We start from the raw sequence: 72089 nt of genomic DNA, 5'->3' as shown, positions 1-72089 counted from the left end.
TGAATTCAGAAGGGTTCACTGCCACTTGGCTGGCAAAAAGATCAATATATCTGTGTCCCAATGTATGTGCTACAGTTGTTTAGAGAGTGTTAGCAAGTGAGGCGTGGGATTGAAAGAAGTATGGGAGGTTAAAAACACTAATTGGGATTTGATTTTCTAATGAGCTGTTGATTTTCACAATAATATAGACTCCATAGTATTGATCTGTTTACCCTTTATAAAAATTGTTCTAACAGTGGACTTTTCCATCTGCAGATTATACTGAATGGCCAGCAGGGGCAGTGTTTCACCACAGAATTTCTCTGCATTGCCGAGACTGAAGAAAAAAAAAAAAGCAAGTCTTCCGGCATACGGCATCATTTGAACAATTTATATGGTAAGTAAAACTCACAATCATTCCTTTAGGCATTAAAAAGACGTTCACCGCATTTGAATGTCCTCATTACCTTCTAGTGGGAGCCTGTGCCTGAATATATTTTCTGTCAATATGGAAGTAATATGGATCACATTGTGTTGGTCATGATATTTAACAAAAACTGACTACCTTCAACACAGTGAAAGCCTGCTTTAGATCCTGGTGCTAGCAATGTTCCATTTGAGGAATTAGCTGCCTTTGAGGTTGAAATGCACTATCTCACTTTAGAACGATAGTGTTTCCTTCTCACGGAAGAAAGCTCATTTAACCACTTCCCCTCACTTTGCATGTTGGGCTCTGACACTCAAGATGGATTGGTATCAGGGATAATCTCTATTTTTGTATCCCCAGCCCACTTTCAAAAAGGCCCCTATGCTTTGAGTGGTTCAGAGTCCTTTACCATTCCCCCTCCTACTTGCCTTACAAACACAGATAGTAACCTACTGCATAACTTCTGAAATCTCATCCTCCTGTGTGGTCAGCTCCCACAAGGACAATTGGTCCACTGGTGCTCTGACATCATAAAGCTAAAGCAAGAATGTTGTCTGACCTGAGGGCCACTCTGTTGCCTAGCAAGCTGACATCATAAAGCAAAAACAAGATGTTGTCTGACATGAGGGCCACTCTGTTGCCTATTAAACAGTAGGATACATTCATCTTGGTAATTAAATGAGTAGTAGGGTAGGCAGGATGCCCTACTGCAAACTAAGATGTTAAGATTAAAGAAATTGGGGCATTTTTTGAGACTTCTGAATCTATATGAACGTACGTTTGAGCAGAAGAGTCTCAACTTTACTATTGCTGAACTGGTAGAAATTGGCTAAAATGAGGATGGTAAATATGCTATTCATTGATTTTATTATTCCCATTAACTGTAGCATAACCCTTCCTCTCTCAACTTATCAGCTGGCTTAATTTCTACCAGTGTACCATATCCTAAAACAAATGAATTCAGAAGGGTTCACTGCCACTTGGCTGGCAAAAAGATCAATATATCTGTGTCCCAATGTATGTGCTACAGTTGTTTAGAGAGTCTTAGCAAGTGAGGCGTGGGATTCAAAGAAGTATGGGAGGTTAAAAACACTAATTGGGATTTGATTTTCTAATGAGCTGTTGATTTTCACAATAATATAGACTCCATAGTATTGATCTGTTTACCCTTTATAAAAATGGTTCTAACAGTGGACTTTTCCATCTGCAGATTATACTGAATGGCCAGCAGGGGCAGTGTTTCACCACAGAATTTCTCTGCATTGCCGAGACTGAAGAAAAAAAAAAAGCAAGTCTTCGGGCATACGGCATCATTTGACCAATTTATATGGTAAGTAAAACTCACAATCATTCCTTTAGGCATTAAAAAGACGTTCACCGCATTTGAATGTCCTCATTACCTTCTAGTGGGAGCCTGTGCCTGAATATATTTTCTGTCAATATGGAAGTAATATGGATCACATTGTGTTGGTCATGATATTTAACAAAAACTGACTACCTTCAACACAGTGAAAGCCTGCTTTAGATCCTGGTGCTAGCAATGTTCCATTTGAGGAATTAGCTGCCTTTGAGGTTGAAATGCACTATCTCACTTTAGAACGATAGTGTTTCCTTCTCACGGAAGAAAGCTCATTTAACCACTTCCCCTGCACTTTGCATGTTGGGCTCTGACACTCAAGATGGATTGGTATCAGGGATAATCTCTATTTTTGTATCCCCAGCCCACTTTCAAAACGGCCCCTATGCTTTGAGTGGTTCAGCGTCCTTTACCATTCCCCCTCCTACTTGCCTTACAAACACAGATAGTAACCTACTGCATAACTTCTGAAATCTCATCCTCCTGTGTGGTCAGCTCCCACAAGGACAATTGGTCCACTGGTGCTCTGACATCATAAAGCTAAAGCAAGAATGTTGTCTGACCTGAGGGCCACTCTGTTGCCTAGCAAGCTAACATCATAAAGCAAAAACAAGATGTTGTCTGACATGAGGGCCACTCTGTTGCCTATTAAACAGTAGGATACATTCATCTTGGTAATTAAATGAGTAGTAGGGTAGGCAGGATGCCCTACTGCAAACTAAGATGTTAAGATTAAAGAAATTGGGGCATTTTTTGAGACTTCTGAATCTATATGAACGTACGTTTGAGCAGAAGAGTCTCAACTTTACTATTGCTGAACTGGTAGAAATTGGCTAAAATGAGGATGGTAAATATGCTATTCATTGATTTTATTATTCCCATTAACTGTAGCATAACCCTTCCTCTCTCAACTTATCAGCTGGCTTAATTTCTACCAGTGTACCATATCCTAAAACAAATGAATTCAGAAGGGTTCACTGCCACTTGGCTGGCAAAAAGATCAATATATCTGTGTCCCAATGTATGTGCTACAGTTGTTTAGAGAGTCTTAGCAAGTGAGGCGTGGGATTCAAAGAAGTATGGGAGGTTAAAAACACTAATTGGGATTTGATTTTCTAATGAGCTGTTGATTTTCACAATAATATAGACTCCATAGTATTGATCTGTTTACCCTTTATAAAAATGGTTCTAACAGTGGACTTTTCCATCTGCAGATTATACTGAATGGCCAGCAGGGGCAGTGTTTCACCACAGAATTTCTCTGCATTGCCGAGACTGAAGAAAAAAAAAAAGCAAGTCTTCGGGCATACGGCATCATTTGACCAATTTATATGGTAAGTAAAACTCACAATCATTCCTTTAGGCATTAAAAAGACGTTCACCGCATTTGAATGTCCTCATTACCTTCTAGTGGGAGCCTGTGCCTGAATATATTTTCTGTCAATATGGAAGTAATATGGATCACATTGTGTTGGTCATGATATTTAACAAAAACTGACTACCTTCAACACAGTGAAAGCCTGCTTTAGATCCTGGTGCTAGCAATGTTCCATTTGAGGAATTAGCTGCCTTTGAGGTTGAAATGCACTATCTCACTTTAGAACGATAGTGTTTCCTTCTCACGGAAGAAAGCTCATTTAACCACTTCCCCTGCACTTTGCATGTTGGGCTCTGACACTCAAGATGGATTGGTATCAGGGATAATCTCTATTTTTGTATCCCCAGCCCACTTTCAAAACGGCCCCTATGCTTTGAGTGGTTCAGCGTCCTTTACCATTCCCCCTCCTACTTGCCTTACAAACACAGATAGTAACCTACTGCATAACTTCTGAAATCTCATCCTCCTGTGTGGTCAGCTCCCACAAGGACAATTGGTCCACTGGTGCTCTGACATCATAAAGCTAAAGCAAGAATGTTGTCTGACCTGAGGGCCACTCTGTTGCCTAGCAAGCTAACATCATAAAGCAAAAACAAGATGTTGTCTGACATGAGGGCCACTCTGTTGCCTATTAAACAGTAGGATACATTCATCTTGGTAATTAAATGAGTAGTGGGGTAGGCAGGATGCCCTACTGCAAACTAAGATGTTAAGATTAAAGAAATTGGGGCATTTTTTGAGACTTCTGAATTTATATGAACGTACGTTTGAGCAGAAGAGTCTCAACTTTACTATTGCTGAACTGGTAGAAATTGGCTAAAATGAGGATGGTAAATATGCTATTCATTGATTTTATTATTCCCATTAACTGTAGCATAACCCTTCCTCTCTCAACTTATCAGCTGGCTTAATTTCTACCAGTGTACCATATCCTAAAACAAATGAATTCAGAAGGGTTCACTGCCACTTCGCTGGCAAAAAGATCAATATATCTGTGTCCCAATGTATGTGCTACAGTTGTTTAGAGAGTGTTAGCAAGTGAGGCGTGGGATTCAAAGAAGTATGGGAGGTTGAAAACACTAATTGGGATTTGATTTTCTAAGGAGCTGTTGATTTTCACAATAATATAGACTCCATAGTATTGATCTGTTTACCCTTTATAAAAATTGTTCTAACAGTGGACTTTTCCATCTGCAGATTATACTGAATGGCCAGCAGGGGCAGTGTTTCACCACAGAATTTCTCTGCATTGCCGAGACTGAAGAAAAAAAAAAAGCAAGTCTTCCGGCATACGGCATCATTTGACCAATTTATATGGTAAGTAAAACTCACAATCATTCCTTTAGGCATTAAAAAGACGTTCACCGCATTTGAATGTCCTCATTACCTTCTAGTGGGAGCCTGTGCCTGAATATATTTTCTGTCAATATGGAAGTAATATGGATCACATTGTGTTGGTCATGATATTTAACAAAAACTGACTACCTTCAACACAGTGAAAGCCTGCTTTAGATCCTGGTGCTAGCAATGTTCCATTTGAGGAATTAGCTGCCTTTGAGGTTGAAATGCACTATCTCACTTTAGAACGATAGTGTTTCCTTCTCACGGAAGAAAGCTCATTTAACCACTTCCCCTGCACTTTGCATGTTGGGCTCTGACACTCAAGATGGATTGGTATCAGGGATAATCTCTATTTTTGTATCCCCAGCCCACTTTCAAAACGGCCCCTATGCTTTGAGTGGTTCAGCGTCCTTTACCATTCCCCCTCCTACTTGCCTTACAAACACAGATAGTAACCTACTGCATAACTTCTGAAATCTCATCCTCCTGTGTGGTCAGCTCCCACAAGGACAATTGGTCCACTGGTGCTCTGACATCATAAAGCTAAAGCAAGAATGTTGTCTGACCTGAGGGCCACTCTGTTGCCTAGCAAGCTAACATCATAAAGCAAAAACAAGATGTTGTCTGACATGAGGGCCACTCTGTTGCCTATTAAACAGTAGGATACATTCATCTTGGTAATTAAATGAGTAGTAGGGTAGGCAGGATGCCCTACTGCAAACTAAGATGTTAAGATTAAAGAAATTGGGGCATTTTTTGAGACTTCTGAATTTATATGAACGTACGTTTGAGCAGAAGAGTCTCAACTTTACTATTGCTGAACTGGTAGAAATTGGCTAAAATGAGGATGGTAAATATGCTATTCATTGATTTTATTATTCCCATTAACTGTAGCATAACCCTTCCTCTCTCAACTTATCAGCTGGCTTAATTTCTACCAGTGTACCATATCCTAAAACAAATGAATTCAGAAGGGTTCACTGCCACTTGGCTGGCAAAAAGATCAATATATCTGTGTCCCAATGTATGTGCTACAGTTGTTTAGAGAGTGTTAGCAAGTGAGGCGTGGGATTCAAAGAAGTATGGGAGGTTAAAAACACTGATTGGGATTTGATTTTCTAATGAGCTGTTGATTTTCACAATAATATAGACTCCATAGTATTGATCTGTTTACCCTTTATAAAAATTGTTCTAACAGTGGACTTTTCCATCTGCAGATTATACTGAGTGGCCAGCAGGGGCAGTGTTTCACCACAGAATTTCTCTGCATTGCCGAGACTGAAGAAAAAAAAAAAAGCAAGTCTTCCGGCATACGGCATCATTCGAACAATTTATATGGTAAGTAAAACTCACAATCATTCCTTTAGGCATTAAAAAGACGTTCACCGCATTTGAATGTCCTCATTACCTTCTAGTGGGAGCCAGTGCCTGAATATATTTTCTGTCAATATGGAAGTAATATGGATCACATTGTGTTGGTCATGATATTTAACAAAAACTGACTACCTTCAACACAGTGAAAGCCTGCTTTAGATCCTGGTGCTAGCAATGTTCCATTTGAGGAATTAGCTGCCTTTGAGGTTGAAATGCACTATCTCACTTTAGAACGATAGTGTTTCCTTCTCACGGAAGAAAGCTCATTTAACCACTTCCCCTGCACTTTGCATGTTGGGCTCTGACACTCAAGATGGATTGGTATCAGGGATAATCTCTATTTTTGTATCCCCAGCCCACTTTCAAAACGGCCCCTATGCTTTGAGTGGTTCAGCGTCCTTTACCATTCCCCCTCCTACTTGCCTTACAAACACAGATAGTAACCTACTGCATAACTTCTGAAATCTCATCCTCCTGTGTGGTCAGCTCCCACAAGGACAATTGGTCCACTGGTGCTCTGACATCATAAAGCTAAAGCAAGAATGTTGTCTGACCTGAGGGCCACTCTGTTGCCTAGCAAGCTAACATCATAAAGCAAAAACAAGATGTTGTCTGACATGAGGGCCACTCTGTTGCCTATTAAACAGTAGGATACATTCATCTTGGTAATTAAATGAGTAGTAGGGTAGGCAGGATGCCCTACTGCAAACTAAGATGTTAAGATTAAAGAAATTGGGGCATTTTTTGAGACTTCTGAATTTATATGAACGTACGTTTGAGCAGAAGAGTCTCAACTTTACTATTGCTGAACTGGTAGAAATTGGCTAAAATGAGGATGGTAAATATGCTATTCATTGATTTTATTATTCCCATTAACTGTAGCATAACCCTTCCTCTCTCAACTTATCAGCTGGCTTAATTTCTACCAGTGTACCATATCCTAAAACAAATGAATTCAGAAGGGTTCACTGCCACTTGGCTGGCAAAAAGATCAATATATCTGTGTCCCAATGTATGTGCTACAGTTGTTTAGAGAGTGTTAGCAAGTGAGGCGTGGGATTGAAAGAAGTATGGGAGGTTAAAAACACTAATTGGGATTTGATTTTCTAATGAGCTGTTGATTTTCACAATAATATAGACTCCATAGTATTGATCTGTTTACCCTTTATAAAAATTGTTCTAACAGTGGACTTTTCCATCTGCAGATTATACTGAATGGCCAGCAGGGGCAGTGTTTCACCACAGAATTTCTCTGCATTGCCGAGACTGAAGAAAAAAAAAAAAGCAAGTCTTCCGGCATACGGCATCATTTGAACAATTTATATGGTAAGTAAAACTCACAATCATTCCTTTAGGCATTAAAAAGACGTTCACCGCATTTGAATGTCCTCATTACCTTCTAGTGGGAGCCTGTGCCTGAATATATTTTCTGTCAATATGGAAGTAATATGGATCACATTGTGTTGGTCATGATATTTAACAAAAACTGACTACCTTCAACACAGTGAAAGCCTGCTTTAGATCCTGGTGCTAGCAATGTTCCATTTGAGGAATTAGCTGCCTTTGAGGTTGAAATGCACTATCTCACTTTAGAACGATAGTGTTTCCTTCTCACGGAAGAAAGCTCATTTAACCACTTCCCCTCACTTTGCATGTTGGGCTCTGACACTCAAGATGGATTGGTATCAGGGATAATCTCTATTTTTGTATCCCCAGCCCACTTTCAAAAAGGCCCCTATGCTTTGAGTGGTTCAGAGTCCTTTACCATTCCCCCTCCTACTTGCCTTACAAACACAGATAGTAACCTACTGCATAACTTCTGAAATCTCATCCTCCTGTGTGGTCAGCTCCCACAAGGACAATTGGTCCACTGGTGCTCTGACATCATAAAGCTAAAGCAAGAATGTTGTCTGACCTGAGGGCCACTCTGTTGCCTAGCAAGCTGACATCATAAAGCAAAAACAAGATGTTGTCTGACATGAGGGCCACTCTGTTGCCTATTAAACAGTAGGATACATTCATCTTGGTAATTAAATGAGTAGTAGGGTAGGCAGGATGCCCTACTGCAAACTAAGATGTTAAGATTAAAGAAATTGGGGCATTTTTTGAGACTTCTGAATCTATATGAACGTACGTTTGAGCAGAAGAGTCTCAACTTTACTATTGCTGAACTGGTAGAAATTGGCTAAAATGAGGATGGTAAATATGCTATTCATTGATTTTATTATTCCCATTAACTGTAGCATAACCCTTCCTCTCTCAACTTATCAGCTGGCTTAATTTCTACCAGTGTACCATATCCTAAAACAAATGAATTCAGAAGGGTTCACTGCCACTTGGCTGGCAAAAAGATCAATATATCTGTGTCCCAATGTATGTGCTACAGTTGTTTAGAGAGTGTTAGCAAGTGAGGCGTGGGATTGAAAGAAGTATGGGAGGTTAAAAACACTAATTGGGATTTGATTTTCTAATGAGCTGTTGATTTTCACAATAATATAGACTCCATAGTATTGATCTGTTTACCCTTTATAAAAATTGTTCTAACAGTGGACTTTTCCATCTGCAGATTATACTGAATGGCCAGCAGGGGCAGTGTTTCACCACAGAATTTCTCTGCATTGCCGAGACTGAAGAAAAAAAAAAAAGCAAGTCTTCCGGCATACGGCATCATTTGAACAATTTATATGGTAAGTAAAACTCACAATCATTCCTTTAGGCAGTAAAAAGACGTTCACCGCATTTGAATGTCCTCATTACCTTCTAGTGGGAGCCTGTGCCTGAATATATTTTCTGTCAATATGGAAGTAATATGGATCACATTGTGTTGGTCTTGATATTTAACAAAAACTGACTACCTTCAACACAGTGAAAGCCTGCTTTAGATCCTGGTGCTAGCAATGTTCCATTTGAGGAATTAGCTGCCTTTGAGGTTGAAATGCACTATCTCACTTTAGAACGATAGTGTTTCCTTCTCACAGAAGAAAGCTCATTTAACCACTTCCCCTGCACTTTGCATGTTGGGCTCTGACACTCAAGATGGATTGGTATCAGGGATAATCTCTATTTTTGTATCCCCAGCCCACTTTCAAAAAGGCCCCTATGCTTTGAGTGGTTCAGCGTCCTTTACCATTCCCCCTCCTACTTGCCTTACAAACACAGATAGTAACCTACTGCATAACTTCTGAAATCTCATCCTCCTGTGTGGTCAGCTCCCACAAGGACAATTGGTCCACTGGTGCTCTGACATCATAAAGCTAAAGCAAGAATGTTGTCTGACCTGAGGTCCACTCTGTTGCCTAGCAAGCTAACATCATAAAGCAAAAACAAGATGTTGTCTGACATGAGGGCCACTCTGTTGCCTATTAAACAGTAGGATACATTCATCTTGGTAATTAAATGAGTAGTAGGGTAGGCAGGATGCCCTACTGCAAACTAAGATGTTAAGATTAAAGAAATTGGGGCATTTTTTGAGACTTCTGAATTCATATGAACGTACGTTTGAGCAGAAGAGTCTCAACTTTACTATTGCTGAACTGGTAGAAATTGGCTAAAATGAGGATGGTAAATATGCTATTCATTGATTTTATTATTCCCATTAACTGTAGCATAACCCTTCCTCTCTCAACTTATCAGCTGGCTTAATTTCTACCAGTGTACCATATCCTAAAACAAATGAATTCAGAAGGGTTCACTGCCACTTGGCTGGCAAAAAGATCAATATATCTGTGTCCCAATGTATGTGCTACAGTTGTTTAGAGAGTCTTAGCAAGTGAGGCGTGGGATTCAAAGAAGTATGGGAGGTTAAAAACACTAATTGGGATTTGATTTTCTAATGAGCTGTTGATTTTCACAATAATATAGACTCCATAGTATTGATCTGTTTACCCTTTATAAAAATGGTTCTAACAGTGGACTTTTCCATCTGCAGATTATACTGAATGGCCAGCAGGGGCAGTGTTTCACCACAGAATTTCTCTGCATTGCCGAGACTGAAGAAAAAAAAAAAGCAAGTCTTCGGGCATACGGCATCATTTGACCAATTTATATGGTAAGTAAAACTCACAATCATTCCTTTAGGCATTAAAAAGACGTTCACCGCATTTGAATGTCCTCATTACCTTCTAGTGGGAGCCTGTGCCTGAATATATTTTCTGTCAATATGGAAGTAATATGGATCACATTGTGTTGGTCATGATATTTAACAAAAACTGACTACCTTCAACACAGTGAAAGCCTGCTTTAGATCCTGGTGCTAGCAATGTTCCATTTGAGGAATTAGCTGCCTTTGAGGTTGAAATGCACTATCTCACTTTAGAACGATAGTGTTTCCTTCTCACGGAAGAAAGCTCATTTAACCACTTCCCCTGCACTTTGCATGTTGGGCTCTGACACTCAAGATGGATTGGTATCAGGGATAATCTCTATTTTTGTATCCCCAGCCCACTTTCAAAACGGCCCCTATGCTTTGAGTGGTTCAGCGTCCTTTACCATTCCCCCTCCTACTTGCCTTACAAACACAGATAGTAACCTACTGCATAACTTCTGAAATCTCATCCTCCTGTGTGGTCAGCTCCCACAAGGACAATTGGTCCACTGGTGCTCTGACATCATAAAGCTAAAGCAAGAATGTTGTCTGACCTGAGGGCCACTCTGTTGCCTAGCAAGCTAACATCATAAAGCAAAAACAAGATGTTGTCTGACATGAGGGCCACTCTGTTGCCTATTAAACAGTAGGATACATTCATCTTGGTAATTAAATGAGTAGTGGGGTAGGCAGGATGCCCTACTGCAAACTAAGATGTTAAGATTAAAGAAATTGGGGCATTTTTTGAGACTTCTGAATTTATATGAACGTACGTTTGAGCAGAAGAGTCTCAACTTTACTATTGCTGAACTGGTAGAAATTGGCTAAAATGAGGATGGTAAATATGCTATTCATTGATTTTATTATTCCCATTAACTGTAGCATAACCCTTCCTCTCTCAACTTATCAGCTGGCTTAATTTCTACCAGTGTACCATATCCTAAAACAAATGAATTCAGAAGGGTTCACTGCCACTTCGCTGGCAAAAAGATCAATATATCTGTGTCCCAATGTATGTGCTACAGTTGTTTAGAGAGTGTTAGCAAGTGAGGCGTGGGATTCAAAGAAGTATGGGAGGTTGAAAACACTAATTGGGATTTGATTTTCTAAGGAGCTGTTGATTTTCACAATAATATAGACTCCATAGTATTGATCTGTTTACCCTTTATAAAAATTGTTCTAACAGTGGACTTTTCCATCTGCAGATTATACTGAATGGCCAGCAGGGGCAGTGTTTCACCACAGAATTTCTTTGCATTGCCGAGACTGAAGAAAAAAAAAAAGCAAGTCTTCCGGCATACGGCATCATTTGACCAATTTATATGGTAAGTAAAACTCACAATCATTCCTTTAGGCATTAAAAAGACGTTCACCGCATTTGAATGTCCTCATTACCTTCTAGTGGGAGCCTGTGCCTGAATATATTTTCTGTCAATATGGAAGTAATATGGATCACATTGTGTTGGTCATGATATTTAACAAAAACTGACTACCTTCAACACAGTGAAAGCCTGCTTTAGATCCTGGTGCTAGCAATGTTCCATTTGAGGAATTAGCTGCCTTTGAGGTTGAAATGCACTATCTCACTTTAGAACGATAGTGTTTCCTTCTCACGGAAGAAAGCTCATTTAACCACTTCCCCTGCACTTTGCATGTTGGGCTCTGACACTCAAGATGGATTGGTATCAGGGATAATCTCTATTTTTGTATCCCCAGCCCACTTTCAAAACGGCCCCTATGCTTTGAGTGGTTCAGCGTCCTTTACCATTCCCCCTCCTACTTGCCTTACAAACACAGATAGTAACCTACTGCATAACTTCTGAAATCTCATCCTCCTGTGTGGTCAGCTCCCACAAGGACAATTGGTCCACTGGTGCTCTGACATCATAAAGCTAAAGCAAGAATGTTGTCTGACCTGAGGGCCACTCTGTTGCCTAGCAAGCTAACATCATAAAGCAAAAACAAGATGTTGTCTGACATGAGGGCCACTCTGTTGCCTATTAAACAGTAGGATACATTCATCTTGGTAATTAAATGAGTAGTAGGGTAGGCAGGATGCCCTACTGCAAACTAAGATGTTAAGATTAAAGAAATTGGGGCATTTTTTGAGACTTCTGAATTTATATGAACGTACGTTTGAGCAGAAGAGTCTCAACTTTACTATTGCTGAACTGGTAGAAATTGGCTAAAATGAGGATGGTAAATATGCTATTCATTGATTTTATTATTCCCATTAACTGTAGCATAACCCTTCCTCTCTCAACTTATCAGCTGGCTTAATTTCTACCAGTGTACCATATCCTAAAACAAATGAATTCAGAAGGGTTCACTGCCACTTGGCTGGCAAAAAGATCAATATATCTGTGTCCCAATGTATGTGCTACAGTTGTTTAGAGAGTGTTAGCAAGTGAGGCGTGGGATTCAAAGAAGTATGGGAGGTTAAAAACACTGATTGGGATTTGATTTTCTAATGAGCTGTTGATTTTCACAATAATATAGACTCCATAGTATTGATCTGTTTACCCTTTATAAAAATTGTTCTAACAGTGGACTTTTCCATCTGCAGATTATACTGAGTGGCCAGCAGGGGCAGTGTTTCACCACAGAATTTCTCTGCATTGCCGAGACTGAAGAAAAAAAAAAAAGCAAGTCTTCCGGCATACGGCATCATTCGAACAATTTATATGGTAAGTAAAACTCACAATCATTCCTTTAGGCATTAAAAAGACGTTCACCGCATTTGAATGTCCTCATTACCTTCTAGTGGGAGCCAGTGCCTGAATATATTTTCTGTCAATATGGAAGTAATATGGATCACATTGTGTTGGTCATGATATTTAACAAAAACTGACCTCCTTCAACACAGTGAAAGCCTGCTTTCGATCCTGGTGCTAGCAATGTTCCATTTGAGGAATTAGCTGCCTTTGAGGTTGAAATGCACTATCTCACTTTAGAACGATAGTGTTTCCTTCTCACAGAAGAAAGCTCATTTAACCACTTCCCCTGCACTTTGCATGTTGGGCTCTGACACTCAAGATGGATTGGTATCAGGGATAATCTCTATTTTTGTATCCCCAGCCCACTTTCAAAAAGGCCCCTATGCTTTGAGTGGTTCAGCGTCCTTTACCATTCCCCCTCCTACTTGCCTTACAAACACAGATAGTAACCTACTGCATAACTTCTGAAATCTCATCCTCCTGTGTGGTCAGCTCCCACAAGGACAATTGGTCCACTGGTGCTCTGACATCATAAAGCTAAAGCAAGAATGTTGTCTGACCTGAGGGCCACTCTGTTGCCTAGCAAGCTAACATCATAAAGCAAAAACAAGATGTTGTCTGACATGAGGGCCACTCTGTTGCCTATTAAACAGTAGGATACATTCATCTTGGTAATTAAATGAGTAGTAGGGTAGGCAGGATGCCCTACTGCAAACTAAGATGTTAAGATTAAAGAAATTGGGGCATTTTTTGAGACTTCTGAATTTATATGAACGTACGTTTGAGCAGAAGAGTCTCAACTTTACTATTGCTGAACTGGTAGAAATTGGCTAAAATGAGGATGGTAAATATGCTATTCATTGATTTTATTATTCCCATTAACTGTAGCATAACCCTTCCTCTCTCAACTTATCAGCTGGCTTAATTTCTACCAGTGTACCATATCCTAAAACAAATGAATTCAGAAGGGTTCACTGCCACTTGGCTGGCAAAAAGATCAATATATCTGTGTCCCAATGTATGTGCTACAGTTGTTTAGAGAGTGTTAGCAAGTGAGGCGTGGGATTCAAAGAAGTATGGGAGGTTAAAAACACTAATTGGGATTTGATTTTCTAATGAGCTGTTGATTTTCACAATAATATAGACTCCATAGTATTGATCTGTTTACCCTTTATAAAAATGGTTCTAACAGTGGACTTTTCCATCTACAGATTATACTGAATGGCCAGCAGGGGCAGTGTTTCACCACAGAATTTCTCTGCATTGCCGAGACTGAAGAAAAAAAAAAAGCAAGTCTTCGGGCATACGGCATCATTTGACCAATTTATATGGTAAGTAAAACTCACAATCATTCCTTTAGGCATTAAAAAGACGTTCACCGCATTTGAATGTCCTCATTACCTTCTAGTGGGAGCCTGTGCCTGAATATATTTTCTGTCAATATGGAAGTAATATGGATCACATTGTGTTGGTCATGATATTTAACAAAAACTGACTACCTTCAACACAGTGAAAGCCTGCTTTAGATCCTGGTGCTAGCAATGTTCCATTTGAGGAATTAGCTGCCTTTGAGGTTGAAATGCACTATCTCACTTTAGAACGATAGTGTTTCCTTCTCACGGAAGAAAGCTCATTTAACCACTTCCCCTGCACTTTGCATGTTGGGCTCTGACACTCAAGATGGATTGGTATCAGGGATAATCTCTATTTTTGTATCCCCAGCCCACTTTCAAAACGGCCCCTATGCTTTGAGTGGTTCAGCGTCCTTTACCATTCCCCCTCCTACTTGCCTTACAAACACAGATAGTAACCTACTGCATAACTTCTGAAATCTCATCCTCCTGTGTGGTCAGCTCCCACAAGGACAATTGGTCCACTGGTGCTCTGACATCATAAAGCTAAAGCAAGAATGTTGTCTGACCTGAGGGCCACTCTGTTGCCTAGCAAGCTAACATCATAAAGCAAAAACAAGATGTTGTCTGACATGAGGGCCACTCTGTTGCCTATTAAACAGTAGGATACATTCATCTTGGTAATTAAATGAGTAGTGGGGTAGGCAGGATGCCCTACTGCAAACTAAGATGTTAAGATTAAAGAAATTGGGGCATTTTTTGAGACTTCTGAATTTATATGAACGTACGTTTGAGCAGAAGAGTCTCAACTTTACTATTGCTGAACTGGTAGAAATTGGCTAAAATGAGGATGGTAAATATGCTATTCATTGATTTTATTATTCCCATTAACTGTAGCATAACCCTTCCTCTCTCAACTTATCAGCTGGCTTAATTTCTACCAGTGTACCATATCCTAAAACAAATGAATTCAGAAGGGTTCACTGCCACTTCGCTGGCAAAAAGATCAATATATCTGTGTCCCAATGTATGTGCTACAGTTGTTTAGAGAGTGTTAGCAAGTGAGGCGTGGGATTCAAAGAAGTATGGGAGGTTGAAAACACTAATTGGGATTTGATTTTCTAAGGAGCTGTTGATTTTCACAATAATATAGACTCCATAGTATTGATCTGTTTACCCTTTATAAAAATTGTTCTAACAGTGGACTTTTCCATCTGCAGATTATACTGAATGGCCAGCAGGGGCAGTGTTTCACCACAGAATTTCTCTGCATTGCCGAGACTGAAGAAAAAAAAAAAGCAAGTCTTCCGGCATACGGCATCATTTGACCAATTTATATGGTAAGTAAAACTCACAATCATTCCTTTAGGCATTAAAAAGACGTTCACCGCATTTGAATGTCCTCATTACCTTCTAGTGGGAGCCTGTGCCTGAATATATTTTCTGTCAATATGGAAGTAATATGGATCACATTGTGTTGGTCATGATATTTAACAAAAACTGACTACCTTCAACACAGTGAAAGCCTGCTTTAGATCCTGGTGCTAGCAATGTTCCATTTGAGGAATTAGCTGCCTTTGAGGTTGAAATGCACTATCTCACTTTAGAACGATAGTGTTTCCTTCTCACGGAAGAAAGCTCATTTAACCACTTCCCCTGCACTTTGCATGTTGGGCTCTGACACTCAAGATGGATTGGTATCAGGGATAATCTCTATTTTTGTATCCCCAGCCCACTTTCAAAACGGCCCCTATGCTTTGAGTGGTTCAGCGTCCTTTACCATTCCCCCTCCTACTTGCCTTACAAACACAGATAGTAACCTACTGCATAACTTCTGAAATCTCATCCTCCTGTGTGGTCAGCTCCCACAAGGACAATTGGTCCACTGGTGCTCTGACATCATAAAGCTAAAGCAAGAATGTTGTCTGACCTGAGGGCCACTCTGTTGCCTAGCAAGCTAACATCATAAAGCAAAAACAAGATGTTGTCTGACATGAGGGCCACTCTGTTGCCTATTAAACAGTAGGATACATTCATCTTGGTAATTAAATGAGTAGTAGGGTAGGCAGGATGCCCTACTGCAAACTAAGATGTTAAGATTAAAGAAATTGGGGCATTTTTTGAGACTTCTGAATTTATATGAACGTACGTTTGAGCAGAAGAGTCTCAACTTTACTATTGCTGAACTGGTAGAAATTGGCTAAAATGAGGATGGTAAATATGCTATTCATTGATTTTATTATTCCCATTAACTGTAGCATAACCCTTCCTCTCTCAACTTATCAGCTGGCTTAATTTCTACCAGTGTACCATATCCTAAAACAAATGAATTCAGAAGGGTTCACTGCCACTTGGCTGGCAAAAAGATCAATATATCTGTGTCCCAATGTATGTGCTACAGTTGTTTAGAGAGTGTTAGCAAGTGAGGCGTGGGATTCAAAGAAGTATGGGAGGTTAAAAACACTGATTGGGATTTGATTTTCTAATGAGCTGTTGATTTTCACAATAATATAGACTCCATAGTATTGATCTGTTTACCCTTTATAAAAATTGTTCTAACAGTGGACTTTTCCATCTGCAGATTATACTGAGTGGCCAGCAGGGGCAGTGTTTCACCACAGAATTTCTCTGCATTGCCGAGACTGAAGAAAAAAAAAAAAGCAAGTCTTCCGGCATACGGCATCATTCGAACAATTTATATGGTAAGTAAAACTCACAATCATTCCTTTAGGCATTAAAAAGACGTTCACCGCATTTGAATGTCCTCATTACCTTCTAGTGGGAGCCAGTGCCTGAATATATTTTCTGTCAATATGGAAGTAATATGGATCACATTGTGTTGGTCATGATATTTAACAAAAACTGACCTCCTTCAACACAGTGAAAGCCTGCTTTCGATCCTGGTGCTAGCAATGTTCCATTTGAGGAATTAGCTGCCTTTGAGGTTGAAATGCACTATCTCACTTTAGAACGATAGTGTTTCCTTCTCACAGAAGAAAGCTCATTTAACCACTTCCCCTGCACTTTGCATGTTGGGCTCTGACACTCAAGATGGATTGGTATCAGGGATAATCTCTATTTTTGTATCCCCAGCCCACTTTCAAAAAGGCCCCTATGCTTTGAGTGGTTCAGCGTCCTTTACCATTCCCCCTCCTACTTGCCTTACAAACACAGATAGTAACCTACTGCATAACTTCTGAAATCTCATCCTCCTGTGTGGTCAGCTCCCACAAGGACAATTGGTCCACTGGTGCTCTGACATCATAAAGCTAAAGCAAGAATGTTGTCTGACCTGAGGGCCACTCTGTTGCCTAGCAAGCTAACATCATAAAGCAAAAACAAGATGTTGTCTGACATGAGGGCCACTCTGTTGCCTATTAAACAGTAGGATACATTCATCTTGGTAATTAAATGAGTAGTAGGGTAGGCAGGATGCCCTACTGCAAACTAAGATGTTAAGATTAAAGAAATTGGGGCATTTTTTGAGACTTCTGAATTTATATGAACGTACGTTTGAGCAGAAGAGTCTCAACTTTACTATTGCTGAACTGGTAGAAATTGGCTAAAATGAGGATGGTAAATATGCTATTCATTGATTTTATTATTCCCATTAACTGTAGCATAACCCTTCCTCTCTCAACTTATCAGCTGGCTTAATTTCTACCAGTGTACCATATCCTAAAACAAATGAATTCAGAAGGGTTCACTGCCACTTGGCTGGCATAAAGATCAATATATCTGTGTCCCAATGTATGTGCTACAGTTGTTTAGAGAGTGTTAGCAAGTGAGGCGTGGGATTCAAAGAAGTATGGGAGGTTAAAAACACTAATTGGGATTTGATTTTCTAATGAGCTGTTGATTTTCACAATAATATAGACTCCATAGTATTGATCTGTTTACCCTTTATAAAAATGGTTCTAACAGTGGACTTTTCCATCTACAGATTATACTGAATGGCCAGCAGGGGCAGTGTTTCACCACAGAATTTCTCTGCATTGCCGAGACTGAAGAAAAAAAAAAAGCAAGTCTTCGGGCATACGGCATCATTTGACCAATTTATATGGTAAGTAAAACTCACAATCATTCCTTTAGGCATTAAAAAGACGTTCACCGCATTTGAATGTCCTCATTACCTTCTAGTGGGAGCCTGTGCCTGAATATATTTTCTGTCAATATGGAAGTAATATGGATCACATTGTGTTGGTCATGATATTTAACAAAAACTGACTACCTTCAACACAGTGAAAGCCTGCTTTAGATCCTGGTGCTAGCAATGTTCCATTTGAGGAATTAGCTGCCTTTGAGGTTGAAATGCACTATCTCACTTTAGAACGATAGTGTTTCCTTCTCACGGAAGAAAGCTCATTTAACCACTTCCCCTGCACTTTGCATGTTGGGCTCTGACACTCAAGATGGATTGGTATCAGGGATAATCTCTATTTTTGTATCCCCAGCCCACTTTCAAAACGGCCCCTATGCTTTGAGTGGTTCAGCGTCCTTTACCATTCCCCCTCCTACTTGCCTTACAAACACAGATAGTAACCTACTGCATAACTTCTGAAATCTCATCCTCCTGTGTGGTCAGCTCCCACAAGGACAATTGGTCCACTGGTGCTCTGACATCATAAAGCTAAAGCAAGAATGTTGTCTGACCTGAGGGCCACTCTGTTGCCTAGCAAGCTAACATCATAAAGCAAAAACAAGATGTTGTCTGACATGAGGGCCACTCTGTTGCCTATTAAACAGTAGGATACATTCATCTTGGTAATTAAATGAGTAGTGGGGTAGGCAGGATGCCCTACTGCAAACTAAGATGTTAAGATTAAAGAAATTGGGGCATTTTTTGAGACTTCTGAATTTATATGAACGTACGTTTGAGCAGAAGAGTCTCAACTTTACTATTGCTGAACTGGTAGAAATTGGCTAAAATGAGGATGGTAAATATGCTATTCATTGATTTTATTATTCCCATTAACTGTAGCATAACCCTTCCTCTCTCAACTTATCAGCTGGCTTAATTTCTACCAGTGTACCATATCCTAAAACAAATGAATTCAGAAGGGTTCACTGCCACTTCGCTGGCAAAAAGATCAATATATCTGTGTCCCAATGTATGTGCTACAGTTGTTTAGAGAGTGTTAGCAAGTGAGGCGTGGGATTCAAAGAAGTATGGGAGGTTGAAAACACTAATTGGGATTTGATTTTCTAAGGAGCTGTTGATTTTCACAATAATATAGACTCCATAGTATTGATCTGTTTACCCTTTATAAAAATTGTTCTAACAGTGGACTTTTCCATCTGCAGATTATACTGAATGGCCAGCAGGGGCAGTGTTTCACCACAGAATTTCTCTGCATTGCCGAGACTGAAGAAAAAAAAAAAGCAAGTCTTCCGGCATACGGCATCATTTGACCAATTTATATGGTAAGTAAAACTCACAATCATTCCTTTAGGCATTAAAAAGACGTTCACCGCATTTGAATGTCCTCATTACCTTCTAGTGGGAGCCTGTGCCTGAATATATTTTCTGTCAATATGGAAGTAATATGGATCACATTGTGTTGGTCATGATATTTAACAAAAACTGACTACCTTCAACACAGTGAAAGCCTGCTTTAGATCCTGGTGCTAGCAATGTTCCATTTGAGGAATTAGCTGCCTTTGAGGTTGAAATGCACTATCTCACTTTAGAACGATAGTGTTTCCTTCTCACGGAAGAAAGCTCATTTAACCACTTCCCCTGCACTTTGCATGTTGGGCTCTGACACTCAAGATGGATTGGTATCAGGGATAATCTCTATTTTTGTATCCCCAGCCCACTTTCAAAACGGCCCCTATGCTTTGAGTGGTTCAGCGTCCTTTACCATTCCCCCTCCTACTTGCCTTACAAACACAGATAGTAACCTACTGCATAACTTCTGAAATCTCATCCTCCTGTGTGGTCAGCTCCCACAAGGACAATTGGTCCACTGGTGCTCTGACATCATAAAGCTAAAGCAAGAATGTTGTCTGACCTGAGGGCCACTCTGTTGCCTAGCAAGCTAACATCATAAAGCAAAAACAAGATGTTGTCTGACATGAGGGCCACTCTGTTGCCTATTAAACAGTAGGATACATTCATCTTGGTAATTAAATGAGTAGTAGGGTAGGCAGGATGCCCTACTGCAAACTAAGATGTTAAGATTAAAGAAATTGGGGCATTTTTTGAGACTTCTGAATTTATATGAACGTACGTTTGAGCAGAAGAGTCTCAACTTTACTATTGCTGAACTGGTAGAAATTGGCTAAAATGAGGATGGTAAATATGCTATTCATTGATTTTATTATTCCCATTAACTGTAGCATAACCCTTCCTCTCTCAACTTATCAGCTGGCTTAATTTCTACCAGTGTACCATATCCTAAAACAAATGAATTCAGAAGGGTTCACTGCCACTTGGCTGGCAAAAAGATCAATATATCTGTGTCCCAATGTATGTGCTACAGTTGTTTAGAGAGTGTTAGCAAGTGAGGCGTGGGATTCAAAGAAGTATGGGAGGTTAAAAACACTGATTGGGATTTGATTTTCTAATGAGCTGTTGATTTTCACAATAATATAGACTCCATAGTATTGATCTGTTTACCCTTTATAAAAATTGTTCTAACAGTGGACTTTTCCATCTGCAGATTATACTGAGTGGCCAGCAGGGGCAGTGTTTCACCACAGAATTTCTCTGCATTGCCGAGACTGAAGAAAAAAAAAAAAGCAAGTCTTCCGGCATACGGCATCATTCGAACAATTTATATGGTAAGTAAAACTCACAATCATTCCTTTAGGCATTAAAAAGACGTTCACCGCATTTGAATGTCCTCATTACCTTCTAGTGGGAGCCAGTGCCTGAATATATTTTCTGTCAATATGGAAGTAATATGGATCACATTGTGTTGGTCATGATATTTAACAAAAACTGACTACCTTCAACACAGTGAAAGCCTGCTTTCGATCCTGGTGCTAGCAATGTTCCATTTGAGGAATTAGCTGCCTTTGAGGTTGAAATGCACTATCTCACTTTAGAACGATAGTGTTTCCTTCTCACAGAAGAAAGCTCATTTAACCACTTCCCCTGCACTTTGCATGTTGGGCTCTGACACTCAAGATGGATTGGTATCAGGGATAATCTCTATTTTTGTATCCCCAGCCCACTTTCAAAAAGGCCCCTATGCTTTGAGTGGTTCAGCGTCCTTTACCATTCCCCCTCCTACTTGCCTTACAAACACAGATAGTAACCTACTGCATAACTTCTGAAATCTCATCCTCCTGTGTGGTCAGCTCCCACAAGGACAATTGGTCCACTGGTGCTCTGACATCATAAAGCTAAAGCAAGAATGTTGTCTGACCTGAGGGCCACTCTGTTGCCTAGCAAGCCAACATCATAAAGCAAAAACAAGATGTTGTCTGACATGAGGGCCACTCTGTTGCCTATTAAACAGTAGGATACATTCATCTTGGTAATTAAATGAGTAGTAGGGTAGGCAGGATGCCCTACTGCAAACTAAGATGTTAAGATTAAAGAAATTGGGGCATTTTTTGAGACTTCTGAATTTATATGAACGTACGTTTGAGCAGAAGAGTCTCAACTTTACTATTGCTGAACTGGTAGAAATTGGCTAAAATGAGGATGGTAAATATGCTATTCATTGATTTTATTATTCCCATTAACTGTAGCATAACCCTTCCTCTCTCAACTTATCAGCTGGCTTAATTTCTACCAGTGTACCATATCCTAAAACAAATGAATTCAGAAGGGTTCACTGCCACTTCGCTGGCAAAAAGATCAATATATCTGTGTCCCAATGTATGTGCTACAGTTGTTTAGAGAGTGTTAGCAAGTGAGGCGTGGGATTCAAAGAAGTATGGGAGGTTGAAAACACTAATTGGGATTTGATTTTCTAAGGAGCTGTTGATTTTCACAATAATATAGACTCCATAGTATTGATCTGTTTACCCTTTATAAAAATTGTTCTAACAGTGGACTTTTCCATCTGCAGATTATACTGAATGGCCAGCAGGGGCAGTGTTTCACCACAGAATTTCTCTGCATTGCCGAGACTGAAGAAAAAAAAAAAGCAAGTCTTCCGGCATACGGCATCATTTGACCAATTTATATGGTAAGTAAAACTCACAATCATTCCTTTAGGCATTAAAAAGACGTTCACCGCATTTGAATGTCCTCATTACCTTCTAGTGGGAGCCTGTGCCTGAATATATTTTCTGTCAATATGGAAGTAATATGGATCACATTGTGTTGGTCATGATATTTAACAAAAACTGACTACCTTCAACACAGTGAAAGCCTGCTTTAGATCCTGGTGCTAGCAATGTTCCATTTGAGGAATTAGCTGCCTTTGAGGTTGAAATGCACTATCTCACTTTAGAACGATAGTGTTTCCTTCTCACGGAAGAAAGCTCATTTAACCACTTCCCCTGCACTTTGCATGTTGGGCTCTGACACTCAAGATGGATTGGTATCAGGGATAATCTCTATTTTTGTATCCCCAGCCCACTTTCAAAACGGCCCCTATGCTTTGAGTGGTTCAGCGTCCTTTACCATTCCCCCTCCTACTTGCCTTACAAACACAGATAGTAACCTACTGCATAACTTCTGAAATCTCATCCTCCTGTGTGGTCAGCTCCCACAAGGACAATTGGTCCACTGGTGCTCTGACATCATAAAGCTAAAGCAAGAATGTTGTCTGACCTGAGGGCCACTCTGTTGCCTAGCAAGCTAACATCATAAAGCAAAAACAAGATGTTGTCTGACATGAGGGCCACTCTGTTGCCTATTAAACAGTAGGATACATTCATCTTGGTAATTAAATGAGTAGTAGGGTAGGCAGGATGCCCTACTGCAAACTAAGATGTTAAGATTAAAGAAATTGGGGCATTTTTTGAGACTTCTGAATTTATATGAACGTACGTTTGAGCAGAAGAGTCTCAACTTTACTATTGCTGAACTGGTAGAAATTGGCTAAAATGAGGATGGTAAATATGCTATTCATTGATTTTATTATTCCCATTAACTGTAGCATAACCCTTCCTCTCTCAACTTATCAGCTGGCTTAATTTCTACCAGTGTACCATATCCTAAAACAAATGAATTCAGAAGGGTTCACTGCCACTTGGCTGGCAAAAAGATCAATATATCTGTGTCCCAATGTATGTGCTACAGTTGTTTAGAGAGTGTTAGCAAGTGAGGCGTGGGATTCAAAGAAGTATGGGAGGTTAAAAACACTGATTGGGATTTGATTTTCTAATGAGCTGTTGATTTTCACAATAATATAGACTCCATAGTATTGATCTGTTTACCCTTTATAAAAATTGTTCTAACAGTGGACTTTTCCATCTGCAGATTATACTGAGTGGCCAGCAGGGGCAGTGTTTCACCACAGAATTTCTCTGCATTGCCGAGACTGAAGAAAAAAAAAAAAGCAAGTCTTCCGGCATACGGCATCATTCGAACAATTTATATGGTAAGTAAAACTCACAATCATTCCTTTAGGCATTAAAAAGACGTTCACCGCATTTGAATGTCCTCATTACCTTCTAGTGGGAGCCAGTGCCTGAATATATTTTCTGTCAATATGGAAGTAATATGGATCACATTGTGTTGGTCATGATATTTAACAAAAACTGACCTCCTTCAACACAGTGAAAGCCTGCTTTCGATCCTGGTGCTAGCAATGTTCCATTTGAGGAATTAGCTGCCTTTGAGGTTGAAATGCACTATCTCACTTTAGAACGATAGTGTTTCCTTCTCACAGAAGAAAGCTCATTTAACCACTTCCCCTGCACTTTGCATGTTGGGCTCTGACACTCAAGATGGATTGGTATCAGGGATAATCTCTATTTTTGTATCCCCAGCCCACTTTCAAAAAGGCCCCTATGCTTTGAGTGGTTCAGCGTCCTTTACCATTCCCCCTCCTACTTGCCTTACAAACACAGATAGTAACCTACTGCATAACTTCTGAAATCTCATCCTCCTGTGTGGTCAGCTCCCACAAGGACAATTGGTCCACTGGTGCTCTGACATCATAAAGCTAAAGCAAGAATGTTGTCTGACCTGAGGGCCACTCTGTTGCCTAGCAAGCCAACATCATAAAGCAAAAACAAGATGTTGTCTGACATGAGGGCCACTCTGTTGCCTATTAAACAGTAGGATACATTCATCTTGGTAATTAAATGAGTAGTAGGGTAGGCAGGATGCCCTACTGCAAACTAAGATGTTAAGATTAAAGAAATTGGGGCATTTTTTGAGACTTCTGAATTTATATGAACGTACGTTTGAGCAGAAGAGTCTCAACTTTACTATTGCTGAACTGGTAGAAATTGGCTAAAATGAGGATGGTAAATATGCTATTCATTGATTTTATTATTCCCATTAACTGTAGCATAACCCTTCCTCTCTCAACTTATCAGCTGGCTTAATTTCTACCAGTGTACCATATCCTAAAACAAATGAATTCAGAAGGGTTCACTGCCACTTCGCTGGCAAAAAGATCAATATATCTGTGTCCCAATGTATGTGCTACAGTTGTTTAGAGAGTGTTAGCAAGTGAGGCGTGGGATTCAAAGAAGTATGGGAGGTTGAAAACACTAATTGGGATTTGATTTTCTAAGGAGCTGTTGATTTTCACAATAATATAGACTCCATAGTATTGATCTGTTTACCCTTTATAAAAATTGTTCTAACAGTGGACTTTTCCATCTGCAGATTATACTGAATGGCCAGCAGGGGCAGTGTTTCACCACAGAATTTCTCTGCATTGCCGAGACTGAAGAAAAAAAAAAAGCAAGTCTTCCGGCATACGGCATCATTTGACCAATTTATATGGTAAGTAAAACTCACAATCATTCCTTTAGGCATTAAAAAGACGTTCACCGCATTTGAATGTCCTCATTACCTTCTAGTGGGAGCCTGTGCCTGAATATATTTTCTGTCAATATGGAAGTAATATGGATCACATTGTGTTGGTCATGATATTTAACAAAAACTGACTACCTTCAACACAGTGAAAGCCTGCTTTAGATCCTGGTGCTAGCAATGTTCCATTTGAGGAATTAGCTGCCTTTGAGGTTGAAATGCACTATCTCACTTTAGAACGATAGTGTTTCCTTCTCACGGAAGAAAGCTCATTTAACCACTTCCCCTGCACTTTGCATGTTGGGCTCTGACACTCAAGATGGATTGGTATCAGGGATAATCTCTATTTTTGTATCCCCAGCCCACTTTCAAAACGGCCCCTATGCTTTGAGTGGTTCAGCGTCCTTTACCATTCCCCCTCCTACTTGCCTTACAAACACAGATAGTAACCTACTGCATAACTTCTGAAATCTCATCCTCCTGTGTGGTCAGCTCCCACAAGGACAATTGGTCCACTGGTGCTCTGACATCATAAAGCTAAAGCAAGAATGTTGTCTGACCTGAGGGCCACTCTGTTGCCTAGCAAGCTAACATCATAAAGCAAAAACAAGATGTTGTCTGACATGAGGGCCACTCTGTTGCCTATTAAACAGTAGGATACATTCATCTTGGTAATTAAATGAGTAGTAGGGTAGGCAGGATGCCCTACTGCAAACTAAGATGTTAAGATTAAAGAAATTGGGGCATTTTTTGAGACTTCTGAATTTATATGAACGTACGTTTGAGCAGAAGAGTCTCAACTTTACTATTGCTGAACTGGTAGAAATTGGCTAAAATGAGGATGGTAAATATGCTATTCATTGATTTTATTATTCCCATTAACTGTAGCATAACCCTTCCTCTCTCAACTTATCAGCTGGCTTAATTTCTACCAGTGTACCATATCCTAAAACAAATGAATTCAGAAGGGTTCACTGCCACTTGGCTGGCAAAAAGATCAATATATCTGTGTCCCAATGTATGTGCTACAGTTGTTTAGAGAGTGTTAGCAAGTGAGGCGTGGGATTCAAAGAAGTATGGGAGGTTAAAAACACTGATTGGGATTTGATTTTCTAATGAGCTGTTGATTTTCACAATAATATAGACTCCATAGTATTGATCTGTTTACCCTTTATAAAAATTGTTCTAACAGTGGACTTTTCCATCTGCAGATTATACTGAGTGGCCAGCAGGGGCAGTGTTTCACCACAGAATTTCTCTGCATTGCCGAGACTGAAGAAAAAAAAAAAGCAAGTCTTCCGGCATACGGCATCATTCGAACAATTTATATGGTAAGTAAAACTCACAATCATTCCTTTAGGCATTAAAAAGACGTTCACCGCATTTGAATGTCCTCATTACCTTCTAGTGGGAGCCAGTGCCTGAATATATTTTCTGTCAATATGGAAGTAATATGGATCACATTGTGTTGGTCATGATATTTAACAAAAACTGACTACCTTCAACACAGTGAAAGCCTGCTTTCGATCCTGGTGCTAGCAATGTTCCATTTGAGGAATTAGCTGCCTTTGAGGTTGAAATGCACTATCTCACTTTAGAACGATAGTGTTTCCTTCTCACAGAAGAAAGCTCATTTAACCACTTCCCCTGCACTTTGCATGTTGGGCTCTGACACTCAAGATGGATTGGTATCAGGGATAATCTCTATTTTTGTATCCCCAGCCCACTTTCAAAAAGGCCCCTATGCTTTGAGTGGTTCAGCGTCCTTTACCATTCCCCCTCCTACTTGCCTTACAAACACAGATAGTAACCTACTGCATAACTTCTGAAATCTCATCCTCCTGTGTGGTCAGCTCCCACAAGGACAATTGGTCCACTGGTGCTCTGACATCATAAAGCTAAAGCAAGAATGTTGTCTGACCTGAGGGCCACTCTGTTGCCTAGCAAGCTAACATCATAAAGCAAAAACAAGATGTTGTCTGACATGAGGGCCACTCTGTTGCCTATTAAACAGTAGGATACATTCATCTTGGTAATTAAATGAGTAGTAGGGTAGGCAGGATGCCCTACTGCAAACTAAGATGTTAAGATTAAAGAAATTGGGGCATTTTTTGAGACTTCTGAATTTATATGAACGTACGTTTGAGCAGAAGAGTCTCAACTTTACTATTGCTGAACTGGTAGAAATTGGCTAAAATGAGGATGGTAAATATGCTATTCATTGATTTTATTATTCCCATTAACTGTAGCATAACCCTTCCTCTCTCAACTTATCAGCTGGCTTAATTTCTACCAGTGTACCATATCCTAAAACAAATGAATTCAGAAGGGTTCACTGCCACTTGGCTGGCAAAAAGATCAATATATCTGTGTCCCAATGTATGTGCTACAGTTGTTTAGAGAGTGTTAGCAAGTGAGGCGTGGGATTCAAAGAAGTATGGGAGGTTGAAAACACTAATTGGGATTTGATTTTCTAATGAGCTGTTGATTTTCACAATAATATAGACTCCATAGTATTGATCTGTTTACCCTTTATAAAAATTGTTCTAACAGTGGACTTTTCCATCTGCAGATTATACTGAATGGCCAGCAGGGGCAGTGTTTCACCACAGAATTTCTCTGCATTGCCGAGACTGAAGAAAAAAAAAAAAGCAAGTCTTCCGGCATACGGCATCATTTGACCAATTTATATGGTAAGTAAAACTCACAATCATTCCTTTAGGCATTAAAAAGACGTTCACCGCTTTTGAATGTCCTCATTACCTTCTAGTGCGAGCCTGTGCCTGAATATATTTTCTGTCAATATGGAAGTAATATGGATCACATTGTGTTGGTCATGATATTTAACAAAAACTGACTACCTTCAACACAGTGAAAGCCTGCTTTAGATCCTGGTGCTAGCAATGTTCCATTTGAGGAATTAGCTGCCTTTGAGGTTGAAATGCACTATCTCACTTTAGAACGATAGTGTTTCCTTCTCACGGAAGAAAGCTCATTTAACCACTTCCCCTGCACTTTGCATGTTGGGCTCTGACACTCAAGATGGATTGGTATCAGGGATAATCTCTATTTTTGTATCCCCAGCCCACTTTCAAAACGGCCCCTATGCTTTGAGTGGTTCAGCGTCCTTTACCATTCCCCCTCCTACTTGCCTTACAAACACAGATAGTAACCTACTGCATAACTTCTGAAATCTCATCCTCCTGTGTGGTCAGCTCCCACAAGGACAATTGGTCCACTGGTGCTCTGACATCATAAAGCTAAAGCAAGAATGTTGTCTGACCTGAGGGCCACTCTGTTGCCTAGCAAGCTAACATCATAAAGCAAAAACAAGATGTTGTCTGACATGAGGGCCACTCTGTTGCCTATTAAACAGTAGGATACATTCATCTTGGTAATTAAATGAGTAGTAGGGTAGGCAGGATGCCCTACTGAAAACTAAGATGTTAAGATTAAAGAAATTGGGGCATTTTTTGAGACTTCTGAATTTATATGAACGTACGTTTGAGCAGAAGAGTCTCAACTTTACTATTGCTGAACTGGTAGAAATTGGCTAAAATGAGGATGGTAAATATGCTATTCATTGATTTTATTATTCCCATTAACTGTAGCATAACCCTTCCTCTCTCAATTTATCAGCTGGCTTAATTTCTACCAGTGTACCATATCCTAAAACAAATGAATCCAGAAGGGTTCACTGCCACTTGGCTGGCAAAAAGATCAATATATCTGTGTCCCAATGTATGTGCTACAGTTGTTTAGAGAGTGTTAGCAAGTGAGGCGTGGGATTGAAAGAAGTATGGGAGGTTAAAAACACTAATTGGGATTTGATTTTCTAATGAGCTGTTGATTTTCACAATAATATAGACTCCATAGTATTGATCTGTTTACCCTTTATAAAAATTGTTCTAACAGTGGACTTTTCCATCTGCAGATTATACTGAATGGCCAGCAGGGGCAGTGTTTCACCACAGAATTTCTCTGCATTGCCGAGACTGAAGAAAAAAAAAAAAGCAAGTCTTCCGGCATACGGCATCATTTGAACAATTTATATGGCAAGTAAAACTCACAATCATTCCTTTAGGCATTAAAAAGACGTTCACCGCATTTGAATGTCCTCATTACCTTCTAGTGGGAGCCTGTGCCTGAATATATTTTCTGTCAATATGGAAGTAATATGGATCACATTGTGTTGGTCATGATATTTAACAAAAACTGACTACCTTCAACACAGTGAAAGCCTGCTTTAGATCCTGGTGCTAGCAATGTTCCATTTGAGGAATTAGCTGCCTTTGAGGTTGAAATGCACTATCTCACTTTAGAACGATAGTGTTTCCTTCTCACGGAAGAAAGCTCATTTAACCACTTCCCCTGCACTTTGCATGTTGGGCTCTGACACTCAAGATGGATTGGTATCAGGGATAATCTCTATTTTTGTATCCCCAGCCCACTTTCAAAACGGCCCCTATGCTTTGAGTGGTTCAGCGTCCTTTACCATTCCCCCTCCTACTTGCCTTACAAACACAGATAGTAACCTACTGCATAACTTCTGAAATCTCATCCTCCTGTGTGGTCAGCTCCCACAAGGACAATTGGTCCACTGGTGCTCTGACATCATAAAGCTAAAGCAAGAATGATGTCTGACCTGAGGGCCACTCTGTTGCCTAGCAAGCTAACATCATAAAGCAAAAACAAGATGTTGTCTGACATGAGGGCCACTCTGTTGCCTATTAAACAGTAGGATACATTCATCTTGGTAATTAAATGAGTAGTAGGGTAGGCAGGATGCCCTACTGCAAACTAAGATGTTAAGATTAAAGAAATTGGGGCATTTTTTGAGACTTCTGAATTTATATGAACGTACGTTTGAGCAGAAGAGTCTCAACTTTACTATTGCTGAACTGGTAGAAATTGGCTAAAATGAGGATGGTAAATATGCTATTCATTGATTTTATTATTCCCATTAACTGTAGCATAACCCTTCCTCTCTCAACTTATCAGCTGGCTTAATTTCTACCAGTGTACCATATCCTAAAACAAATGAATTCAGAAGGGTTCACTGCCACTTGGCTGGCAAAAAGATCAATATATCTGTGTCCCAATGTATGTGCTACAGTTGTTTAGAGAGTGTTAGCAAGTGAGGCGTGGGATTCAAAGAAGTATGGGAGGTTAAAAACACTAATTGGGATTTGATTTTCTAATGAGCTGTTGATTTTCACAATAATATAGACTCCATAGTATTGATCTGTTTACCCTTTATAAAAATTGTTTTAACAGTGGACTTTTCCATCTGCAGATTATACTGAATGGCCAGCAGGGGCAGTGTTTCACCACAGAATTTCTCTGCATTGCCGAGACTGAAGAAAAAAAAAATCAAGTCTTCCGGCATACGGCATCATTTGACCAATTTATATGGTAAGTAAAACTCACAATCATTCCTTTAGGCATTAAAAAGACGTTCACCGCATTTGAATGTCCTCATTACCTTCTAGTGGGAGCCTGTGCCTGAATATATTTTCTGTCAATATGGAAGTAATATGGATCACATTGTGTTGGTCATGATATTTAACAAAAACTGACTACCTTCAACACAGTGAAAGCCTGCTTTAGATCCTGGTGCTAGCAATGTTCCATTTGAGGAATTAGCTGCCTTTGAGGTTGAAATGCACTATCTCACTTTAGAACGATAGTGTTTCCTTCTCACGGAAGAAAGCTCATTTAACCACTTCCCCTGCACTTTGCATGTTGGGCTCTGACACTCAAGATGGATTGGTATCAGGGATAATCTCTATTTTTGTATCCCCAGCCCACTTTCAAAACGGCCCCTATGCTTTGAGTGGTTCAGCGTCCTTTACCATTCCCCCTCCTACTTGCCTTACAAACACAGATAGTAACCTACTGCATAACTTCTGAAATCTCATCCTCCTGTGTGGTCAGCTCCCACAAGGACAATTGGTCCACTGGTGCTCTGACATCATAAAGCTAAAGCAAGAATGTTGTCTGACCTGAGGGCCACTCTGTTGCCTAGCAAGCTAACATCATAAAGCAAAAACAAGATGTTGTCTGACATGAGGGCCACTCTGTTGCCTATTAAACAGTAGGATACATTCATCTTGGTAATTAAATGAGTAGTAGGGTAGGCAGGATGCCCTACTGCAAACTAAGATGTTAAGATTAAAGAAATTGGGGCATTTTTTGAGACTTCTGAATTTATATGAACGTACGTTTGAGCAGAAGAGTCTCAACTTTACTATTGCTGAACTGGTAGAAATTGGCTAAAATGAGGATGGTAAATATGCTATTCATTGATTTTATTATTCCCATTAACTGTAGCATAACCCTTCCTCTCTCAACTTATCAGCTGGCTTAATTTCTACCAGTGTACCATATCCTAAAACAAATGAATTCAGAAGGGTTCACTGCCACTTGGCTGGCAAAAAGATCAATATATCTGTGTCCCAATGTATGTGCTACAGTTGTTTAGAGAGTGTTAGCAAGTGAGGCGTGGGATTCAAAGAAGTATGGGAGGTTAAAAACACTAATTGGGATTTGATTTTCTAATGAGCTGTTGATTTTCACAATAATATAGACTCCATAGTATTGATCTGTTTACCCTTTATAAAAATTGTTCTAACAGTGGACTTTTCCATCTGCAGATTATACTGAATGGCCAGCAGGGGCAGTGTTTAACCACAGAATTTTTCTGCATTGCCGAGACTGAAGAAAAAAAAAAAGCAAGTCTTCCGGCATACGGCATCATTTGACCAATTTATATGGTAAGTAAAACTCACAATCATTCCTTTAGGCATTAAAAAGACGTTCACCGCATTTGAATGTCCTCATTACCTTCTAGTGGGAGCCTGTGCCTGAATATATTTTCTGTCAATATGGAAGTAATATGGATCACATTGTGTTGGTCATGATATTTAACAAAAACTGACTACCTTCAACACAGTGAAAGCCTGCTTTAGATCCTGGTGCTAGCAATGTTCCATTTGAGGAATTAGCTGCCTTTGAGGTTGAAATGCACTATCTCACTTTAGAACGATAGTGTTTCCTTCTCACGGAAGAAAGCTCATTTAACCACTTCCCCTGCACTTTGCATGTTGGGCTCTGACACTCAAGATGGATTGGTATCAGGGATAATCTCTATTTTTGTATCCCCAGCCCACTTTCAAAACGGCCCCTATGCTTTGAGTGGTTCAGCGTCCTTTACCATTCCCCCTCCTACTTGCCTTACAAACACAGATAGTAACCTACTGCATAACTTCTGAAATCTCATCCTCCTGTGTGGTCAGCTCCCACAAGGACAATTGGTCCACTGGTGCTCTGACATCATAAAGCTAAAGCAAGAATGTTGTCTGACCTGAGGGCCACTCTGTTGCCTAGCAAGCTAACATCATAAAGCAAAAACAAGATGTTGTCTGACATGAGGGCCACTCTGTTGCCTATTAAACAGTAGGATACATTCATCTTGGTAATTAAATGAGTAGTAGGGTAGGCAGGATGCCCTACTGCAAACTAAGATGTTAAGATTAAAGAAATTGGGGCATTTTTTGAGACTTCTGAATTTATATGAACGTACGTTTGAGCAGAAGAGTCTCAACTTTACTATTGCTGAACTGGTAGAAATTGGCTAAAATGAGGATGGTAAATATGCTATTCATTGATTTTATTATTCCCATTAACTGTAGCATAACCCTTCCTCTCTCAACTTATCAGCTGGCTTAATTTCTACTTGTGTACCTTATCCTAAAACAAATGAATTCAGAAGGGTTCACTGCCACTTGGCTGGCAAAAAGATCAATATATCTGTGTCCCAATGTATGTGCTACAGTTGTTTAGAGAGTGTTAGCAAGTGAGGCGTGGGATTCAAAGAAGTATGGGAGGTTAAAAACACTAATTGGGATTTGATTTTCTAATGAGCTGTTGATTTTCACAATAATATAGACTCCATAGTATTGATCTGTTTACCCTTTATAAAAATTGTTCTAACAGTGGACTTTTCCATCTGCAGATTATACTGAATGGCCAGCAGGGGCAGTGTTTCACCACAGAATTTCTCTGCATTGCCGAGACTGAAGAAAAAAAAAAAAGCAAGTCTTCCGGCAAACGGCATCATTTGACCAATTTATATGGTAAGTAAAACTCACAATCATTCCTTTAGGCATTAAAAAGACGTTCACCGCATTTGAATGTCCTCATTACCTTCTAGTGGGAGCCTGTGCCTGAATATATTTTCTGTCAATATGGAAGTAATATGGATCACATTGTGTTGGTCATGATATTTAACAAAAACGGACTACCTTCAACACAGTGAAAGCCTGCTTTAGATCCTGGTGCTAGCAATGTTCCATTTGAGGAATTAGCTGCCTTTGAGGTTGAAATGCACTATCTCACTTTAGAACGATAGTGTTTCCTTCTCACGGAAGAAAGCTCATTTAACCACTTCCCCTGCACTTTGCATGTTGGGCTCTGACACTCAAGATGGATTGGTATCAGGGATAATCTCTATTTTTGTATCCCCAGCCCACTTTCAAAACGGCCCCTATGCTTTGAGTGGTTCAGCGTCCTTTACCATTCCCCCTCCTACTTGCCTTACAAACACAGATAGTAACCTACTGCATAACTTCTGAAATCTCATCCTCCTGTGTGGTCAGCTCCCACAAGGACAATTGGTCCACTGGTGCTCTGACATCATAAAGCTAAAGCAAGAATGTTGTCTGACCTGAGGGCCACTCTGTTGCCTAGCAAGCTGACATCATAAAGCAAAAACAAGATGTTGTCTGACATGAGGGCCACTCTGTTGCCTATTAAACAGTAGGATACATTCATCTTGGTAATTAAATGAGTAGTAGGGTAGACAGGATGCCCTACTGCAAACTAAGATGTTAAGATTAAAGAAATTGGGGCATTTTTTGAGACTTCTGAATTTATATGAACGTACGTTTGAGCAGAAGAGTCTCAACTTTACTATTGCTGAACTGGTAGAAATTGGCTAAAATGAGGATGGTAAATATGCTATTCATTGATTTTATTATTCCCATTAACTGTAGCATAACCCTTCCTCTCTCAACTTATCAGCTGGCTTAATTTCTACCAGTGTACCATATCCTAAAACAAATGAATTCAGAAGGGTTCACTGCCACTTGGCTGGCAAAAAGATCAATATATCTGTGTCCCAATGTATGTGCTACAGTTGTTTAGAGAGTGTTAGCAAGTGAGGCGTGGGATTCAAAGAAGTATGGGAGGTTAAAAACACTAATTGGGATTTGATTTTCTAATGAGCTGTTGATTTTCACAATAATATAGACTCCATAGTATTGATCTGTTTACCCTTTATAAAAATTGTTTTAACAGTGGACTTTTTCATCTGCAGATTATACTGAATGGCCAGCAGGGGCAGTGTTTCACCACAGAATTTCTCTGCATTGCCGAGACTGAAGAAAAAAAAAAAGCAAGTCTTCCGGCATACGGCATCATTTGACCAATTTATATGGTAAGTAAAACTCACAATCATTCCTGTAGGTATTAAAAAGACGTTCACCGCATTTGAATGTCCTCATTACCTTCTAGTGGGAGCCTGTGCCTGAATATATTCTCTGTCAATATGGAAGTAATATGGATCACATTGTGTTGGTCATGATATTTAACAAAAACTGACTACCTTCAACACAGTGAAAGCCTGCTTTAGATCCTGGTGCTAGCAATGTTCCATTTGAGGAATTAGCTGCCTTTGAGGTTGAAATGCACTATCTCACTTTAGAACGATAGTGTTTCCTTCTCACGGAAGAAAGCTCATTTAACCACTTCCCCTGCACTTTGCATGTTGGGCTCTGACACTCAAGATGGATTGGTATCAGGGATAATCTCTATTTTTGTATCCCCAGCCCACTTTCAAAAAGGCCCCTATGCTTTGAGTGGTTCAGCGTCCTTTACCATTCCCCCTCCTACTTGCCTTACAAACACAGATAGTAACCTACTGCATAACTTCTGAAATCTCATCCTCCTGTGTGGTCAGCTCCCACAAGGACAATTGGTCCACTGGTGCTCTGACATCATAAAGCTAAAGCAAGAATGTTGTCTGACCTGAGGGCCACTCTGTTGCCTAGCAAGCTAACATCATAAAGCAAAAACAAGATGTTGTCTGACATGAGGGCCACTCTGTTGCCTATTAAACAGTAGGATACATTCATCTTGGTAATTAAATGAGTAGTAGGGTAGGCAGGATGCCCTACTGCAAACTAAGATGTTAAGATTAAAGAAATTGGGGCATTTTTTGAGACTTCTGAATTTATATGAACGTACGTTTGAGCAGAAGAGTCTCAACTTTACTATTGCTGAACTGGTAGAAATTGGCTAAAATGAGGATGGTAAATATGCTATTCATTGATTTTATTATTCCCATTAACTGTAGCATAACCCTTCCACTCTCAACTTATCAGATGGCTTAATTTCTACCAGTGTACCATATCCTAAAACAAATGAATTCAGAAGGGTTCACTGCCACTTGGCTGGCAAAAAGATCAATATATCTGTGTCCCAATGTATGTGCTACAGTTGTTTAGAGAGTGTTAGCAAGTGAGGCGTGGGATTCAAAGAAGTATGGGAGGTTGAAAACACTAATTGGGATTTGATTTTCTAATGAGCTGTTGATTTTCACAATAATATAGACTCCATAGTATTGATCTGTTTACCCTTTATAAAAATTGTTCTAACAGTGGACTTTTCCATCTGCAGATTATACTGAATGGCCAGCAGGGGCAGTGTTTCACCACAGAATTTCTCTGCATTGCCGAGACTGAAGAAAAAAAAAAAAGCAAGTCTTCCGGCATACGGCATCATTTGACCAATTTATATGGTAAGTAAAACTCACAATCATTCCTTTAGGCATTAAAAAGACGTTCACCGCATTTGAATGTCCTCATTACCTTCTAGTGGGAGCCTGTGCCTGAATATATTTTCTGTCAATATGGAAGTAATATGGATCACATTGTGTTGGTCATGATATTTAACAAAAACTGACTACCTTCAACACAGTGAAAGCCTGCTTTCGATCCTGGTGCTAGCAATGTTCCATTTGAGGAATTAGCTGCCTTTGAGGTTGAAATGCACTATCTCACTTTAGAACGATAGTGTTTCCTTCTCACGGAAGAAAGCTCATTTAACCACTTCCCCTGCACTTTGCATGTTGGGCTCTGACACTCAAGATGGATTGGTATCAGGGATAATCTCTATTTTTGTATCCCCAGCCCACTTTCAAAACGGCCCCTATGCTTTGAGTGGTTCAGCGTCCTTTACCATTCCCCCTCCTACTTGCCTTACAAACACAGATAGTAACCTACTGCATAACTTCTGAAATCTCATCCTCCTGTGTGGTCAGCTCCCACAAGGACAATTGGTCCACTGGTGCTCTGACATCATAAAGCTAAAGCAAGAATGTTGTCTGACCTGAGGGCCACTCTGTTGCCTAGCAAGCTGACATCATAAAGCAAAAACAAGATGTTGTCTGACATGAGGGCCACTCTGTTGCCTATTAAACAGTAGGATACATTCATCTTGGTAATTAAATGAGTAGTAGGGTAGACAGGATGCCCTACTGCAAACTAAGATGTTAAGATTAAAGAAATTGGGGCATTTTTTGAGACTTCTGAATTTATATGAACGTACGTTTGAGCAGAAGAGTCTCAACTTTACTATTGCTGAACTGGTAGAAATTGGCTAAAATGAGGATGGTAAATATGCTATTCATTGATTTTATTATTCCCATTAACTGTAGCATAACCCTTCCTCTCTCAACTTATCAGCTGGCTTAATTTCTACCAGTGTACCATATCCTAAAACAAATGAATTCAGAAGGGTTCACTGCCACTTGGCTGGCAAAAAGATCAATATATCTGTGTCCCAATGTATGTGCTACAGTTGTTTAGAGAGTGTTAGCAAGTGAGGCGTGGGATTCAAAGAAGTATGGGAGGTTGAAAACACTAATTGGGATTTGATTTTCTAATGAGCTGTTGATTTTCACAATAATATAGACTCCATAGTATTGATCTGTTTACCCTTTATAAAAATTGTTCTAACAGTGGACTTTTCCATCTGCAGATTATACTGAGTGGCCAGCAGGGGCAGTGTTTCACCACAGAATTTCTCTGCATTGCCGAGACTGAAGAAAAAAAAAAAGCAAGTCTTCAGGCATACGGCATCATTTGACCAATTTATATGGTAAGTAAAACTCACAATCATTCCTTTAGGCATTAAAAAGACGTTCACCGCATTTGAATGTCCTCATTACCTTCTAGTGGGAGCCTGTGCCTGAATATATTTTCTGTCAATATGGAAGTAATATGGATCACATTGTGTTGGTCATGATATTTAACAAAAACTGACTACCTTCAACACAGTGAAAGCCTACTTTAGATCCTGGTGCTAGCAATGTTCCATTTGAGGAATTAGCTGCCTTTGAGGTTGAAATGCACTATCTCACTTTAGAACGATAGTGTTTCCTTCTCACGGAAGAAAGCTCATTTAACCACTTCCCCTCACTTTGCATGTTGGGCTCTGACACTCACGATGGATTGGTATCAGGGATAATCTCTATTTTTGTATCCCCAGCCCACTTTCAAAAAGGCCCCTATGCTTTGAGTGGTTCAGAGTCCTTTACCATTCCCCCTCCTACTTGCCTTACAAACACAGATAGTAACCTACTGCATAACTTCTGAAATCTCATCCTCCTGTGTGGTCAGCTCCCACAAGGACAATTGGTCCACTGGTGCTCTGACATCATAAAGCTAAAGCAAGAATGTTGTCTGACCTGAGGGCCACTCTGTTGCCTAGCAAGCTGACATCATAAAGCAAAAACAAGATGTTGTCTGACATGAGGGCCACTCTGTTGCCTATTAAACAGTAGGATACATTCATCTTGGTAATTAAATGAGTAGTAGGGTAGACAGTATGCCCTACTGCAAACTAAGATGTTAAGATTAAAGAAATTGGGGCATTTTTTGAGACTTCTGAATTTATATGAACGTACGTTTAAGCAGAAGAGTCTCAACTTTACTATTGCTGAACTGGTAGAAATTGGCTAAAATGAGGATGGTAAATATGCTATTCATTGATTTTATTATTCCCATTAACTGTAGCATAACCCTTCCACTCTCAACTTATCAGATGGCTTAATTTCTACCAGTGTACCATATCCTAAAACAAATGAATTCAGAAGGGTTCACTGCCACTTGGCTGGCAAAAAGATCAATATATCTGTGTCCCAATGTATGTGCTACAGTTGTTTAGAGAGTGTTAGCAAGTGAGGCGTGGGATTCAAAGAAGTATGGGAGGTTAAAAACACTAATTGGGATTTGATTTTCTAATGAGCTGTTGATTTTCACAATAATATAGACTCCATAGTATTGATCTGTTTACCCTTTATAAAAATTGTTTTAACAGTGGACTTTTCCATCTGCAGATTATACTGAATGGCCAGCAGGGGCAGTGTTTCACCACAGAATTTCTCTGCATTGCCGAGACTGAAGAAAAAAAAAAGCAAGTCTTCCGGCATACGGCATCATTTGACCAATTTATATGGTAAGTAAAACTCACAATCATTCCTGTAGGTATTAAAAAGACGTTCACCGCATTTGAATGTCCTCATTACCTTCTAGTGGGAGCCTGTGCCTGAATATATTCTCTGTCAATATGGAAGTAATATGGATCACATTGTGTTGGTCATGATATTTAACAAAAACTGACTACCTTCAACACAGTGAAAGCCTGCTTTAGATCCTGGTGCTAGCAATGTTCCATTTGAGGAATTAGCTGCCTTTGAGGTTGAAATGCACTATCTCACTTTAGAACGATAGTGTTTCCTTCTCACGGAAGAAAGCTCATTTAACCACTTCCCCTGCACTTTGCATGTTGGGCTCTGACACTCAAGATGGATTGGTATCAGGGATAATCTCTATTTTTGTATCCCCAGCCCACTTTCAAAAAGGCCCCTATGCTTTGAGTGGTTCAGCGTCCTTTACCATTCCCCCTCCTACTTGCCTTACAAACACAGATAGTAACCTACTGCATAACTTCTGAAATCTCATCCTCCTGTGTGGTCAGCTCCCACAAGGACAATTGGTCCACTGGTGCTCTGACATCATAAAGCTAAAGCAAGAATGTTGTCTGACCTGAGGGCCACTCTGTTTCCTAGCAAGCTAACATCATAAAGCAAAAACAAGATGTTGTCTGACATGAGGGCCACTCTGTTGCCTATTAAACAGTAGGATACATTCATCTTGGTAATTAAATGAGTAGTAGGGTAGGCAGGATGCCCTACTGCAAACTAAGATGTTAAGATTAAAGAAATTGGGGCATTTTTTGAGACTTCTGAATTTATATGAACGTACGTTTAAGCAGAAGAGTCTCAACTTTACTATTGCTGAACTGGTAGAAATTGGCTAAAATGAGGATGGTAAATATGCTATTCATTGATTTTATTATTCCCATTAACTGTAGCATAACCCTTCCACTCTCAACTTATCAGATGGCTTAATTTCTACCAGTGTACCATATCCTAAAACAAATGAATTCAGAAGGGTTCACTGCCACTTGGCTGGCAAAAAGATCAATATATCTGTGTCCCAATGTATGTGCTACAGTTGTTTAGAGAGTGTTAGCAAGTGAGGCGTGGGATTCAAAGAAGTATGGGAGGTTGAAAACACTAATTGGGATTTGATTTTCTAATGAGCTGTTGATTTTCACAATAATATAGACTCCATAGTATTGATCTGTTTACCCTTTATAAAAATTGTTCTAACAGTGGACTTTTCCATCTGCAGATTATACTGAGTGGCCAGCAGGGGCAGTGTTTCACCACAGAATTTCTCTGCATTGCCGAGACTGAAGAAAAAAAAAAAGCAAGTCTTCAGGCATACGGCATCATTTGACCAATTTATATGGTAAGTAAAACTCACAATCATTCCTTTAGGCATTAAAAAGACGTTCACCGCATTTGAATGTCCTCATTACCTTCTAGTGGGAGCCTGTGCCTGAATATATTTTCTGTCAATATGGAAGTAATATGGATCACATTGTGTTGGTCATGATATTTAACAAAAACTGACTACCTTCAACACAGTGAAAGCCTACTTTAGATCCTGGTGCTAGCAATGTTCCATTTGAGGAATTAGCTGCCTTTGAGGTTGAAATGCACTATCTCACTTTAGAACGATAGTGTTTCCTTCTCACGGAAGAAAGCTCATTTAACCACTTCCCCTCACTTTGCATGTTGGGCTCTGACACTCACGATGGATTGGTATCAGGGATAATCTCTATTTTTGTATCCCCAGCCCACTTTCAAAAAGGCCCCTATGCTTTGAGTGGTTCAGAGTCCTTTACCATTCCCCCTCCTACTTGCCTTACAAACACAGATAGTAACCTACTGCATAACTTCTGAAATCTCATCCTCCTGTGTGGTCAGCTCCCACAAGGACAATTGGTCCACTGGTGCTCTGACATCATAAAGCTAAAGCAAGAATGTTGTCTGACCTGAGGGCCACTCTGTTGCCTAGCAAGCTGACATCATAAAGCAAAAACAAGATGTTGTCTGACATGAGGGCCACTCTGTTGCCTATTAAACAGTAGGATACATTCATCTTGGTAATTAAATGAGTAGTAGGGTAGACAGTATGCCCTACTGCAAACTAAGATGTTAAGATTAAAGAAATTGGGGCATTTTTTGAGACTTCTGAATTTATATGAACGTACGTTTAAGCAGAAGAGTCTCAACTTTACTATTGCTGAACTGGTAGAAATTGGCTAAAATGAGGATGGTAAATATGCTATTCATTGATTTTATTATTCCCATTAACTGTAGCATAACCCTTCCACTCTCAACTTATCAGATGGCTTAATTTCTACCAGTGTACCATATCCTAAAACAAATGAATTCAGAAGGGTTCACTGCCACTTGGCTGGCAAAAAGATCAATATATCTGTGTCCCAATGTATGTGCTACAGTTGTTTAGAGAGTGTTAGCAAGTGAGGCGTGGGATTCAAAGAAGTATGGGAGGTTGAAAACACTAATTGGGATTTGATTTTCTAATGAGCTGTTGATTTTCACAATAATATAGACTCCATAGTATTGATCTGTTTACCCTTTATAAAAATTGTTCTAACAGTGGACTTTTCCATCTGCAGATTATACTGAATGGCCAGCAGGGGCAGTGTTTCACCACAGAATTTCTCTGCATTGCCGAGACTGAAGAAAAAAAAAAAAGCAAGTCTTCCGGCATACGGCATCATTTGACCAATTTATATGGTAAGTAAAACTCACAATCATTCCTTTAGGCATTAAAAAGACGTTCACCGCATTTGAATGTCCTCATTACCTTCTAGTGGGAGCCTGTGCCTGAATATATTTTCTGTCAATATGGAAGTAATATGGATCACATTGTGTTGGTCATGATATTTAACAAAAACTGACTACCTTCAACACAGTGAAAGCCTGCTTTCGATCCTGGTGCTAGCAATGTTCCATTTGAGGAATTAGCTGCCTTTGAGGTTGAAATGCACTATCTCACTTTAGAACGATAGTGTTTCCTTCTCACGGAAGAAAGCTCATTTAACCACTTCCCCTGCACTTTGCATGTTGGGCTCTGACACTCAAGATGGATTGGTATCAGGGATAATCTCTATTTTTGTATCCCCAGCTCACTTTCAAAACGGCCCCTATGCTTTGAGTGGTTCAGCGTCCTTTACCATTCCCCCTCCTACTTGCCTTACAAACACAGATAGTAACCTACTGCATAACTTCTGAAATCTCATCCTCCTGTGTGGTCAGCTCCCACAAGGACAATTGGTCCACTGGTGCTCTGACATCATAAAGCTAAAGCAAGAATGTTGTCTGACCTGAGGGCCACTCTGTTGCCTAGCAAGCTGACATCATAAAGCAAAAACAAGATGTTGTCTGACATGAGGGCCACTCTGTTGCCTATTAAACAGTAGGATACATTCATCTTGGTAATTAAATGAGTAGTAGGGTAGACAGGATGCCCTACTGCAAACTAAGATGTTAAGATTAAAGAAATTGGGGCATTTTTTGAGACTTCTGAATTTATATGAACGTACGTTTGAGCAGAAGAGTCTCAACTTTACTATTGCTGAACTGGTAGAAATTGGCTAAAATGAGGATGGTAAATATGCTATTCATTGATTTTATTATTCCCATTAACTGTAGCATAACCCTTCCTCTCTCAACTTATCAGCTGGCTTAATTTCTACCAGTGTACCATATCCTAAAACAAATGAATTCAGAAGGGTTCACTGCCACTTGGCTGGCAAAAAGATCAATATATCTGTGTCCCAATGTATGTGCTACAGTTGTTTAGAGAGTGTTAGCAAGTGAGGCGTGGGATTCAAAGAAGTATGAGAGGTTGAAAACACTAATTGGGATTTGATTTTCTAATGAGCTGTTGATTTTCACAATAATATAGACTCCATAGTATTGATCTGTTTACCCTTTATAAAAATTGTTCTAACAGTGGACTTTTCCATCTGCAGATTATACTGAGTGGCCAGCAGGGGCAGTGTTTCACCACAGAATTTCTCTGCATTGCCGAGACTGAAGAAAAAAAAAAAGCAAGTCTTCAGGCATACGGCATCATTTGACCAATTTATATGGTAAGTAAAACTCACAATCATTCCTTTAGGCATTAAAAAGACGTTCACCGCATTTGAATGTCCTCATTACCTTCTAGTGGGAGCCTGTGCCTGAATATATTTTCTGTCAATATGGAAGAAATATGGATCACATTGTGTTGGTCATGATATTTAACAAAAACTGACTACCTTCAACACAGTGAAAGCCTACTTTAGATCCTGGTGCTAGCAATGTTCCATTTGAGGAATTAGCTGCCTTTGAGGTTGAAATGCACTATCTCACTTTAGAACGATAGTGTTTCCTTCTCACGGAAGAAAGCTCATTTAACCACTTCCCCTCACTTTGCATGTTGGGCTCTGACACTCACGATGGATTGGTATCAGGGATAATCTCTATTTTTGTATCCCCAGCCCACTTTCAAAAAGGCCCCTATGCTTTGAGTGGTTCAGAGTCCTTTACCATTCCCCCTCCTACTTGCCTTACAAACACAGATAGTAACCTACTGCATAACTTCTGAAATCTCATCCTCCTGTGTGGTCAGCTCCCACAAGGACAATTGGTCCACTGGTGCTCTGACATCATAAAGCTAAAGCAAGAATGTTGTCTGACCTGAGGGCCACTCTGTTGCCTAGCAAGCTGACATCATAAAGCAAAAACAAGATGTTGTCTGACATGAGGGCCACTCTGTTGCCTATTAAACAGTAGGATACATTCATCTTGGTAATTAAATGAGTAGTAGGGTAGACAGTATGCCCTACTGCAAACTAAGATGTTAAGATTAAAGAAATTGGGGCATTTTTTGAGACTTCTGAATTTATATGAACGTACGTTTGAGCAGAAGAGTCTCAACTTTACTATTGCTGAACTGGTAGAAATTGGCTAAAATGAGGATGGTAAATATGCTATTCATTGATTTTATTATTCCCATTAACTGTAGCATAACCCTTCCTCTCTCAACTTATCAGCTGGCTTAATTTCTACCAGTGTACCATATCCTAAAACAAATGAATTCAGAAGGGTTCACTGCCACTTGGCTGGCAAAAAGATCAATATATCTGTGTCCCAATGTATGTGCTACAGTTGTTTAGAGAGTGTTAGCAAGTGAGGCGTGGGATTCAAAGAAGTATGGGAGGTTAAAAACACTAATTGGGATTTGATTTTCTAATGAGCTGTTGATTTTCACAATAATATAGACTCCATAGTATTGATCTGTTTACCCTTTATAAAAATTGTTTTAACAGTGGACTTTTCCATCTGCAGATTATACTGAATGGCCAGCAGGGGCAGTGTTTCACCACAGAATTTCTCTGCATTGCCGAGACTGAAGAAAAAAAAAAAAGCAAGTCTTCCGGCATACGGCATCATTTGACCAATTTATATGGTAAGTAAAACTCACAATCATTCCTTTAGGCATTAAAAAGACGTTCACCGCATTTGAATGTCCTCATTACCTTCTAGTGGGAGCCTGTGCCTGAATATATTTTCTGTCAATATGGAAGTAATATGGATCACATTGTGTTGGTCATGATATTTAACAAAAACTGACTACCTTCAACACAGTGAAAGCCTGCTTTCGATCCTGGTGCTAGCAATGTTCCATTTGAGGAATTAGCTGCCTTTGAGGTTGAAATGCACTATCTCACTTTAGAACGATAGTGTTTCCTTCTCACGGAAGAAAGCTCATTTAACCACTTCCCCTGCACTTTGCATGTTGGGCTCTGACACTCAAGATGGATTGGTATCAGGGATAATCTCTATTTTTGTATCCCCAGCCCACTTTCAAAACGGCCCCTATGCTTTGAGTGGTTCAGCGTCCTTTACCATTCCCCCTCCTACTTGCCTTACAAACACAGATAGTAACCTACTGCATAACTTCTGAAATCTCATCCTCCTGTGTGGTCAGCTCCCACAAGGACAATTGGTCCACTGGTGCTCTGACATCATAAAGCTAAAGCAAGAATGTTGTCTGACCTGAGGGCCACTCTGTTGCCTAGCAAGCTGACATCATAAAGCAAAAACAAGATGTTGTCTGACATGAGGGCCACTCTGTTGCCTATTAAACAGTAGGATACATTCATCTTGGTAATTAAATGAGTAGTAGGGTAGACAGGATGCCCTACTGCAAACTAAGATGTTAAGATTAAAGAAATTGGGGCATTTTTTGAGACTTCTGAATTCATATGAACGTACGTTTGAGCAGAAGAGTCTCAACTTTACTATTGCTGAACTGGTAGAAATTGGCTAAAATGAGGATGGTAAATATGCTATTCATTGATTTTATTATTCCCATTAACTGTAGCATAACCCTTCCTCTCTCAACTTATCAGCTGGCTTAATTTCTACCAGTGTACCATATCCTAAAACAAATGAATTCAGAAGGGTTCACTGCCACTTGGCTGGCAAAAAGATCAATATATCTGTGTCCCAATGTATGTGCTACAGTTGTTTAGAGAGTGTTAGCAAGTGAGGCGTGGGATTCAAAGAAGTATGGGAGGTTAAAAACACTAATTGGGATTTGATTTTCTAATGAGCTGTTGATTTTCACAATAATATAGACTCCATAGTATTGATCTGTTTACCCTTTATAAAAATTGTTCTAACAGTGGACTTTTCCATCTGCAGATTATACTGAATGGCCAGCAGGGGCAGTGTTTCACCACAGAATTTCTCTGCATTGCCGAGACTGAAGAAAAAAAAAAAAGCAAGTCTTCCAGCATACGGCATCATTTGAACAATGTATATGGTAAGTAAAACTCACAATCATTCCTTTAGGCATTAAAAAGACGTTCACCGCATTTGAATGTCCTCATTACCTTCTAGTGGGAGCCTGTGCCTGAATATATTTTCTGTCAATATGGAAGTAATATGGATCACATTGTGTTGGTCATGATATTTAACAAAAACTGACTACCTTCAACACAGTGAAAGCCTGCTTTAGATCCTGGTGCTAGCAATGTTCCATTTGAGGAATTAGCTGCCTTTGAGGTTGAAATGCACTATCTCACTTTAGAACGATAGTGTTTCCTTCTCACGGAAGAAAGCTCATTTAACCACTTCCCCTGCACTTTGCATGTTGGGCTCTGACACTCAAGATGGATTGGTATCAGGGATAATCTCTATTTTTGTATCCCCAGCCCACTTTCAAAAAGGCCCCTATGCTTTGAGTGGTTCAGCGTCCTTTACCATTCCCCCTCCTACTTGCCTTACAAACACAGATAGTAACCTACTGCATAACTTCTGAAATCTCATCCTCCTGTGTGGTCAGCTCCCAGAAGGACAATCGGTCCACTGGTGCTCTGACATCATAAAGCTAAAGCAAGAATGTTGTCTGACCTGAGGGCCACTCTGTTGCCTAGCAAGCTGACATCATAAAGCAAAAACAAGATGTTGTCTGACATGAGGGCCACTCTGTTGCCTATTAAACAGTAGGATATATTCATCTTGGTAATTAAATGAGTAGTAGGGTAGACAGGATGCCCTACTGCAAACTAAGATGTTAAGATTAAAGAAATTGGGGCATTTTTTGAGACTTCTGAATTTATATGAACGTACGTTTGAGCAGAAGAGTCTCAACTTTACTATTGCTGAACTGGTAGAAATTGGCTAAAATGAGGATGGTAAATATGCTATTCATTGATTTTATTATTCCCATTAACTGTAGCATAACCCTTCCTCTCTCAACTTATCAGCTGGCTTAATTTCTACCAGTGTACCATATCCTAAAACAAATGAATTCAGAAGGGTTCACTGCCACTTGGCTGGCAAAAAGATCAATATATCTGTGTCCCAATGTATGTGCTACAGTTGTTTAGAGAGTGTTAGCAAGTGAGGCGTGGGATTCAAAGAAGTATGGGAGGTTGAAAACACTAATTGGGATTTGATTTTCTAATGAGCTGTTGATTTTCACAATAATATAGACTCCATAGTATTGATCTGTTTACCCTTTATAAAAATTGTTCTAACAGTGGACTTTTCCATCTGCAGATTATACTGAGTGGCCAGCAGGGGCAGTGTTTCACCACAGAATTTCTCTGCATTGCCGAGACTGAAGAAAAAAAAAAAGCAAGTCTTCAGGCATACGGCATCATTTGACCAATTTATATGGTAAGTAAAACTCACAATCATTCCTTTAGGCATTAAAAAGACGTTCACCGCATTTGAATGTCCTCATTACCTTCTAGTGGGAGCCTGTGCCTGAATATATTTTCTGTCAATATGGAAGAAATATGGATCACATTGTGTTGGTCATGATATTTAACAAAAACTGACTACCTTCAACACAGTGAAAGCCTACTTTAGATCCTGGTGCTAGCAATGTTCCATTTGAGGAATTAGCTGCCTTTGAGGTTGAAATGCACTATCTCACTTTAGAACGATAGTGTTTCCTTCTCACGGAAGAAAGCTCATTTAACCACTTCCCCTCACTTTGCATGTTGGGCTCTGACACTCACGATGGATTGGTATCAGGGATAATCTCTATTTTTGTATCCCCAGCCCACTTTCAAAAAGGCCCCTATGCTTTGAGTGGTTCAGAGTCCTTTACCATTCCCCCTCCTACTTGCCTTACAAACACAGATAGTAACCTACTGCATAACTTCTGAAATCTCATCCTCCTGTGTGGTCAGCTCCCACAAGGACAATTGGTCCACTGGTGCTCTGACATCATAAAGCTAAAGCAAGAATGTTGTCTGACCTGAGGGCCACTCTGTTGCCTAGCAAGCTGACATCATAAAGCAAAAACAAGATGTTGTCTGACATGAGGGCCACTCTGTTGCCTATTAAACAGTAGGATACATTCATCTTGGTAATTAAATGAGTAGTAGGGTAGACAGTATGCCCTACTGCAAACTAAGATGTTAAGATTAAAGAAATTGGGGCATTTTTTGAGACTTCTGAATTTATATGAACGTACGTTTGAGCAGAAGAGTCTCAACTTTACTATTGCTGAACTGGTAGAAATTGGCTAAAATGAGGATGGTAAATATGCTATTCATTGATTTTATTATTCCCATTAACTGTAGCATAACCCTTCCTCTCTCAACTTATCAGCTGGCTTAATTTCTACCAGTGTACCATATCCTAAAACAAATGAATTCAGAAGGGTTCACTGCCACTTGGCTGGCAAAAAGATCAATATATCTGTGTCCCAATGTATGTGCTACAGTTGTTTAGAGAGTGTTAGCAAGTGAGGCGTGGGATTCAAAGAAGTATGGGAGGTTAAAAACACTAATTGGGATTTGATTTTCTAATGAGCTGTTGATTTTCACAATAATATACACTCCATAGTATTGATCTGTTTACCCTTTATAAAAATTGTTTTAACAGTGGACTTTTCCATCTGCAGATTATACTGAATGGCCAGCAGGGGCAGTGTTTCACCACAGAATTTCTCTGCATTGCCGAGACTGAAGAAAAAAAAAAAAGCAAGTCTTCCGGCATACGGCATCATTTGACCAATTTATATGGTAAGTAAAACTCACAATCATTCCTTTAGGCATTAAAAAGACGTTCACCGCATTTGAATGTCCTCATTACCTTCTAGTGGGAGCCTGTGCCTGAATATATTTTCTGTCAATATGGAAGTAATATGGATCACATTGTGTTGGTCATGATATTTAACAAAAACTGACTACCTTCAACACAGTGAAAGCCTGCTTTCGATCCTGGTGCTAGCAATGTTCCATTTGAGGAATTAGCTGCCTTTGAGGTTGAAATGCACTATCTCACTTTAGAACGATAGTGTTTCCTTCTCACGGAAGAAAGCTCATTTAACCACTTCCCCTGCACTTTGCATGTTGGGCTCTGACACTCAAGATGGATTGGTATCAGGGATAATCTCTATTTTTGTATCCCCAGCCCACTTTCAAAACGGCCCCTATGCTTTGAGTGGTTCAGCGTCCTTTACCATTCCCCCTCCTACTTGCCTTACAAACACAGATAGTAACCTACTGCATAACTTCTGAAATCTCATCCTCCTGTGTGGTCAGCTCCCACAAGGACAATTGGTCCACTGGTGCTCTGACATCATAAAGCTAAAGCAAGAATGTTGTCTGACCTGAGGGCCACTCTGTTGCCTAGCAAGCTGACATCATAAAGCAAAAACAAGATGTTGTCTGACATGAGGGCCACTCTGTTGCCTATTAAACAGTAGGATACATTCATCTTGGTAATTAAATGAGTAGTAGGGTAGACAGGATGCCCTACTGCAAACTAAGATGTTAAGATTAAAGAAATTGGGGCATTTTTTGAGACTTCTGAATTCATATGAACGTACGTTTGAGCAGAAGAGTCTCAACTTTACTATTGCTGAACTGGTAGAAATTGGCTAAAATGAGGATGGTAAATATGCTATTCATTGATTTTATTATTCCCATTAACTGTAGCATAACCCTTCCTCTCTCAACTTATCAGCTGGCTTAATTTCTACCAGTGTACCATATCCTAAAACAAATGAATTCAGAAGGGTTCACTGCCACTTGGCTGGCAAAAAGATCAATATATCTGTGTCCCAATGTATGTGCTACAGTTGTTTAGAGAGTGTTAGCAAGTGAGGCGTGGGATTCAAAGAAGTATGGGAGGTTAAAAACACTAATTGGGATTTGATTTTCTAATGAGCTGTTGATTTTCACAATAATATAGACTCCATAGTATTGATCTGTTTACCCTTTATAAAAATTGTTCTAACAGTGGACTTTTCCATCTGCAGATTATACTGAATGGCCAGCAGGGGCAGTGTTTCACCACAGAATTTCTCTGCATTGCCGAGACTGAAGAAAAAAAAAAAAGCAAGTCTTCCAGCATACGGCATCATTTGAACAATGTATATGGTAAGTAAAACTCACAATCATTCCTTTAGGCATTAAAAAGACGTTCACCGCATTTGAATGTCCTCATTACCTTCTAGTGGGAGCCTGTGCCTGAATATATTTTCTGTCAATATGGAAGTAATATGGATCACATTGTGTTGGTCATGATATTTAACAAAAACTGACTACCTTCAACACAGTGAAAGCCTGCTTTAGATCCTGGTGCTAGCAATGTTCCATTTGAGGAATTAGCTGCCTTTGAGGTTGAAATGCACTATCTCACTTTAGAACGATAGTGTTTCCTTCTCACGGAAGAAAGCTCATTTAACCACTTCCCCTGCACTTTGCATGTTGGGCTCTGACACTCAAGATGGATTGGTATCAGGGATAATCTCTATTTTTGTATCCCCAGCCCACTTTCAAAAAGGCCCCTATGCTTTGAGTGGTTCAGCGTCCTTTACCATTCCCCCTCCTACTTGCCTTACAAACACAGATAGTAACCTACTGCATAACTTCTGAAATCTCATCCTCCTGTGTGGTCAGCTCCCAGAAGGACAATCGGTCCACTGGTGCTCTGACATCATAAAGCTAAAGCAAGAATGTTGTCTGACCTGAGGGCCACTCTGTTGCCTAGCAAGCTGACATCATAAAGCAAAAACAAGATGTTGTCTGACATGAGGGCCACTCTGTTGCCTATTAAACAGTAGGATATATTCATCTTGGTAATTAAATGAGTAGTAGGGTAGACAGGATGCCCTACTGCAAACTAAGATGTTAAGATTAAAGAAATTGGGGCATTTTTTGAGACTTCTGAATTTATATGAACGTACGTTTGAGCAGAAGAGTCTCAACTTTACTATTGCTGAACTGGTAGAAATTGGCTAAAATGAGGATGGTAAATATGCTATTCATTGATTTTATTATTCCCATTAACTGTAGCATAACCCTTCCTCTCTCAACTTATCAGCTGGCTTAATTTCTACCAGTGTACCATATCCTAAAACAAATGAATTCAGAAGGGTTCACTGCCACTTGGCTGGCAAAAAGATCAATATATCTGTGTCCCAATGTATGTGCTACAGTTGTTTAGAGAGTGTTAGCAAGTGAGGCGTGGGATTCAAAGAAGTATGGGAGGTTGAAAACACTAATTGGGATTTGATTTTCTAATGAGCTGTTGATTTTCACAATAATATAGACTCCATAGTATTGATCTGTTTACCCTTTATAAAAATTGTTCTAACAGTGGACTTTTCCATCTGCAGATTATACTGAGTGGCCAGCAGGGGCAGTGTTTCACCACAGAATTTCTCTGCATTGCCGAGACTGAAGAAAAAAAAAAAGCAAGTCTTCAGGCATACGGCATCATTTGACCAATTTATATGGTAAGTAAAACTCACAATCATTCCTTTAGGCATTAAAAAGACGTTCACCGCATTTGAATGTCCTCATTACCTTCTAGTGGGAGCCTGTGCCTGAATATATTTTCTGTCAATATGGAAGTAATATGGATCACATTGTGTTGGTCATGATATTTAACAAAAACTGACTACCTTCAACACAGTGAAAGCCTACTTTAGATCCTGGTGCTAGCAATGTTCCATTTGAGGAATTAGCTGCCTTTGAGGTTGAAATGCACTATCTCACTTTAGAACGATAGTGTTTCCTTCTCACGGAAGAAAGCTCATTTAACCACTTCCCCTCACTTTGCATGTTGGGCTCTGACACTCACGATGGATTGGTATCAGGGATAATCTCTATTTTTGTATCCCCAGCCCACTTTCAAAAAGGCCCCTATGCTTTGAGTGGTTCAGCGTCCTTTACCATTCCCCCTCCTACTTGCCTTACAAACACAGATAGTAACCTACTGCATAACTTCTGAAATCTCATCCTCCTGTGTGGTCAGCTCCCACAAGGACAATTGGTCCACTGGTGCTCTGACATCATAAAGCTAAAGCAAGAATGTTGTCTGACCTGAGGGCCACTCTGTTGCCTAGCAAGCTGACATCATAAAGCAAAAACAAGATGTTGTCTGACATGAGGGCCACTCTGTTGCCTATTAAACAGTAGGATACATTCATCTTGGTAATTAAATGAGTAGTAGGGTAGACAGGATGCCCTACTGCAAACTAAGATGTTAAGATTAAAGAAATTGGGGCATTTTTTGAGACTTCTGAATTTATATGAACGTACGTTTGAGCAGAAGAGTCTCAACTTTACTATTGCTGAACTGGTAGAAATTGGCTAAAATGAGGATGGTAAATATGCTATTCATTGATTTTATTATTCCCATTAACTGTAGCATAACCCTTCCTCTCTCAACTTATCAGCTGGCTTAATTTCTACCAGTGTACCATATCCTAAAACAAATGAATTCAGAAGGGTTCACTGCCACTTGGCTGGCAAAAAGATCAATATATCTGTGTCCCAATGTATGTGCTACAGTTGTTTAGAGAGTGTTAGCAAGTGAGGCGTGGGATTCAAAGAAGTATGGGAGGTTGAAAACACTAATTGGGATTTGATTTTCTAATGAGCTGTTGATTTTCACAATAATATAGACTCCATAGTATTGATCTGTTTACCCTTTATAAAAATTGTTCTAACAGTGGACTTTTCCATCTGCAGATTATACTGAGTGGCCAGCAGGGGCAGTGTTTCACCACAGAATTTCTCTGCATTGCCGAGACTGAAGAAAAAAAAAAAGCAAGTCTTCAGGCATACGGCATCATTTGACCAATTTATATGGTAAGTAAAACTCACAATCATTCCTTTAGGCATTAAAAAGACGTTCACCGCATTTGAATGTCCTCATTACCTTCTAGTGGGAGCCTGTGCCTGAATATATTTTCTGTCAATATGGAAGAAATATGGATCACATTGTGTTGGTCATGATATTTAACAAAAACTGACTACCTTCAACACAGTGAAAGCCTACTTTAGATCCTGGTGCTAGCAATGTTCCATTTGAGGAATTAGCTGCCTTTGAGGTTGAAATGCACTATCTCACTTTAGAACGATAGTGTTTCCTTCTCACGGAAGAAAGCTCATTTAACCACTTCCCCTCACTTTGCATGTTGGGCTCTGACACTCACGATGGATTGGTATCAGGGATAATCTCTATTTTTGTATCCCCAGCCCACTTTCAAAAAGGCCCCTATGCTTTGAGTGGTTCAGAGTCCTTTACCATTCCCCCTCCTACTTGCCTTACAAACACAGATAGTAACCTACTGCATAACTTCTGAAATCTCATCCTCCTGTGTGGTCAGCTCCCACAAGGACAATTGGTCCACTGGTGCTCTGACATCATAAAGCTAAAGCAAGAATGTTGTCTGACCTGAGGGCCACTCTGTTGCCTAGCAAGCTGACATCATAAAGCAAAAACAAGATGTTGTCTGACATGAGGGCCACTCTGTTGCCTATTAAACAGTAGGATACATTCATCTTGGTAATTAAATGAGTAGTAGGGTAGACAGTATGCCCTACTGCAAACTAAGATGTTAAGATTAAAGAAATTGGGGCATTTTTTGAGACTTCTGAATTTATATGAACGTACGTTTGAGCAGAAGAGTCTCAACTTTACTATTGCTGAACTGGTAGAAATTGGCTAAAATGAGGATGGTAAATATGCTATTCATTGATTTTATTATTCCCATTAACTGTAGCATAACCCTTCCTCTCTCAACTTATCAGCTGGCTTAATTTCTACCAGTGTACCATATCCTAAAACAAATGAATTCAGAAGGGTTCACTGCCACTTGGCTGGCAAAAAGATCAATATATCTGTGTCCCAATGTATGTGCTACAGTTGTTTAGAGAGTGTTAGCAAGTGAGGCGTGGGATTCAAAGAAGTATGGGAGGTTAAAAACACTAATTGGGATTTGATTTTCTAATGAGCTGTTGATTTTCACAATAATATACACTCCATAGTATTGATCTGTTTACCCTTTATAAAAATTGTTTTAACAGTGGACTTTTCCATCTGCAGATTATACTGAATGGCCAGCAGGGGCAGTGTTTCACCACAGAATTTCTCTGCATTGCCGAGACTGAAGAAAAAAAAAAAAGCAAGTCTTCCGGCATACGGCATCATTTGACCAATTTATATGGTAAGTAAAACTCACAATCATTCCTTTAGGCATTAAAAAGACGTTCACCGCATTTGAATGTCCTCATTACCTTCTAGTGGGAGCCTGTGCCTGAATATATTTTCTGTCAATATGGAAGTAATATGGATCACATTGTGTTGGTCATGATATTTAACAAAAACTGACTACCTTCAACACAGTGAAAGCCTGCTTTCGATCCTGGTGCTAGCAATGTTCCATTTGAGGAATTAGCTGCCTTTGAGGTTGAAATGCACTATCTCACTTTAGAACGATAGTGTTTCCTTCTCACGGAAGAAAGCTCATTTAACCACTTCCCCTGCACTTTGCATGTTGGGCTCTGACACTCAAGATGGATTGGTATCAGGGATAATCTCTATTTTTGTATCCCCAGCCCACTTTCAAAACGGCCCCTATGCTTTGAGTGGTTCAGCGTCCTTTACCATTCCCCCTCCTACTTGCCTTACAAACACAGATAGTAACCTACTGCATAACTTCTGAAATCTCATCCTCCTGTGTGGTCAGCTCCCACAAGGACAATTGGTCCACTGGTGCTCTGACATCATAAAGCTAAAGCAAGAATGTTGTCTGACCTGAGGGCCACTCTGTTGCCTAGCAAGCTGACATCATAAAGCAAAAACAAGATGTTGTCTGACATGAGGGCCACTCTGTTGCCTATTAAACAGTAGGATACATTCATCTTGGTAATTAAATGAGTAGTAGGGTAGACAGGATGCCCTACTGCAAACTAAGATGTTAAGATTAAAGAAATTGGGGCATTTTTTGAGACTTCTGAATTCATATGAACGTACGTTTGAGCAGAAGAGTCTCAACTTTACTATTGCTGAACTGGTAGAAATTGGCTAAAATGAGGATGGTAAATATGCTATTCATTGATTTTATTATTCCCATTAACTGTAGCATAACCCTTCCTCTCTCAACTTATCAGCTGGCTTAATTTCTACCAGTGTACCATATCCTAAAACAAATGAATTCAGAAGGGTTCACTGCCACTTGGCTGGCAAAAAGATCAATATATCTGTGTCCCAATGTATGTGCTACAGTTGTTTAGAGAGTGTTAGCAAGTGAGGCGTGGGATTCAAAGAAGTATGGGAGGTTAAAAACACTAATTGGGATTTGATTTTCTAATGAGCTGTTGATTTTCACAATAATATAGACTCCATAGTATTGATCTGTTTACCCTTTATAAAAATTGTTCTAACAGTGGACTTTTCCATCTGCAGATTATACTGAATGGCCAGCAGGGGCAGTGTTTCACCACAGAATTTCTCTGCATTGCCGAGACTGAAGAAAAAAAAAAAAGCAAGTCTTCCAGCATACGGCATCATTTGAACAATGTATATGGTAAGTAAAACTCACAATCATTCCTTTAGGCATTAAAAAGACGTTCACCGCATTTGAATGTCCTCATTACCTTCTAGTGGGAGCCTGTGCCTGAATATATTTTCTGTCAATATGGAAGTAATATGGATCACATTGTGTTGGTCATGATATTTAACAAAAACTGACTACCTTCAACACAGTGAAAGCCTGCTTTAGATCCTGGTGCTAGCAATGTTCCATTTGAGGAATTAGCTGCCTTTGAGGTTGAAATGCACTATCTCACTTTAGAACGATAGTGTTTCCTTCTCACGGAAGAAAGCTCATTTAACCACTTCCCCTGCACTTTGCATGTTGGGCTCTGACACTCAAGATGGATTGGTATCAGGGATAATCTCTATTTTTGTATCCCCAGCCCACTTTCAAAAAGGCCCCTATGCTTTGAGTGGTTCAGCGTCCTTTACCATTCCCCCTCCTACTTGCCTTACAAACACAGATAGTAACCTACTGCATAACTTCTGAAATCTCATCCTCCTGTGTGGTCAGCTCCCAGAAGGACAATCGGTCCACTGGTGCTCTGACATCATAAAGCTAAAGCAAGAATGTTGTCTGACCTGAGGGCCACTCTGTTGCCTAGCAAGCTGACATCATAAAGCAAAAACAAGATGTTGTCTGACATGAGGGCCACTCTGTTGCCTATTAAACAGTAGGATATATTCATCTTGGTAATTAAATGAGTAGTAGGGTAGACAGGATGCCCTACTGCAAACTAAGATGTTAAGATTAAAGAAATTGGGGCATTTTTTGAGACTTCTGAATTTATATGAACGTACGTTTGAGCAGAAGAGTCTCAACTTTACTATTGCTGAACTGGTAGAAATTGGCTAAAATGAGGATGGTAAATATGCTATTCATTGATTTTATTATTCCCATTAACTGTAGCATAACCCTTCCTCTCTCAACTTATCAGCTGGCTTAATTTCTACCAGTGTACCATATCCTAAAACAAATGAATTCAGAAGGGTTCACTGCCACTTGGCTGGCAAAAAGATCAATATATCTGTGTCCCAATGTATGTGCTACAGTTGTTTAGAGAGTGTTAGCAAGTGAGGCGTGGGATTCAAAGAAGTATGGGAGGTTGAAAACACTAATTGGGATTTGATTTTCTAATGAGCTGTTGATTTTCACAATAATATAGACTCCATAGTATTGATCTGTTTACCCTTTATAAAAATTGTTCTAACAGTGGACTTTTCCATCTGCAGATTATACTGAGTGGCCAGCAGGGGCAGTGTTTCACCACAGAATTTCTCTGCATTGCCGAGACTGAAGAAAAAAAAAAAGCAAGTCTTCAGGCATACGGCATCATTTGACCAATTTATATGGTAAGTAAAACTCACAATCATTCCTTTAGGCATTAAAAAGACGTTCACCGCATTTGAATGTCCTCATTACCTTCTAGTGGGAGCCTGTGCCTGAATATATTTTCTGTCAATATGGAAGTAATATGGATCACATTGTGTTGGTCATGATATTTAACAAAAACTGACTACCTTCAACACAGTGAAAGCCTACTTTAGATCCTGGTGCTAGCAATGTTCCATTTGAGGAATTAGCTGCCTTTGAGGTTGAAATGCACTATCTCACTTTAGAACGATAGTGTTTCCTTCTCACGGAAGAAAGCTCATTTAACCACTTCCCCTCACTTTGCATGTTGGGCTCTGACACTCACGATGGATTGGTATCAGGGATAATCTCTATTTTTGTATCCCCAGCCCACTTTCAAAAAGGCCCCTATGCTTTGAGTGGTTCAGCGTCCTTTACCATTCCCCCTCCTACTTGCCTTACAAACACAGATAGTAACCTACTGCATAACTTCTGAAATCTCATCCTCCTGTGTGGTCAGCTCCCACAAGGACAATTGGTCCACTGGTGCTCTGACATCATAAAGCTAAAGCAAGAATGTTGTCTGACCTGAGGGCCACTCTGTTGCCTAGCAAGCTGACATCATAAAGCAAAAACAAGATGTTGTCTGACATGAGGGCCACTCTGTTGCCTATTAAACAGTAGGATACATTCATCTTGGTAATTAAATGAGTAGTAGGGTAGACAGGATGCCCTACTGCAAACTAAGATGTTAAGATTAAAGAAATTGGGGCATTTTTTGAGACTTCTGAATTTATATGAACGTACGTTTGAGCAGAAGAGTCTCAACTTTACTATTGCTGAACTGGTAGAAATTGGCTAAAATGAGGATGGTAAATATGCTATTCATTGATTTTATTATTCCCATTAACTGTAGCATAACCCTTCCTCTCTCAACTTATCAGCTGGCTTAATTTCTACCAGTGTACCATATCCTAAAACAAATGAATTCAGAAGGGTTCACTGCCACTTGGCTGGGAAAAAGATCAATATATCTGTGTCCCAATGTATGTGCTACAGTTGTTTAGAGAGTGTTAGCAAGTGAGGCGTGGGATTCAAAGAAGTATGGGAGGTTAAAAACACTGATTGGGATTTGATTTTCTAATGAGCTGTTGATTTTCACAATAATATAGACTCCATAGTATTGATCTGTTTACCCTTTATAAAAATTGTTCTAACAGTGGACTTTTCCATCTGCAGATTATACTGAATGGCCAGCAGGGGCAGTGTTTCACCACAGAATTTCTCTGCATTGCCGAGACTGAAGAAAAAAAAAAAAAGCAAGTCTTCCGGCATACGGCATCATTTGACCAATTTATATGGTAAGTAAAACTCACAATCATTCCTGTAGGCATTAAAAAGACGTTCACCGCATTTGAATGTCCTCATTACCTTCTAGTGGGAGCCTGTGCCTGAATATATTTTCTGTCAATATGGAAGTAATATGGATCACATTGTGTTGGTCATGATATTTAACAAAAACTGACTACCTTCAACACAGTGAAAGCCTACTTTAGATCCTGGTGCTAGCAATGTTCCATTTGAGGAATTAGCTGCCTTTGAGGTTGAAATGCACTATCTCACTTTAGAACGATAGTGTTTCCTTCTCACGGAAGAAAGCTCATTTAACCACTTCCCCTCACTTTGCATGTTGGGCTCTGACACTCACGATGGATTGGTATCAGGGATAATCTCTATTTTTGTATCCCCAGCCCACTTTCAAAAAGGCCCCTATGCTTTGAGTGGTTCAGAGTCCTTTACCATTCCCCCTCCTACTTGCCTTACAAACACAGATAGTAACCTACTGCATAACTTCTGAAATCTCATCCTCCTGTGTGGTCAGCTCCCACAAGGACAATTGGTCCACTGGTGCTCTGACATCATAAAGCTAAAGCAAGAATGTTGTCTGACCTGAGGGCCACTCTGTTGCCTAGCAAGCTGACATCATAAAGCAAAAACAAGATGTTGTCTGACATGAGGGCCACTCTGTTGCCTATTAAACAGTAGGATACATTCATCTTGGTAATTAAATGAGTAGTAGGGTAGACAGGATGCCCTACTGCAAACTAAGATGTTAAGATTAAAGAAATTGGGGCATTTTTTGAGACTTCTGAATTCATATGAACGTACGTTTGAGCAGAAGAGTCTCAACTTTACTATTGCTGAACTGGTAGAAATTGGCTAAAATGAGGATGGTAAATATGCTATTCATTGATTTTATTATTCCCATTAACTGTAGCATAACCCTTCCTCTCTCAACTTATCAGCTGGCTTAATTTCTACCAGTGTACCATATCCTAAAACAAATGAATTCAGAAGGGTTCACTGCCACTTGGCTGGCAAAAAGATCAATATATCTGTGTCCCAATGTATGTGCTACAGTTGTTTAGAGAGTGTTAGCAAGTGAGGCGTGGGATTCAAAGAAGTATGGGAGGTTAAAAACACTAATTGGGATTTGATTTTCTAATGAGCTGTTGATTTTCACAATAATATAGACTCCATAGTATTGATCTGTTTACCCTTTATAAAAATTGTTCTAACAGTGGACTTTTCCATCTGCAGATTATACTGAATGGCCAGCAGGGGCAGTGTTTCACCACAGAATTTCTCTGCATTGCCGAGACTGAAGAAAAAAAAAAAAGCAAGTCTTCCAGCATACGGCATCATTTGAACAATGTATATGGTAAGTAAAACTCACAATCATTCCTTTAGGCATTAAAAAGACGTTCACCGCATTTGAATGTCCTCATTACCTTCTAGTGGGAGCCTGTGCCTGAATATATTTTCTGTCAATATGGAAGTAATATGGATCACATTGTGTTGGTCATGATATTTAACAAAAACTGACTACCTTCAACACAGTGAAAGCCTGCTTTAGATCCTGGTGCTAGCAATGTTCCATTTGAGGAATTAGCTGCCTTTGAGGTTGAAATGCACTATCTCACTTTAGAACGATAGTGTTTCCTTCTCACGGAAGAAAGCTCATTTAACCACTTCCCCTGCACTTTGCATGTTGGGCTCTGACACTCAAGATGGATTGGTATCAGGGATAATCTCTATTTTTGTATCCCCAGCCCACTTTCAAAAAGGCCCCTATGCTTTGAGTGGTTCAGCGTCCTTTACCATTCCCCCTCCTACTTGCCTTACAAACACAGATAGTAACCTACTGCATAACTTCTGAAATCTCATCCTCCTGTGTGGTCAGCTCCCAGAAGGACAATCGGTCCACTGGTGCTCTGACATCATAAAGCTAAAGCAAGAATGTTGTCTGACCTGAGGGCCACTCTGTTGCCTAGCAAGCTGACATCATAAAGCAAAAACAAGATGTTGTCTGACATGAGGGCCACTCTGTTGCCTATTAAACAGTAGGATATATTCATCTTGGTAATTAAATGAGTAGTAGGGTAGACAGGATGCCCTACTGCAAACTAAGATGTTAAGATTAAAGAAATTGGGGCATTTTTTGAGACTTCTGAATTTATATGAACGTACGTTTGAGCAGAAGAGTCTCAACTTTACTATTGCTGAACTGGTAGAAATTGGCTAAAATGAGGATGGTAAATATGCTATTCATTGATTTTATTATTCCCATTAACTGTAGCATAACCCTTCCTCTCTCAACTTATCAGCTGGCTTAATTTCTACCAGTGTACCATATCCTAAAACAAATGAATTCAGAAGGGTTCACTGCCACTTGGCTGGCAAAAAGATCAATATATCTGTGTCCCAATGTATGTGCTACAGTTGTTTAGAGAGTGTTAGCAAGTGAGGCGTGGGATTCAAAGAAGTATGGGAGGTTGAAAACACTAATTGGGATTTGATTTTCTAATGAGCTGTTGATTTTCACAATAATATAGACTCCATAGTATTGATCTGTTTACCCTTTATAAAAATTGTTCTAACAGTGGACTTTTCCATCTGCAGATTATACTGAGTGGCCAGCAGGGGCAGTGTTTCACCACAGAATTTCTCTGCATTGCCGAGACTGAAGAAAAAAAAAAAGCAAGTCTTCAGGCATACGGCATCATTTGACCAATTTATATGGTAAGTAAAACTCACAATCATTCCTTTAGGCATTAAAAAGACGTTCACCGCATTTGAATGTCCTCATTACCTTCTAGTGGGAGCCTGTGCCTGAATATATTTTCTGTCAATATGGAAGTAATATGGATCACATTGTGTTGGTCATGATATTTAACAAAAACTGACTACCTTCAACACAGTGAAAGCCTACTTTAGATCCTGGTGCTAGCAATGTTCCATTTGAGGAATTAGCTGCCTTTGAGGTTGAAATGCACTATCTCACTTTAGAACGATAGTGTTTCCTTCTCACGGAAGAAAGCTCATTTAACCACTTCCCCTCACTTTGCATGTTGGGCTCTGACACTCACGATGGATTGGTATCAGGGATAATCTCTATTTTTGTATCCCCAGCCCACTTTCAAAAAGGCCCCTATGCTTTGAGTGGTTCAGCGTCCTTTACCATTCCCCCTCCTACTTGCCTTACAAACACAGATAGTAACCTACTGCATAACTTCTGAAATCTCATCCTCCTGTGTGGTCAGCTCCCACAAGGACAATTGGTCCACTGGTGCTCTGACATCATAAAGCTAAAGCAAGAATGTTGTCTGACCTGAGGGCCACTCTGTTGCCTAGCAAGCTGACATCATAAAGCAAAAACAAGATGTTGTCTGACATGAGGGCCACTCTGTTGCCTATTAAACAGTAGGATACATTCATCTTGGTAATTAAATGAGTAGTAGGGTAGACAGGATGCCCTACTGCAAACTAAGATGTTAAGATTAAAGAAATTGGGGCATTTTTTGAGACTTCTGAATTTATATGAACGTACGTTTGAGCAGAAGAGTCTCAACTTTACTATTGCTGAACTGGTAGAAATTGGCTAAAATGAGGATGGTAAATATGCTATTCATTGATTTTATTATTCCCATTAACTGTAGCATAACCCTTCCTCTCTCAACTTATCAGCTGGCTTAATTTCTACCAGTGTACCATATCCTAAAACAAATGAATTCAGAAGGGTTCACTGCCACTTGGCTGGGAAAAAGATCAATATATCTGTGTCCCAATGTATGTGCTACAGTTGTTTAGAGAGTGTTAGCAAGTGAGGCGTGGGATTCAAAGAAGTATGGGAGGTTAAAAACACTGATTGGGATTTGATTTTCTAATGAGCTGTTGATTTTCACAATAATATAGACTCCATAGTATTGATCTGTTTACCCTTTATAAAAATTGTTCTAACAGTGGACTTTTCCATCTGCAGATTATACTGAATGGCCAGCAGGGGCAGTGTTTCACCACAGAATTTCTCTGCATTGCCGAGACTGAAGAAAAAAAAAAAGCAAGTCTTCAGGCATACGGCATCATTTGACCAATTTATATGGTAAGTAAAACTCACAATCATTCCTTTAGGCATTAAAAAGACGTTCACCGCATTTGAATGTCCTCATTACCTTCTAGTGGGAGCCTGTGCCTGAATATATTTTCTGTCAATATGGAAGTAATATGGATCACATTGTGTTGGTCATGATATTTAACAAAAACTGACTACCTTCAACACAGTGAAAGCCTACTTTAGATCCTGGTGCTAGCAATGTTCCATTTGAGGAATTAGCTGCCTTTGAGGTTGAAATGCACTATCTCACTTTAGAACGATAGTGTTTCCTTCTCACGGAAGAAAGCTCATTTAACCACTTCCCCTCACTTTGCATGTTGGGCTCTGACACTCACGATGGATTGGTATCAGGGATAATCTCTATTTTTGTATCCCCAGCCCACTTTCAAAAAGGCCCCTATGCTTTGAGTGGTTCAGAGTCCTTTACCATTCCCCCTCCTACTTGCCTTACAAACACAGATAGTAACCTACTGCATAACTTCTGAAATCTCATCCTCCTGTGTGGTCAGCTCCCACAAGGACAATTGGTCCACTGGTGCTCTGACATCATAAAGCTAAAGCAAGAATGTTGTCTGACCTGAGGGCCACTCTGTTGCCTAGCAAGCTGACATCATAAAGCAAAAACAAGATGTTGTCTGACATGAGGGCCACTCTGTTGCCTATTAAACAGTAGGATACATTCATCTTGGTAATTAAATGAGTAGTAGGGTAGACAGTATGCCCTACTGCAAACTAAGATGTTAAGATTAAAGAAATTGGGGCATTTTTTGAGACTTCTGAATTTATATGAACGTACGTTTGAGCAGAAGAGTCTCAACTTTACTATTGCTGAACTGGTAGAAATTGGCTAAAATGAGGATGGTAAATATGCTATTCATTGATTTTATTATTCCCATTAACTGTAGCATAACCCTTCCTCTCTCAACTTATCAGCTGGCTTAATTTCTACCAGTGTACCATATCCTAAAACAAATGAATTCAGAAGGGTTCACTGCCACTTGGCTGGCAAAAAGATCAATATATCTGTGTCCCAATGTATGTGCTACAGTTGTTTAGAGAGTGTTAGCAAGTGAGGCGTGGGATTCAAAGAAGTATGGGAGGTTAAAAACACTAATTGGGATTTGATTTTCTAATGAGCTGTTGATTTTCACAATAATATAGACTCCATAGTATTGATCTGTTTACCCTTTATAAAAATTGTTTTAACAGTGGACTTTTCCATCTGCAGATTATACTGAATGGCCAGCAGGGGCAGTGTTTCACCACAGAATTTCTCTGCATTGCCGAGACTGAAGAAAAAAAAAAAAGCAAGTCTTCCGGCATACGGCATCATTTGACCAATTTATATGGTAAGTAAAACTCACAATCATTCCTTTAGGCATTAAAAAGACGTTCACCGCATTTGAATGTCCTCATTACCTTCTAGTGGGAGCCTGTGCCTGAATATATTTTCTGTCAATATGGAAGTAATATGGATCACATTGTGTTGGTCATGATATTTAACAAAAACTGACTACCTTCAACACAGTGAAAGCCTGCTTTCGATCCTGGTGCTAGCAATGTTCCATTTGAGGAATTAGCTGCCTTTGAGGTTGAAATGCACTATCTCACTTTAGAACGATAGTGTTTCCTTCTCACGGAAGAAAGCTCATTTAACCACTTCCCCTGCACTTTGCATGTTGGGCTCTGACACTCAAGATGGATTGGTATCAGGGATAATCTCTATTTTTGTATCCCCAGCCCACTTTCAAAACGGCCCCTATGCTTTGAGTGGTTCAGCGTCCTTTACCATTCCCCCTCCTACTTGCCTTACAAACACAGATAGTAACCTACTGCATAACTTCTGAAATCTCATCCTCCTGTGTGGTCAGCTCCCACAAGGACAATTGGTCCACTGGTGCTCTGACATCATAAAGCTAAAGCAAGAATGTTGTCTGACCTGAGGGCCACTCTGTTGCCTAGCAAGCTGACATCATAAAGCAAAAACAAGATGTTGTCTGACATGAGGGCCACTCTGTTGCCTATTAAACAGTAGGATACATTCATCTTGGTAATTAAATGAGTAGTAGGGTAGACAGGATGCCCTACTGCAAACTAAGATGTTAAGATTAAAGAAATTGGGGCATTTTTTGAGACTTCTGAATTTATATGAACGTACGTTTGAGCAGAAGAGTCTCAACTTTACTATTGCTGAACTGGTAGAAATTGGCTAAAATGAGGATGGTAAATATGCTATTCATTGATTTTATTATTCCCATTAACTGTAGCATAACCCTTCCTCTCTCAACTTATCAGCTGGCTTAATTTCTACCAGTGTACCATATCCTAAAACAAATGAATTCAGAAGGGTTCACTGCCACTTGGCTGGCAAAAAGATCAATATATCTGTGTCCCAATGTATGTGCTACAGTTGTTTAGAGAGTGTTAGCAAGTGAGGCGTGGGATTCAAAGAAGTATGGGAGGTTGAAAACACTAATTGGGATTTGATTTTCTAATGAGCTGTTGATTTTCACAATAATATAGACTCCATAGTATTGATCTGTTTACCCTTTATAAAAATTGTTCTAACAGTGGACTTTTCCATCTGCAGATTATACTGAGTGGCCAGCAGGGGCAGTGTTTCACCACAGAATTTCTCTGCATTGCCGAGACTGAAGAAAAAAAAAAAGCAAGTCTTCAGGCATACGGCATCATTTGACCAATTTATATGGTAAGTAAAACTCACAATCATTCCTTTAGGCATTAAAAAGACGTTCACCGCATTTGAATGTCCTCATTACCTTCTAGTGGGAGCCTGTGCCTGAATATATTTTCTGTCAATATGGAAGTAATATGGATCACATTGTGTTGGTCATGATATTTAACAAAAACTGACTACCTTCAACACAGTGAAAGCCTGCTTTCGATCCTGGTGCTAGCAATGTTCCATTTGAGGAATTAGCTGCCTTTGAGGTTGAAATGCACTATCTCACTTTAGAACGATAGTGTTTCCTTCTCACGGAAGAAAGCTCATTTAACCACTTCCCCTCACTTTGCATGTTGGGCTCTGACACTCACGATGGATTGGTATCAGGGATAATCTCTATTTTTGTATCCCCAGCCCACTTTCAAAAAGGCCCCTATGCTTTGAGTGGTTCAGAGTCCTTTACCATTCCCCCTCCTACTTGCCTTACAAACACAGATAGTAACCTACTGCATAACTTCTGAAATCTCATCCTCCTGTGTGGTCAGCTCCCACAAGGACAATTGGTCCACTGGTGCTCTGACATCATAAAGCTAAAGCAAGAATGTTGTCTGACCTGAGGGCCACTCTGTTGCCTAGCAAGCTGACATCATAAAGCAAAAACAAGATGTTGTCTGACATGAGGGCCACTCTGTTGCCTATTAAACAGTAGGATACATTCATCTTGGTAATTAAATGAGTAGTAGGGTAGACAGGATGCCCTACTGCAAACTAAGATGTTAAGATTAAAGAAATTGGGGCATTTTTTGAGACTTCTGAATTTATATGAACGTACGTTTGAGCAGAAGAGTCTCAACTTTACTATTGCTGAACTGGTAGAAATTGGCTAAAATGAGGATGGTAAATATGCTATTCATTGATTTTATTATTCCCATTAACTGTAGCATAACCCTTCCTCTCTCAACTTATCAGCTGGCTTAATTTCTACCAGTGTACCATATCCTAAAACAAATGAATTCAGAAGGGTTCACTGCCACTTGGCTGGCAAAAAGATCAATATATCTGTGTCCCAATGTATGTGCTACAGTTGTTTAGAGAGTGTTAGCAAGTGAGGCGTGGGATTCAAAGAAGTATGGGAGGTTAAAAACACTAATTGGGATTTGATTTTCTAATGAGCTGTTGATTTTCACAATAATATAGACTCCATAGTATTGATCTGTTTACCCTTTATAAAAATTGTTTTAACAGTGGACTTTTCCATCTGCAGATTATACTGAATGGCCAGCAGGGGCAGTGTTTCACCACAGAATTTCTCTGCATTGCCGAGACTGAAGAAAAAAAAAAAAGCAAGTCTTCCGGCATACGGCATCATTTGACCAATTTATATGGTAAGTAAAACTCACAATCATTCCTTTAGGCATTAAAAAGACGTTCACCGCATTTGAATGTCCTCATTACCTTCTAGTGGGAGCCTGTGCCTGAATATATTTTCTGTCAATATGGAAGTAATATGGATCACATTGTGTTGGTCATGATATTTAACAAAAACTGACTACCTTCAACACAGTGAAAGCCTGCTTTCGATCCTGGTGCTAGCAATGTTCCATTTGAGGAATTAGCTGCCTTTGAGGTTGAAATGCACTATCTCACTTTAGAACGATAGTGTTTCCTTCTCACGGAAGAAAGCTCATTTAACCACTTCCCCTGCACTTTGCATGTTGGGCTCTGACACTCAAGATGGATTGGTATCAGGGATAATCTCTATTTTTGTATCCCCAGCCCACTTTCAAAACGGCCCCTATGCTTTGAGTGGTTCAGCGTCCTTTACCATTCCCCCTCCTACTTGCCTTACAAACACAGATAGTAACCTACTGCATAACTTCTGAAATCTCATCCTCCTGTGTGGTCAGCTCCCACAAGGACAATTGGTCCACTGGTGCTCTGACATCATAAAGCTAAAGCAAGAATGTTGTCTGACCTGAGGGCCACTCTGTTGCCTAGCAAGCTGACATCATAAAGCAAAAACAAGATGTTGTCTGACATGAGGGCCACTCTGTTGCCTATTAAACAGTAGGATACATTCATCTTGGTAATTAAATGAGTAGTAGGGTAGACAGGATGCCCTACTGCAAACTAAGATGTTAAGATTAAAGAAATTGGGGCATTTTTTGAGACTTCTGAATTTATATGAACGTACGTTTGAGCAGAAGAGTCTCAACTTTACTATTGCTGAACTGGTAGAAATTGGCTAAAATGAGGATGGTAAATATGCTATTCATTGATTTTATTATTCCCATTAACTGTAGCATAACCCTTCCTCTCTCAACTTATCAGCTGGCTTAATTTCTACCAGTGTACCATATCCTAAAACAAATGAATTCAGAAGGGTTCACTGCCACTTGGCTGGCAAAAAGATCAATATATCTGTGTCCCAATGTATGTGCTACAGTTGTTTAGAGAGTGTTAGCAAGTGAGGCGTGGGATTCAAAGAAGTATGGGAGGTTGAAAACACTAATTGGGATTTGATTTTCTAATGAGCTGTTGATTTTCACAATAATATAGACTCCATAGTATTGATCTGTTTACCCTTTATAAAAATTGTTCTAACAGTGGACTTTTCCATCTGCAGATTATACTGAGTGGCCAGCAGGGGCAGTGTTTCACCACAGAATTTCTCTGCATTGCCGAGACTGAAGAAAAAAAAAAAGCAAGTCTTCAGGCATACGGCATCATTTGACCAATTTATATGGTAAGTAAAACTCACAATCATTCCTTTAGGCATTAAAAAGACGTTCACCGCATTTGAATGTCCTCATTACCTTCTAGTGGGAGCCTGTGCCTGAATATATTTTCTGTCAATATGGAAGTAATATGGATCACATTGTGTTGGTCATGATATTTAACAAAAACTGACTACCTTCAACACAGTGAAAGCCTACTTTAGATCCTGGTGCTAGCAATGTTCCATTTGAGGAATTAGCTGCCTTTGAGGTTGAAATGCACTATCTCACTTTAGAACGATAGTGTTTCCTTCTCACGGAAGAAAGCTCATTTAACCACTTCCCCTCACTTTGCATGTTGGGCTCTGACACTCACGATGGATTGGTATCAGGGATAATCTCTATTTTTGTATCCCCAGCCCACTTTCAAAAAGGCCCCTATGCTTTGAGTGGTTCAGAGTCCTTTACCATTCCCCCTCCTACTTGCCTTACAAACACAGATAGTAACCTACTGCATAACTTCTGAAATCTCATCCTCCTGTGTGGTCAGCTCCCACAAGGACAATTGGTCCACTGGTGCTCTGACATCATAAAGCTAAAGCAAGAATGTTGTCTGACCTGAGGGCCACTCTGTTGCCTAGCAAGCTGACATCATAAAGCAAAAACAAGATGTTGTCTGACATGAGGGCCACTCTGTTGCCTATTAAACAGTAGGATACATTCATCTTGGTAATTAAATGAGTAGTAGGGTAGACAGGATGCCCTACTGCAAACTAAGATGTTAAGATTAAAGAAATTGGGGCATTTTTTGAGACTTCTGAATTCATATGAACGTACGTTTGAGCAGAAGAGTCTCAACTTTACTATTGCTGAACTGGTAGAAATTGGCTAAAATGAGGATGGTAAATATGCTATTCATTGATTTTATTATTCCCATTAACTGTAGCATAACCCTTCCTCTCTCAACTTATCAGCTGGCTTAATTTCTACCAGTGTACCATATCCTAAAACAAATGAATTCAGAAGGGTTCACTGCCACTTGGCTGGCAAAAAGATCAATATATCTGTGTCCCAATGTATGTGCTACAGTTGTTTAGAGAGTGTTAGCAAGTGAGGCGTGGGATTCAAAGAAGTATGGGAGGTTAAAAACACTAATTGGGATTTGATTTTCTAATGAGCTGTTGATTTTCACAATAATATAGACTCCATAGTATTGATCTGTTTACCCTTTATAAAAATTGTTCTAACAGTGGACTTTTCCATCTGCAGATTATACTGAATGGCCAGCAGGGGCAGTGTTTCACCACAGAATTTCTCTGCATTGCCGAGACTGAAGAAAAAAAAAAAAGCAAGTCTTCCAGCATACGGCATCATTTGAACAATGTATATGGTAAGTAAAACTCACAATCATTCCTTTAGGCATTAAAAAGACGTTCACCGCATTTGAATGTCCTCATTACCTTCTAGTGGGAGCCTGTGCCTGAATATATTTTCTGTCAATATGGAAGTAATATGGATCACATTGTGTTGGTCATGATATTTAACAAAAACTGACTACCTTCAACACAGTGAAAGCCTGCTTTAGATCCTGGTGCTAGCAATGTTCCATTTGAGGAATTAGCTGCCTTTGAGGTTGAAATGCACTATCTCACTTTAGAACGATAGTGTTTCCTTCTCACGGAAGAAAGCTCATTTAACCACTTCCCCTGCACTTTGCATGTTGGGCTCTGACACTCAAGATGGATTGGTATCAGGGATAATCTCTATTTTTGTATCCCCAGCCCACTTTCAAAAAGGCCCCTATGCTTTGAGTGGTTCAGCGTCCTTTACCATTCCCCCTCCTACTTGCCTTACAAACACAGATAGTAACCTACTGCATAACTTCTGAAATCTCATCCTCCTGTGTGGTCAGCTCCCAGAAGGACAATCGGTCCACTGGTGCTCTGACATCATAAAGCTAAAGCAAGAATGTTGTCTGACCTGAGGGCCACTCTGTTGCCTAGCAAGCTGACATCATAAAGCAAAAACAAGATGTTGTCTGACATGAGGGCCACTCTGTTGCCTATTAAACAGTAGGATATATTCATCTTGGTAATTAAATGAGTAGTAGGGTAGACAGGATGCCCTACTGCAAACTAAGATGTTAAGATTAAAGAAATTGGGGCATTTTTTGAGACTTCTGAATTTATATGAACGTACGTTTGAGCAGAAGAGTCTCAACTTTACTATTGCTGAACTGGTAGAAATTGGCTAAAATGAGGATGGTAAATATGCTATTCATTGATTTTATTATTCCCATTAACTGTAGCATAACCCTTCCTCTCTCAACTTATCAGCTGGCTTAATTTCTACCAGTGTACCATATCCTAAAACAAATGAATTCAGAAGGGTTCACTGCCACTTGGCTGGCAAAAAGATCAATATATCTGTGTCCCAATGTATGTGCTACAGTTGTTTAGAGAGTGTTAGCAAGTGAGGCGTGGGATTCAAAGAAGTATGGGAGGTTGAAAACACTAATTGGGATTTGATTTTCTAATGAGCTGTTGATTTTCACAATAATATAGACTCCATAGTATTGATCTGTTTACCCTTTATAAAAATTGTTCTAACAGTGGACTTTTCCATCTGCAGATTATACTGAGTGGCCAGCAGGGGCAGTGTTTCACCACAGAATTTCTCTGCATTGCCGAGACTGAAGAAAAAAAAAAAGCAAGTCTTCAGGCATACGGCATCATTTGACCAATTTATATGGTAAGTAAAACTCACAATCATTCCTTTAGGCATTAAAAAGACGTTCACCGCATTTGAATGTCCTCATTACCTTCTAGTGGGAGCCTGTGCCTGAATATATTTTCTGTCAATATGGAAGTAATATGGATCACATTGTGTTGGTCATGATATTTAACAAAAACTGACTACCTTCAACACAGTGAAAGCCTACTTTAGATCCTGGTGCTAGCAATGTTCCATTTGAGGAATTAGCTGCCTTTGAGGTTGAAATGCACTATCTCACTTTAGAACGATAGTGTTTCCTTCTCACGGAAGAAAGCTCATTTAACCACTTCCCCTCACTTTGCATGTTGGGCTCTGACACTCACGATGGATTGGTATCAGGGATAATCTCTATTTTTGTATCCCCAGCCCACTTTCAAAAAGGCCCCTATGCTTTGAGTGGTTCAGCGTCCTTTACCATTCCCCCTCCTACTTGCCTTACAAACACAGATAGTAACCTACTGCATAACTTCTGAAATCTCATCCTCCTGTGTGGTCAGCTCCCACAAGGACAATTGGTCCACTGGTGCTCTGACATCATAAAGCTAAAGCAAGAATGTTGTCTGACCTGAGGGCCACTCTGTTGCCTAGCAAGCTAACATCATAAAGCAAAAACAAGATGTTGTCTGACATGAGGGCCACTCTGTTGCCTATTAAACAGTAGGATACATTCATCTTGGTAATTAAATGAGTAGTAGGGTAGACAGGATGCCCTACTGCAAACTAAGATGTTAAGATTAAAGAAATTGGGGCATTTTTTGAGACTTCTGAATTTATATGAACGTACGTTTGAGCAGAAGAGTCTCAACTTTACTATTGCTGAACTGGTAGAAATTGGCTAAAATGAGGATGGTAAATATGCTATTCATTGATTTTATTATTCCCATTAACTGTAGCATAACCCTTCCTCTCTCAACTTATCAGCTGGCTTAATTTCTACCAGTGTACCATATCCTAAAACAAATGAATTCAGAAGGGTTCACTGCCACTTGGCTGGGAAAAAGATCAATATATCTGTGTCCCAATGTATGTGCTACAGTTGTTTAGAGAGTGTTAGCAAGTGAGGCGTGGGATTCAAAGAAGTATGGGAGGTTAAAAACACTGATTGGGATTTGATTTTCTAATGAGCTGTTGATTTTCACAATAATATAGACTCCATAGTATTGATCTGTTTACCCTTTATAAAAATTGTTCTAACAGTGGACTTTTCCATCTGCAGATTATACTGAATGGCCAGCAGGGGCAGTGTTTCACCACAGAATTTCTCTGCATTGCCGAGACTGAAGAAAAAAAAAAAAGCAAGTCTTCCGGCATACGGCATCATTTGACCAATTTATATGGTAAGTAAAACTCACAATCATTCCTTTAGGCATTAAAAAGACGTTCACCGCATTTGAATGTCCTCATTACCTTCTAGTGGGAGCCTGTCGCCTGAATATATTTTCTGTCAATATGGAAGTAATATGGATCACATTGTGTTGGTCATGATATTTAACAAAAACTGACTACCTTCAACACAGTGAAAGCCTGCTTTCGATCCTGGTGCTAGCAATGTTCCATTTGAGGAATTAGCTGCCTTTGAGGTTGAAATGCACTATCTCACTTTAGAACGATAGTGTTTCCTTCTCACGGAAGAAAGCTCATTTAACCACTTCCCCTCACTTTGCATGTTGGGCTCTGACACTCACGATGGATTGGTATCAGGGATAATCTCTATTTTTGTATCCCCAGCCCACTTTCAAAAAGGCCCCTATGCTTTGAGTGGTTCAGAGTCCTTTACCATTCCCCCTCCTACTTGCCTTACAAACACAGATAGTAACCTACTGCATAACTTCTGAAATCTCATCCTCCTGTGTGGTCAGCTCCCACAAGGACAATTGGTCCACTGGTGCTCTGACATCATAAAGCTAAAGCAAGAATGTTGTCTGACCTGAGGGCCACTCTGTTGCCTAGCAAGCTAACATCATAAAGCAAAAACAAGATGTTGTCTGACATGAGGGCCACTCTGTTGCCTATTAAACAGTAGGATACATTCATCTTGGTAATTAAATGAGTAGTAGGGTAGGCAGGATGCCCTACTGCAAACTAAGATGTTAAGATTAAAGAAATTGGGGCATTTTTTGAGACTTCTGAATTTATATGAATGTACGTTTGAGCAGAAGAGTCTCAACTTTACTATTGCTGAACTGGTAGAAATTGGCTAAAATGAGGATGGTAAATATGCTATTCATTGATTTTATTATTCCCATTAACTGTAGCATAACCCTTCCACT

The sequence above is a fragment of the Lissotriton vulgaris genome, chromosome 5 (assembly GCF_964263255.1).
Source record: "Lissotriton vulgaris chromosome 5, aLisVul1.2, whole genome shotgun sequence".
In the NCBI taxonomy this organism is placed as follows: Eukaryota; Metazoa; Chordata; class Amphibia; order Caudata; family Salamandridae; genus Lissotriton; species Lissotriton vulgaris.
Note: the sequence above shows the minus strand (reverse complement) of the source record.